This window comes from Scomber japonicus, chromosome 3, assembly GCF_027409825.1.
Source record: "Scomber japonicus isolate fScoJap1 chromosome 3, fScoJap1.pri, whole genome shotgun sequence".
NCBI lineage: Eukaryota > Metazoa > Chordata > Actinopteri > Scombriformes > Scombridae > Scomber > Scomber japonicus.
The window spans coordinates 25,303,922-25,376,010 of NC_070580.1; the positions used below are offsets into that span (position 1 = coordinate 25,303,922).

At 40.1% G+C, this 72,089-nt stretch overlaps 2 protein-coding genes across 2 annotated transcripts in view; one reads left to right on the forward strand and one right to left on the reverse strand.

The window, feature by feature from the left end:
• Positions 1 to 1,850: 1,850 nt before the first annotated feature.
• On the reverse strand, positions 1,851 to 35,048 carry snta1 (syntrophin, alpha 1). Its single transcript, XM_053315875.1, has 8 exons — positions 34,682 to 35,048; positions 27,554 to 27,739; positions 6,985 to 7,180; positions 6,488 to 6,677; positions 6,027 to 6,157; positions 5,374 to 5,570; positions 3,965 to 4,152; positions 1,851 to 3,418 (listed from the first exon to the last, which is right to left on the reverse strand). The coding sequence occupies exons 1-8, from the start codon at positions 34,968 to 34,970 to the stop codon at positions 3,326 to 3,328; spliced, it is 1,470 nt and encodes a 489-aa protein (XP_053171850.1). The 5' UTR covers positions 34,971 to 35,048; the 3' UTR covers positions 1,851 to 3,325.
• A 24,514-nt stretch (positions 35,049 to 59,562) lies between these two features.
• cbfa2t2 (CBFA2/RUNX1 partner transcriptional co-repressor 2) overlaps positions 59,563 to 72,089 on the forward strand; it is a 20,351-nt gene continuing 7,824 nt past the window's right edge. Inside the window, exons 1-3 of the mRNA XM_053315752.1 lie at positions 59,563 to 59,864; positions 71,631 to 71,789; positions 72,076 to 72,089. The exon at positions 72,076 to 72,089 is cut by the window's right edge and continues 228 nt beyond it. Coding sequence (XP_053171727.1) covers positions 71,657 to 71,789; positions 72,076 to 72,089 — 147 coding nt within the window. The 5' untranslated portion in view covers positions 59,563 to 59,864; positions 71,631 to 71,656. The remainder of the gene's footprint in view (positions 59,865 to 71,630; positions 71,790 to 72,075) is intronic.

Here is a 72,089-nt window from a genome sequence, read left to right on the forward strand (position 1 = left end):
AGACAGTATAAATATAATGGACGTAGCCACTGAAAACTCACCCACTGGTTTGTGGACTCACGTTTTGCAGACTCCAGTTTGACAGTTTTGACCGCCACCATCTTGGATTTTTGGAGGCAATGTGACCATATTTAGACGATAGTGGAGCTGACCCCAATGCTAGCTGCTAGCTTGGCTGGGGTAACTGTGATTATGCTAATGCTAATTTTCACTAACGGATTTAAGACCATTGAAACAAGATGTAGGCTACTTTCCGGAAAAGCTTAACATCCGACTTCTTAGAGGTTCTTTTAGTACAACCAAACACTAAACAAGATTTTTTAGGAAACCAAAATATAATTAAACTTTTATGAATTGAACGCACATTGAAATAGCAACGCCATGGAGACACCCAATTTACACTGTGCAAATATTGTTCACGCCATGTTTAACGTGGTACCCATCTGTCGCAACGTAGCAACGCCCTAAAGCAGAGGTAGGTAAATAGTGGCCTGTGGGCCAAATTCGGCCCTGCAGCAAAAATATTTGACCCTCTGATGAAAATTCTGACTTTCATACTTGTTTCATCTAATCCTGCTCTCACACCAGCAGAGGCATTAAAACTGTCATGTTATCTGCACTGGTAATGGTGCTTAAATTAAGTTGAATAAATCTTCCAGTAATTAAAGTTTAATATGTGAATTCAACAAGTTTCTGCAATAGATGAGAAATGCTGTGTTGATGCCATTTTCCATATAGATACAATCTTTAACAGTGCTGTAAATCTGTTCTATTCTTAAATGAGTTAGAAGAAATAAACACATAAACCTGCATTATCACTACATTGATTAACAGCCCCCTAATGAAAAATTCTTTAAAAAACAGCACATTATTGAACCTAACCTAAATCATACCCTGCTTTAACATCAAATTTAAAGTAATTTGGGCCATAATGTACAAAGTGAAAGATTAATTGAAACTAGTGATCTAGGACATAAACTCATTATAAAAGGTTCATTGTGGTAATAAATCAAGTGAGAATGGGTCATTTATTTTCTTCTATACTTCTATACAATCAGACTTCTTTTTGGGGGCCAGTGGAGTTGCCCCTTGATGGCCATTAGAGAGAAAGCAGATTTAAGGCATTTCCACCAACTTGAATGAGATAGAAAACCTTTACAATGAGCTGATGCCCTACTCATATTAATTAATGATGCTTTAAAGTCCCACTCCACTCAAAAATATGTTTTCTCTGATTCTTCAGTTTGATGTTAAAGTGTCACTTTGCAGAATGATGCATGTGCAGAGTTTGACACTAGAAGGCAGTTTTTATATCATCAGCTGAAGGGGAACGTTTCTCTGTGCTCACTAAGGTGTGCACCTATGAGCCTGATTTGTGATATCACAATCTGTTTGTAGCCAGTCCTAGTCCAATATTCAGCTTAGACAAGTGTAGTGATGAAACATGAAGCCTCCAGTGCACACACAGTGACCACAGATCTCAAGTGATATAGTAGGCATCTTTTACCCAGCAGTTTAACTTTTGAAATGAACAGTATTTATATATTTAAGAATTTTGGATATTTCAATGAGGGAAAAGAGCAGATGGCATGTTAATAATTTTAATTTTCAGGTTATTTAATTTTTTTGTAGGAAGACCATTTTGCCTAACATTGGCTTTAAAATATAAAATTCTAGTTCTAGGTTTTGTGTCATGTATGATTTACAGCTAAATATGTAAACATATATATATATATATATACTTTTAAAAATAAAAGTCTATGTTTCAGTCTAGTCTAACCTCAGTGATTAAAAGACTAAAATAATCTGTGGCATTTACAGTATGTTGAATAAATCACAAAACAAAACTGTAAAAGTTAACAAAGTTTATTACATATTTATATACAAACAACCCTGCAAGGCACACCTTTGTTTAAATAAGAATATACAATACATTTTATTCTTGAAAGCAAACAAGTTTTAGTTTTGAAATATATATTAATACAAGTCTGTTTTAGTGTCGGACAGAGAGAGAGAAGGCCCCAAGGCTTGGATGTTCAGTTGACACAAAATGATAAAGGAGAAATGATCTGAACACTTTTATGTAAACAACCCAACATCTATCACCACTTACATAATTAAATGTTGGACATATTTCTGATGAAGCACATTTTCCCTATCTGGTGATTAAATTCAGACATAAACCTTTTGTACTACAAAATACATTTATTTCAGAGCCAAACTCAGTACACTTGAAAGCTTATCCATACAGGAGAAGTAGCTTAGCTGTCGGCTATCAATATGTGATTATGTGACAGCCTTTGTCAGTACAACTCCTAGAGCTCTTATTCTGTAAATCACAAAGGCCTAAACCAAATGAATCTGCAGAGTCATACTGGATATTGAGTCCGTCTCTGCACTCAAGGTGGTGTTAGAATTAAACACATATATCTAATTCAGTCATTAAGCTAAAACATAATTAAAAAATCCTTTTATATTGTACTCTATTAGTCCATTTTTTTATATATTAGGTCACTGATTTTTGAGCAAACAAAGAGAACAGACAGGAAAATAAAAGAAGAGTTGTTCAGATAAAATGAAACATTTGACATATATTGATTTTGTATTTGGAAGTTGAGATGTAGCTTTTTGTAAAGCTTCATGGTAAAGGCAACTTAAGCATCCACATAAACAGCATTTCATTATGGTTGTATGTTTTACATTGTTCAATACAGACCATAGAGCCATATAGTGATCAGTCATGTCATCCTGTCACTCCACTGAAGCTGCCTTAAGAAAAACTAAGTTTGTCCAACATCAATCAGGACATTTGTGAAATAACTTTTGTTATGACTGCTCACAGCACATAAAGCAAAGATTGAAAGATGAAAGGATGCTCATGACAAAGGCCTGCTGTGACTCATGAAACAAAACTAAACCAAACAATGGGGGGAAAAAAATTAAAATGGCTGGGACTTTCAATCTTAGAAACATTAAGATGCAGGCTGTCATCATTATACAGTTTGCCATCATAAAGTTTCATGACTTACAGTGACAGATTTGACAGATCTCACGTTTCAAATGGCCACTGATTTGCACCATCTCCCTTTACCTTACAACTACAAGTTCAACAAAAGGTCCATCAATGTTGCAGTTTCTCGTCACTCCTCTAGAGACCAGGAAGACCAGGAGGAGCCTGACCAGGGATGATCATTTCAGAGACCTAGGAGGTCTGAAAAGAAGCAGCTAGTCAGCATCTATTCCTGGGCTCCATCCTCCAAAGTCTTTCAGACTGTGTGTTTTATTTAATATTCCTATTGTTGATGTTCCAAATAGTTGGCCGTTATCATGCCAGCAGGCCTAGTCGCTTGACCTTAGCAGACAGAAAAGAGTGGATGATGAAGACTATGGTTTTGGGGCAACAGTGGAGGTCCAGTTGCTGTAGGAAGAGAGAGAAAGAGAGAGAGCCGGAGGGGAGAAATCAGCTTTTTAATATCTCACAGAAATGGTTGTAAATCTTTTGTCAGAAACTGCTTCATTTCATGATCAACATATTTTGATGTTATTAACTTTTTAAAATTATTTTTAAATATATTCAGTATATAGTTCAGTACATAAAATGAGCATGACATTTGAATACTGTTATTTGCAGAAAAACAGATATTTGTGATTCATATATTTTTTGTAAACAACTTCCTGTTACTGAGATAATTTAATACTACTTAATTCATTTCCACTCAAATGTCAATGCTGCAGATTTCCTTCAAAAATAAACACTCACAAACAACAGAAAAACATAAATAACTTATTTTGTTATGTTTTTAATATCTGTAGAAAAAAATTGAGTGTGATGGCAGATTCCAGTCTGCTTGTTCTTCAGAGAATAGAATATTTGCATACACTCACTGTTATGTTTGATGGTAATAACACAACATATATACTGAAACTTTAAAAAAAAAGGTTGAATGGAAGGCAGTGAACTTACAATCTCGGCCTCAGGGCCTCCAAAGTCAAGGAACATCATGCGAACTCCATCATCTGAGGACATTCTTAGGCGCTCAAAGGGCTGCTGGAGAAGAATACTTTTCCTGACACCCATCTCTTCAGTGAATAGCGTGAAACCCTCATCAATGTGCACTCCCAGGGTACACTCCTTTCCATTCCAACTACAGGCTGCCAAAGTAGAAAAAAAGAAGTTACACAGAGGAGGAACAAAAGGAAAGAGAGTAATGTTCAGAATCAAAAGAGCCCAGCTGGACTTGTTCTTGAATAAATCCAGACTGATATTACATATTTCTTGGGCTCAGTATTGATACAACGTCTAGTATGCTGTGAATGTGACAGTTCAATGCACCGAAATGATAGAGTGTATTAATGAAATACAGCTTATGTACAGAAAAGAAAATTAAATGTGTCTAAGATAAATAAAATAATCTTTCTAATTCTGGTTCCATTGAAGTTATAGAATAATTTAAATGTAATATTTTGCACTGCCTCATGCTACCAGCAGATGGCAGTGTAACAGTGTTCCTTACTGTACTGTACTTAAACTGGTGTCATAATGCAGAATTCCTGAGTTTCCAGAACATAGGCTTAAGTTTTAAGACTGTTTTAGGTTTTTTTTCCGGTTGCTGAAAATAATTTATCTCCTCTTCCTAGCTCTACAAAAATATCTATCACAAAAAAGTTTCCTTTCTAAAAGCCAATCCAGAGCAGCCTTTCTAAAAACTAAGCCAGAGGAAATCTTCAGCGATTGAGGACATTTTGCTGAAGAGAGCATTCCTTAAATCACTGTGTAAGGAACAATAAGACCCAACTCCTAATCCTGCTGTGTGAGACAAGCCCCTATTATGTATTGAAATGTTTGTGTCTGATGAATAGAAACCACATCTTGTGTCCAATCAGTGACTGAAAGGATGAAACAGATTTGAGGTTTATTCACAGATATGACTGAAGAGTTTGTTTTATTGAAATGTTTTCTGTGAATATAGATATATAGATCTTCTTTGCTGCAATACAATATGTAAACAAAGCTTTATCACATAGACCTGTTAATCAATTTGAGAGAGGCAGCATATTTCAATCATGTGTTTTGGGGTGTAGTAATGGGACAACCAATTTTTTCCACATTTAGATAATTGATTTGGCCTCAAAAGGGCCAATTTTTGGTGATGCAAAAATGTTTTATAGCAGGTTACAGTATTATTAGCAGATACATTTCTAAAGTGGTGACCCTAGTGGGAAAACAATGACTACTAAAGTCAGTGATGGTGTAAGAATGCGCAGTAATTTCTGGCAGATTCTTTGTGCCCTCTGATAGTTCAGAGTGAAATTTCAATCTGTATGGTAAGCCTTTATAAACAAATGTCAATCAAATATTGGCTGTATCTGTACCCGTTGTGACCTCCTTGATGAGTTCAGCAGCATTGTGGCAGCCCTCTACCAGCAGATGAGTCCAGGTGGACAGGTCCTTGGCAGAATCCACCCTGAACACATGGGTCTCCACGCCTTGTTTGGTGCCTGAACGCAGGCCAAATGAAAGCTCAGAGTCCAGGAGGGGAGAAGTTTTTCCTGGGCCAGAGTGGACCAGTCTAAAGGGGAGAGGAGAAAGTATGAGAAAAATGTGGATGAAAAGAATAGAGTTTATAGAAAACAAATGGTCCCAAATGATCAAATAAAGGGCTATTTGTATGTTACAAAGACAGTGTTACATAGGGGGAGGGAAATGGAGAGTGAGATTATGAGTGCACAGAGGAGAGAGAGAAGGGAGGAAAAATACATGACTCATAGGTTGGACCCACTAATGTTTTCCAAATGAATGTGACGTTATGCTGCAATATGTCCAAAAGTCCAGTTATGGAAAGAGTGAGCATGTCCTCTTTTAGGTCTCCTAACACTGGGCAGGGTGAGGAACAGAGTTTCTCAATTTATGAAATGCAATATGAATGTGTTACATTACATGAATGTGTTTGCATAAAAAGAGAGAAAAAAAGAGAGGAGAAGAGAGTCTAAATGTGTATATATGCAGCAAGTGTGTGCATGTGAACCTGGTAGTGATGAGCGGGTGACTCTTGGTGGGACTGCTGATGCTGTCTTTGCTTTCAGGCAAGGAGGGATACAGCAGCAGGTCTCTATCAGTCAGCATAGCTAATACTGGTCTCTCTGGGCCCTGGGTCACCTGCACACATGCACATTTGTAGAAGAATTAAAGAAATCTGAGAAAATGAGGGTAATTTATATGATTACCATACATGGCACACAGTGGATATAAGCTGGCAGTTAACCCAAATATACATATGAAAAAAAATAGAATACAACTTTATTGTCCACCAGCATGGCAAATTATCTTTAGCTCATCGACTAACTTACAGAATCAATAACAGAGCACTATCAAAACAAACTTGTGCACCATAAAAAACTAAAAACTGTTTTAAAAAATGGACAAAACATAAAATAGTATAGAGCAGGTCTGGCAGTCTGGATCATATAGGTCTGTATTCTTGCATACCTGCTCTGTAATCCAGCCCACATGTTTGACCTCCATGCCAGGCTGCATGCTCTTCAGCTCCTCCTTCATTCGTGGTAAAAGGTTGGCCACTCCAGCCTGGATGGCATTGTACCAGGACTGGGCCATGGCTGGGTCTTTCGCCCGAAGGAACACAGAGTTCTTTCTGTTGGACGAAATCACCTCAAAATACCTGGCAAAGGAGATGTAGAGAGAGAGAGAGAGAGAGAAGCAAGCAGAGAGCGAAAAAGAACAGAGGTGGATAAAAGGGGCAGTTAGAGAAATATAGGACAAATGGCAATGAGAGAGAGGCCCAAGGTGAAAAGGTTTTCAGATATTAACTAAGAGAATATGTGAGTATGACAGGGTGACATATCTGTTTTACAATATTCTCTCTAAGCCATTTGGTTCAGGTTCAGATCTTTCAGACTAGCCCCCCATAAATGTATTAACTGAAAATCAAATATTACTAGAGGCAGTAAAATTCTAACATGCAGTACCTGTTTTCTGTGTCCGGGGGGCACTGTTTGCGTGACACCTGGCACATCTTCAGTGGGATGCTGCGGGGCTCCTTCACCTCAGGAGGGGAGAGCTCAGTCCCCCTCTGAGGTGTTGAAGGGGGAGAGTCCCACGGGAGAGCAGCCCCAGGGGACCCCGAGCTTTTAAAGAAGGCTGACATCTCCTTGATGTACTTCACTGAAGCAGAGCGAGAGTGTGAGAGAGAGAATTAGATAAAGAAGAAAGGCAGCAAAAGTACCAGAGTACAGAGGAGAGTGAGAAAGGGAATTTGGGATATGAAAATGGAGCCTCCAGGTTTGGAGATGAGTTGAAAAACTGTAGCTGCACTTAAGTGCTTCTTCAAAAAGGTGAAGAAATCCATCTGTAAAGAATTTTGTCACTTCTCAGCTATTATACAGAGCCTTTCATGCTCTTTTTCATGACTTTTTTTCATGACACATATAACTACATATATTAGGTGTTGTATAAAAAGTAAATGACCATGATGGTATAATTGACTAAAAGGGCTGTACATGTTTAATCATTCAGTGAACAAAATAGTTGAGTTTTTTCTTTTAACATTGTGGATTTGTTACAATATTCTACTTTTTAAAAGGACTAGGTGATAGGGTAATAGTGGCTGTCCACTGATACTGTGTGGCATGGCTGACTTAACATAGCTGAAGGTAGTGAGAAATGTGATATGTTCATTCCAGTGATCACCATTACTGTCCCTGGCAACTATCAGTATTAACTGTTCCGTATTCTGTATCACTGACAGTACAACCGTGGCATCTATATATCAATAATTACAGAGAACTGGAGGGTTAGGTACCCATAATTACACTGTGGCAATTTAAAAAACTTGTGTTTATATGCCACTACATCTATCAATTCACTCATTATTTGTAATTTTACCCATGTGATATTTCTGCTGCCTTCCTGCAAGTATACTTATTGTAAGCTTTATTGGTTTCATGAGGACCTCATATTATTTTTTAAACATTATTCCTGCATGTCTTGCTTCATTCCCTTGTTACTTGAAAGCTTTTGACCTACTTCATAATTTGTTGCAATAATCTATCCGATAATTTAAGATCTTAATCACAAAATCAAGATGTGATATTTTGTTTAGGGCTGCAAGGATTAGTTGATTAATCACAACAAAACACTGATAATCAATCACTTGTTTTCAGTAAATCTTTAATAAAAAAAAATGTGGTCCTCACTTCTCACTTATGAATATATACTGTGATTATAAACTGAATCTCTTAGTTTTGGACTGTTGGGTCAATTGGGCAAAACCGGAAGAGATTTGATGATGTCACTTTTGGAAATTGTGACATTCATTTTCTGTCGTTTTATAAAGCAGAGGATGAGAAAATAACTGACAGATAAATCAATAATATAATAATCATTAGATGCAGCCCTAAATGTTGTTCCACTGTGACAATATAGCTATACTTTCACCCAGTTATTTTCTCACAACTTCAATATTGTAACCTGTAGTTATTTGTTAAATACACCCAAATTAATTACAAACTGTATCAATCTAGAGTAACTTACCAAATGAACTGTGATAGCACTTTCCCACAGCCCCATTCTGCACATATCTCTTTTCATATGCACACTTTTACCACACACACACACACACACACACACACACACACGCTCAGCTCAGCTCAGCTCAGCTCAGCTCTAGTTCAGTAGGCTGTGGTATAGGTTTGGCAGGAGTAGCCACTGCTGGAGTAAAAATAGCCCAGAGGACATGGCAAGGCATGAGGCTGAAGGCTGAAGGCAGAGCTTTGGTTTCACTGGGGAAGTATGAAGTGCTCTCCTTGCACAGTACAAGAGGCATGTAGCCAGAGGGTAAGCAGAGGAGTCACAGCACAGGACAACAGGAGTGAGAGAGGGGGCTTCCACCATTCCTAAAATAGAGCCCATGCCAGCCAGTCAGGCAGTGATTTTTGTTGAAACATAAAGCAGTACATCATGGTTACAGCCGTCTTTTGAAATGGTTTTATTTCACTACCGTCTACCGTACTATCAGTTCTGATTTTAATTCTGCTCTTTAATCAGGAGGTGGCAGAGTGGTTCAGTGGTTCGAGTGACACCAGGGTCCTTCTGAAATGTCTGACAGAGGGAACAGTGTGCACACAAACGTATCTGCTCACTCACTGTAAAGTCCCTCTAAGACAAGACACAATTTGTGATGAGTTGTTGTAAAAGTTTCAACACTGATCCTTCTCAAATGCGGCAGGACAGTTAAAGCCGTAACGCTCACGCAGCTGGCATCTGGCATGTGAGAACAGGGATCCCAGGAAGTTATGAACGATGCACAAGGTGAGAGGTTGTTCACTTGTTGTCTCGTCCTTAGTGTGGAGGGGCAGTAGTTCACATTTCAGCGTAGGACCGAGACATCATTGACATTAGCGAACATTTTTAGACACATCTGATTAAGTTTGCAAAAATGGGTCTAATTTCTATGATCAAAAATCTAATTGACGGAAATGTTTCACTTCCTTGTCTCTCAGAATTGATTTCAACATTATATGCAGAAGCATTATATGAAAGACTACTATACTAAACTATACTAATATGAAAGACTATGGTGAAACAATGTGTGCCTGAAACTCTCTCTCTTTCTCAGGATGGTTCCTTTCAGTTTGGTTTGGAAGTAAATGGTTACAAATGATGGACTGTTACAAATGGAATGACTTTTTCTACTACTTTGGAGTATTTTGGAGTATTGACAATGACTATCAAAAACACTGTCTTTATCCCTTTCTGTCTTTCTGCCTCACTAACTGGTGGAGAGGGACAGCCCCATTTGGCTTTACTTTTTTTTTTTAACACAGGTGAGTGTTTTTCCAGACTTCGAGTTTGGCCTTTTCACCTCTCCCAGTGTGGGTGACAGAATGGAGACTAGCCAGACCTCCTGAGAGACAGCGGCAGACAAGATAACTACAATTAATAACTAGATGTGAAAGCATTTAACTGACCCTTGGGTCAATGAATCTTTTGAAAGCAAGTGGACAAAGACTCCCTTTGGGTTTCATTTACCTCCAGACACTGTCATAAATCTGAGAGTGCATTCCTTAGTTGACTTAACATTAACATGGGTGTATTGCCTGTTTAAGCAAAGTCTGAGATTAATGTGAATTAAGTGGTCCAATTGTTCAGTAAGTCATATAATGTTGCTCCTAATAACCTTTCCTGGAAACTGGTTCAACTTTGATACATGTACAATAAACAATGGATGAAATACTAAAACCCAGAAGTAAAAAATGATTCATTGCAATCTATTAACTATAAAAAATACTGTGTATACAGTATATCATGTGTGTAAGACAATTTTTTCTTTTGATTTTCATTGTGCAATCATCTTAATTACAATTATTAGGAATGAATGATTAAATTACACTGAAGAGCAAATATTATACTATGAGGTTTCTTCTCATTCGACATACATTATTATCCACAGTTTATGTTTGTTTAAATTGCACTGAACCTATAATTTTTGGTACTGACAGAAAAGTGCCTGTTTACCAAAGGCTGGTATTAAATGGTCGCTCAGATTTTGACTTGTGTTCTTTGATCAGATAGTTCCTGATTTAAATGACAATGCTGCTAACTTTATACTGTATTTTGGTCTTGTACAGCTGCGTGTATCCAAATGACATTTGCCATTTGTAAACTGTAAGTAAGGGTTACAGTATCTTTTTGGTTTTACAAAAACTCAGGAATGAGCATGAGAATAGAAAAAAGCAGCTCTATGTACTCCACCATTCCAGCAGGGAATTAAGGACTTGACTGTGAAACGGTTTCTTGTTCTAAGTCCCTGACGTTCTGATTTGTGTAGTTCTGTAAATGACTATGACCATCATGCATTTGAAGGATGTATGAAATCTTGCCTTTCTACCTGACAACTTAAGTTGTATACCAGCCTCATTTACAAGATGCAAAATCTAGCCGTAAAGGAAAAAAAAGCATCTGTAGACAAAAACAGGCATATTGGGGATGTGTAGACTGGGAACACGTATCAAGCACTGAGCAACCAATATATACTAGCTACAGCTTTGAAGTAGCTGTTAACTTGCATACGTAATGTTTCATGGAAATAAGCTTCTGTCCATGTGTTCTCGTGCCAACCGATTGATGTTTGTACCGTGGGGTAGCCAATTGCTTCCTTGTTGCTGGACCAAGGCCATTCAAAATTGATGTGGTCAATCTCAATATGGCAGGCTGTGCCACAAGACTGGGAAGGGAAATGCCTACATGATTTTTTTGAAGTTGGAGCAATCATAAAAGATCTCCTACAAATACACTGAATAGGAGGAACTTGTTTTTCAGTAACCTCTTGAAGATAGAGCCACAGTGCTGCCAGACAGCAGGTAAAAACTGGCACTTGTTTATTGGTATGTAGGCTAATAACGATGTCTTAGTTGTGCTGCAGTCAAAAAAAAAACAACCCTTCTGTTTTTTGCAAGGAGTCAGGACACAGCTGTTTCATACTAAATAGACCAATTATTTATTCATTGAATCAAAATGTTCTATATCAAAATAAGTCATCGTTATCGAGATATGAAATTACCCAAATCGGGATATGAGATTTTGGTAAATCTAATGATGTCATTTATAATAATATATCATTCAGAGCGACCAAACCACCACTTCTACTTTCGTACTTTATAACTTCAAGATGTGTTGTATGACCACATCAGAAATCAAATGTTTTTATTATTGTTCTGAACAGCTTCACTCAAAGGTGGAATGAGAAGCTGTCCATCACAGAGAGGGGAGGTGGAGACGTGATACCATGCATTAAAAAAACTAAGTGGTGCACTGCAAAAAATAAGTAAGTGGATTATTAGACTATTTTGACACTAATTGTTTGGGTCATGAAGCTACACTGAACCGTAACAGCCATACCATGATGGTTTAGGACAAATACATGTACTGTTACACCCCCAACAACTACCTTTTATACATTGAACAATAATAGTTTCTTTAAAACGTTATTCAAAAAATCAAGGAAAGTAGAGGTGCTAATATCTGGTGCATACACAGACTTCTATTCTCAGTGGTAGTCAAACTACATATATGTAGTGTACGTGTTGAGTGAAAATATCGTCATAGCAGGTATGAGCAGATGTTTACTTTTGAAAGAGGCTTTACTATTTTCCAAAAAGTGATGTGGAAATGATCACAGTGGTGGTCCCCAGATTAGAAATGTCAGGCATTGGCTATGGACCCACACAACAAATCGGATGAGATAGCCTTCAAACTGAGTGGTGAATGAAATGGAGAGGAGAGATGCATGAAGAATTGAAGGGGAGGAGGAGAGCAATGAACGGCATGGTAAAGAGAGACAGGATGAAGAAGGGGGTCGAGAGTGAGAAAAAGAGAGAGAATAAGAAAGAGCGAGACAGGCAATACAGACGGAACATACAGCTAAGCTCTGCCAGAAATGTTGCCATGAATACCAGTGGCGGCACATTGAATACAGAGCTAAAATTAGCTGAGATGGCACTGTTATTACTTTAGCTTATCTGGCAGCCAGTGAGACTACTTTTGTACTGTGTGTGTGTGCACGCGCATGGGTGTGTGTGAGGAGTTTCTTTGCTTCTTCTGCAGAATCCGCCACTAAGCTTTTCAAGCTAAAGTCTTTACATTGAACCTCACAAATCCTGACCAGACATTTTCAGCCAATTCAGTTTTGACACAATTCACTTAACTCTGGTTTTGTGAAGCTCTTTCTTTTTCAGTTCCCAGAACAGTCAAAGCACAAGTTTAAATTTTCAAACTATGCTCAGCCAATATTCACTTTTGGACTGATACACTCAGACAGTTTACCATACCTTCAAACCCCTCTCTTCCCACATCCCACTAGTTTGTAGAAGTGTCCCATCAGTTTATTCATGTGTTGTTTGTGTTGTCCTCTCACATATTTCAGATCGGATGTATTTGTTTTATTGTTTGCCTCCTACGGTCAACCACGGTGCAACATCCGCCCAATCACAAAATAGAGGGCTCATTTAAAGAGACAGAAGCTAAAACAGCCTGTTTCAGGCAGATGCTGAACTGAGGGACTTCATAGAGGGTCAGTAGAAGATACATAGCTTTTTGAATTTCAAACTATGTAAAAGATGAGATTAGAAATATAGACTTGGAAATGTACATAATGAATTCCCTTTAATGTTTAAATGACAAAACAGTGCTTTAAAACTGAACCCTTCCTCCCCCCCTGCCACCGGTTACCGTGGGAGCAGCTGGAATGTCATTGGCCAGCCAGCGACCTCAGAAGCATGCTGTTGGCTCTGTAAACCATGTCAGGCAAAGAATGTCCCAATGTTACACCACCAACAAGGAAAGATGTCTTGGGCCAAAACAAAATCATAAATAACTGCAAAATACGAGGAACACTTACCCTTTTCATTCAGTACACTGAGGTCAACTGAGGTGAAAGAAAGAAAAGCCATTACCAAACCCCCTCAATAAGTCTATCATAAATCAGATGATGTAGAAAATAAAGATTTTTATGTTTTGGACTGTTCAAACTTAGTGGAACTACATATCAGAAAGATGTCCCTTTCTGTTTATTTCATACATTTTAGTGAAGAAACATGACTCAGACTCATGCAGAACTGAGCCTGACTGATACATCAGCACAGCCAAAATGGTCTGATTAGCTCATAGCATATCACATTGAGGTGTATGTTGAATGATAAGTAACACAAATTGCAGATTACAAATGCTAATATGCCAGATCATGTAATGTTTAAATATATTGAGAAAAGTTTACCCAGAGAGCACAGACAAGTTTACTGTAAACAGTTTATTACTGCAGAAGGACCTACCCAGTACAAATCAGACTGCCAAATTTAAATTGAATTGATCTGTTTTGGCCTGTTGGAGGCAGAACTAGGGTTGAATGCCTGGAAATGAGATCTCTGGATTTCTTGCAGAAATCTGCCTCCAGCATCCAGTTAACTTTGCTTAGTTTAAAGAGGAATCAGGGGAAATAGCTAACCTGGCTCTCCCTACAGGCACTTGTACAGCTAATCAATTCATGTCGCTTTTGTTAAATTCGTGCAAAAAACATTATGTAATAACAAACAGTTTGCCAGTTTATGGGGGGGAGGGGGGGTTATGTGCTGGTTTATTTCTTGGCTATGACTTTGGAGTCTCTGCTAGTTGCCTTGCAGAAAACTGTTTGTTTAGGTCATATGTTACATAAGTTATTATCATTTTCTGCTCTCAAATAACCATATCATCCTGAAATTGAGTATCAGTTGGGCTCTACTGCAGATAATTTGCATGATACAAGTGATGTTTGTGCCTCCTGGTGTGTACATGTGTAAAAAAATAAATAAAAAAAGTGCACGTTCATGTCACCTCTCAGTGGTCTGTCAGAGCTCATGTACAATTAATAAATGCTGGGTCTGTGTGTCTCCAGTGTTTCACTTGTTAATGTGAGTTTTTTCCTGGCAGCGTCAGTCAGCCAGAGGAGATTTCCCCTGTTCTGAATGATTTAGGTAAGTTCATCGTTCATATAACCCATCTCATTAAAATCATGGATAAATGCCAACCTCAGGAGGGTGTAAGGTATGGGAGAAAAAGAGAAGAGGGCAGAGCACACTGAATCAGACTTCTAAACTAATTCACATACTGCCAAAGCAAAGATTTGATTACTTTGCATAGTGTGTCAGGAGAGTCAATTATCTTAATTCAACAAAGTGAAAGTGAAGGAAACTTGAACAGGATCTGGCAGAGGACAAGAACAGAGTGAAAAGGAGGTTCAGCCGCAGACATTTCCACTGTACCTTCCAACTTATTCTATTTTGCTTCTACAGATCTATTTCCTGTCTGAAATGCAGAGAAACACAATTTTCCATTTACAGGTTCATATATATTTGCTCAGTGTGATTCAAAGCCATCACTTGCTGTTTGACTCATGAAGCTCGTTTGCAGTAAGTTTTCAATCATAACGAGGAAACTGAATGTGATGTAAACAGCTGCTCCTCAATTTGAAATAGCAGCGGGCTTTGAAAATACATGGATGATATTTAAAAGGATAACTGAACACAATGTACTTTGGAATAATGAATAAGATATAGACAGTACAATGGGTTATTATGTGCTGGCCTATGAAATCCTGTAAATGTTGAGAAATTCTGTGCAGAATAATACATTTTAGGTTGGCTAGTACATCAGCAGATTTTCAGGAAGGTTGAATTTATCATTCAAAATTTATTTTTTTGTTGGTTTATCTATATATGTATTAACTTCTTTATTCTGAACAATAGTATGCACACACCCCCTCCTATGCCTATGCTCCCCCAACCACCCATGTACACAAGCACAATGCTGTGAGATGGTTCAGTGGAGTCCAAGCCTGTAATGAAGTGAGAGAGTGGCACAAAGACCAGGCCACTAATTTGTCAGGGGCCCCAGATCAGGCCAGTGGGGTTCACGGGGAGGCCTGTTAAGCAAACTCGACGCTAAAGAGGGAGAAAGGGTCTGAGGGAGAGTTGTGATTTAATAAAGCTATGTTATTTTGTGAGTTAATCCATTCCCTGGCTGAATATAAGCACAATGTCCTCACGGGCCAGCAGCTCTGAAGGAAAAGGAACTGAGCTTTGTGTCCAGAGGGTTAGAGGTTTCACTGCAGGGATACATACACAGACGCATGCATGCACGCACGCACGCACGCACAAACACGCAGACTATGCACAGAAGCAACAGCACAAGCAGACTGATGTGGATAGTAAATGCTCTCTGTTTATGTCTAATAAACTCTAACTTTTGATTTAAAGTATGTGTATAGTAAGAATAAATGTGTTCTGAGTTTGACATACCACAGAAAAGTGTGTTGTTAACCACCCTGCCAAATTTGAATGATTAAAAAAATCGCCAAATATATGAAATTAGGCTTCAAAGTTGTGTAAAAAACTGCATCTTTCTCTGCTCCCAAACGGTGTGGGAGTCCACTGAAACCCCGCCCCCTACCAAGTGTCACCTGTCAATCAAAGTCACCATCTCTACCAGAAACATGGACGTTGAGAGCTTTCTGCTGCTAACTCAGCTGCTAGCTCGACTGCTAACTCAGCTGCTAGCTCGGCGGCTAACTCAGCTAACTGGCTAACTGTAGACTGCAGTAGTAGTAGTAGTGTGCGCTGAATGTATTTATACTGCTACAGCAGCAGGGGCGGGTTTATGCCAATCATCGCCTTGTTTTCAGACCCGCCCACTAAAGCCTGAACACAGAAATCTTGAAACACAGTTTGTGAAGCCTAGCTCCACAATTCAAATCTAAATGGTTGGAATGCTTTTTGCACCTTTTTTAGAAATACATTTTTGACCTATTTAATGTGTTTAGAAGAAAATGTCTGAATTCACTTTACACAGTCTTTAAATAAAAACTCTACTACACTTTATTACTATATGGCACCTCCTAATCTATTGTTTTTCTCTATTCTATTAACTATATGTGTCACGACTTTGGGAGAGAGAGAGAGAGAGAGAGAGAGAGAGAGAGAGAGAGAGAGAGAGAGAGAGAGAGAGAGAGAGAGAGAGAGAGAGAGAGAGAGAGAGAGAGAGAGAGAGAGAGAGAGAGAGAGAGAGAGAGAGAGAGAGAGAGAGAGAGAGAGAGAGAGAGAGAAAAAGTTTGACTTTCCTGAACAATGACTACATTTGTGAGTGAAGAATTGGAGCACCAGATGGAAGAGGTTTATTTCTCAGAAAGTGCCAGGTACATTGTCAATAACAGCACGCACCATCTTGTGTCCTGGGACGACCCATATGTGCTACTTCAATGCACTAAAGTAAATAAAGTATTTTCAAATACAATTCGGTTCACAACTCGGAAGATATAAAGAAATACAACAGTGAAGGGTTGTCAGCCGGGGAAGAAGCTCAATGCAGACGAAAGGGGGCATCACATCAACTTATCTAGGTCAGTGTAAAGAAATAATGTGACTTTATTTCACTAGGTCCAGCAGTGTTATTTTTAGATACACCAAGCAAGCTCAACATCTTACAATCCAAGGTTGACAGCTGAAGTTGAATTTGTATGTGTTTGTCTTCAGGTCTGTGTATGTGTGTGGGTGTCAAATGTGCAGTGGTGAAACAGACTACTGGCCAGCCATTTTTCTGTCTGCCACTGAACACAGGAAAATATACAGGCAACAAAATTATTACATTTATTATATTTCCATTCCTCAGTTTCACAGACAACTTCTGTCATCTTACATGACAGGAAAAACATAACAGCAGAAAGAGACTGGTAATTGTTTCTTCAAATGAGACTACTCTGGATAAATGAAGGTTAACATCTTACAACTCCACAAAGACACTGGTGTCCTTGGCTGACATTACTGTCTTTCAGAAGCTGTAGCAGGCTCAGCTTTAAAGCAACAGTGAAGATATTGGTATCATATGAAACTAGGGCAACCTCAGGCATCCACTGGTACCAATCATGACATCTAGCAGGCCAGGAAGGGGACTATATAATGTTTGAAATTTAGACTACATTTTGGTGAGGGAAAAACTTGCGTGGCCATTTCTGAAGGGGTCCCTTGGCCTCTCAAATCAAGATATCTGAATAAAAATGGGTTCTATGACTACCAATAAGTTTCCCATATCCACTTTATACAAACCTCATGCAGTCTTGAGCAAAAATCATGCAGTTTTTTTACATGCTGTATGAATATGTTATTTCCACCTATTCTAAGAAAGGTGTATTTCAATATTTCTGGATAGTGGGGTCCCTAAACAGTCTTGGAACTGCATAAATTGGGTATGACGGGAAAGCTGAGACTATTGTAGATTCAATGAGCCCGACTGTATTAATATGTGATGATGTTAGTCCCCACAGTAGGGAGTGATGTTAGCACCCATTGTAGTGAGACCATTTTTTGAAATTTGACCACACTGTAAAAAATGACCTACTGTGACCTCTAAGATAATCACAGCATCATTGAGCTTTATAAAGACAAATTAGACCAAAGCTATTAAGAGGCTTTCCTAGGTATGTTGATGATAAGAGACAGAACAGAAATGCTCACCAACCAATTACCGAAAAAATTAAATTCCCACAGAAATCTCCAATTTTGTCATAATGTTCTAAGGCCTTATACACATAGACTTTCAGAATTTGAATAAGCACCTAACCAAACACAATGTTAATTACAAAATCATGACTTGAAAAACCTTGACAAAGCGCTGAGCTGCATCTCAAATTAATACATCATAAGGTTCCCAGCTTTCAGATGATGTATATCACTTCTATTTGACTGTTGACCTGCTATTTCCCCCTAAATATACACTGTCCCCAACAGTCTCTGTAGGAAGAGGGCAGTCGAAGAGGTCAACTAAAATAAACAACTGAATCACCAAACTCTTAAATTTGTTCCCAATTAACACAAACTACATGAACCTTGCACTGAACCACTCTGCAGAACAATTTTACATCTAGATAATGGGTACATCTGAAATTAAGAGAAATTAGGGTCACTTGAAAAGTTTTTTTTTTTTTTTTTTTACTGAAAACTATCAAAGTCGAGGACACAAGAGCACAGGGAGCAGCAGGAAGAAAGATTCAATTGGTACTGGAGTAAGAAACTAGAGGGATGTGGCAGAGGGATTCAGTCAAGTTACAAGGGAAAGGTGTATTTTCAAAGTAATAATTATTCTGTCACACATGCGGAGCCACAGAGTTTTAATTAGGAGATTAAAGTACACTCATGTCATTGGCACAACTGTATATAAGAGTAGGCAGTTATGACATCACGAAGCTTAAAAAAGGGATAACAAAAGACTACACTGTTGAAAAGTTCCTATAAAAAAATCATACATGCAGAACCAGTATCAACACTGGCTGGATCCATTCATTTACATCTACACTGACATACCTCAAAAGCATGAATTTTAAGCAGACAATACAAAAGTCCAGTTGAGAATCTGATCACATCGTCAAGTTTACCAAGTGTGAAGTAATTATGCACATGCCCAGGTATCAGTAATCTACCCCTGTTTGATTTCACATGGTCCACACACTAGAATAATGCCACATGCACGTGCATTTTTCAGCTGGCAATTAAATTTGATAGACAGGTCAAATTAAGAGGCAAGTTAAAAAGACAAGTGATGAAAGAGGCCCTGTCTGATACGGCACTTTCAAAATGGTCCTCCAGTTAGCCTCCTGAAGCTGCTCCTCTGCAGACTCTTGCCAACACCAGACGCTACGTAACTAAAGAACAGTATAGTATTTAGCTTATTTTTTCCCCTCCATTCTTTACCCAAAACGTAAACTTCTCAAATATATCAATACATGTTGGAGCCTGACTCTGAGCGGAAATATGGATGACGCTAACACTGGGGGAACAACCTCAGCAACAACCTTACCAACAAAAGCTAGAGAGCAGACAACAATTTGTGGACATGTGCAAATAAGCTAACGTCAGTTTGATGGGGAAGTTGAGTGCAGACACGGCCTTTAGAGCAGAATGAAGCCCTTGCTTTAGCCTGAAGCCCTTGTGTTTACATATGTTCACCTCAAGTTTTGGAACTTTGACCATAGACTGAAAAAAAAAGTTATATCTCCTTTAAAATACATTCATAAAAGACTGTAAAAATCAGGGAAGCAAAGATTTTGACAACAGCCAGGATTTAAATGCAGTCACAAGTGCATGAAGTGTGCATTAGCTGACAGAGCCACTGGGGCAGCAGGACCAGTAACTGTACCAATCCAGCGTGACAAGCTATCTGGACAGTGTTTAGGAATAGTATGAGAAATGTACTAATACTGCACGTCTGATTCTAAAGAGAAAGGACAGGATTCTCCTACTACAGATGACACATTTTTGACAATAATTCTCAGAAGGAGGCATAAGTTCCTGGAGAAATCAGATACATAAGATGGACACACAAGAAGGCTACTATAAAGAACTGCAGGACCAAGCTGCTGCTGCTGCTGCTGCTGCTACTGCTGCTGCCGCCTCCCACCAGATGAACAGATTAGCTAATAAAAAGAAACACCAACTCTCACATCTCTGACGCCAAAAGACATGCACCTGAGATTTTGGATTTGGAAACAGTGTGAATTAACAAAATCTCACTTGCCTCCCCAGCTACCTGTCTGTCAGGTCCAAGGGGAACAAAGGCCACCCTCTGGATCAGCAGGAAAGGTAGAGGTAGTGTGGGTGTGAGCAAATTTGTGTGCAAAGTGCATGTGCTTGCATACATAAGTACAGTCTGTTTGCAGATTATATAATGTTTGAACAGACAACATAACTGAGGCATACTGCTTCAGTAACAGACCGTGAATTGAACAGAGTGAACTTCAGACACTGAATGAATATTGCGGTCTTAGCGAGCAGTATGTTGTGCTATGTGCTATATGAGGAGCTTTAAACCTCACTCCCCAAATTCGTTATATTCCATAAATCACTCACTTAACCAGACTTGAATCAGTGCAGGGAGATAGGGTGGGAATATCTCTGCTGGCTTTGCTTAAAGAGACTATATGGTATGTATCTTCTTATAAGAGGCTGTATTCTCACATGCCCTTGAAGAACTGTATTTATAGATATGAAACACAATTTTTAGCCCTCAAGCAAAATGTGACTCAAACTGAAAGTCTGCACTCTTCAGTCTTCTCCAGGCCTGCACTGTTCACCCTCGTACCAATAGCTCTAACAATATTATAAGTAGTATTATGAAGATGACCTTCAGTGGTAACCTGCTTAACCAAACTCACATGTGGGTGATGCGTTCTGTATAACAGTGTAACCGTGCTGCAGTTGAAGGTAAGGATTGTATAGTAAAAAATGGCATGTATTACACTATTCATCAATAAATGTCTCACTTTCATCACACAACTTGCATTACAAGTGCAGTCGAAGGATTTGATGCATAAGTTGTGTGTGTGCATGTATGTGTGTGTGTGGAAGGAAGAGGAAGAGTGAGAGAAAAAGAGATTAGGTTTGGGGTTAGCGCTTGTTGGGAATGCTGACAAAGCATCCTTCAGCTAACACTCATCACAGACACAAATTAACCTCTTCAAATCTAATCTCACTACAGACACATTCCTGCTTGTGCATATTGAATTTTCACATTATGAATTAAATTATATTATTTTAAAACAGTATTAATGCACTGGGATCTACAAGAATGACTGTCACAATTATCAAGTGCAACCAATGAGACTTCATATTAAAAAATGTAATGATTAAAAAAGTTGTTCCCAAAAAAGATGTAATGAAACTTAGATTCAAAAGTATAGCCTGCATGAAAGACATGATCTAAACAGTGAGGCAACACACGAGTCAACTCAGCAGAGGCCATATCTAACGGTCATGTGACAATGTGAAGCCAAGGTAGCTAAAAATAACAAACTGAAGGGAAATGTACACCTATTCTTGTTAGGTACTGGCTCACAGGTAAGCGGCTCTATGCATCAATGTTTCAACACATACTCCTTTCCTTAGCATATAAAAAATAAAAACTACACACATGCCCTTCAGTGATTTGGTGTACAGAACAGCTGATTCAAATCAATTAGAAATCAACATGAACCTATGTCCACGTTCGTCCACATTCTAGGAATCAACAAGTAGGAAAAATATGTAGATGCAAATATTCTACGATGGGCTCTGGAAAGCTGCCCTCTACTTTCTATGTGCTTAATATCAACATTCAAATTGAATACATTGTGAGATCTTTGATTTGAGGATCACATATTACCTATGCCACCAGAGATGGTATGTGTTGTTTTTTTTCCTCTGAAGAAGGTAATGTGTGCCATAATGTTGATCTATAAAATTCATTACAGCAGTGGAACTCCAATTACATTCATTTAAGACTGGACTATCTTTTGAACACAACTTAAAACAAATGTTGTATCATCTAGTAACACATTCTGAACATATTTGGCAGGAAGTGAAATTAAATTTTCGAGTAGATGAATGCTTTCTTTCATTGTGGTGATAACTACTGTAAACCACAAAATGTAATCATATCCCCAAATGATTTTACATCTACAGTCACTGAATCCACATTTGAAAAGTTTGTCTTTTATTCAGTACATCAAGCTTAGTAAAGGTCCACATATTTAAGTACATGAGAGAATAACATTAACACTTGTTTTTCATCCCTTCCCTTTTCTGTTTGCTTGCTTCTTTGTTTTTGGGCCTTAATGATAGCATATTTTTCCCAGGGACACTGGACTTTGTACAAAGTCAGTCAACAGTTCATGCTTACACATTGGCCAACAGCCCAATGTGGACAACAAAAATCAGACCATTTGATACGGCTAACAGGACCTGTCCAAAACACATACTCTTCCTGCTAGAGGAAGTTTTATACAAGGGAAAGACTGCAACCGAAGAGCTTCCTTAACTAAGCCCACTTAATCCATGTGTGTGCACTGAGCCTGAGCACAACTAACTTAATGAAAAGGACAGGACAGAAAGAACCAGCAGTGTCCAGAAATGTCTTGGCAGAGGGTACTAGCCCTCCTCTCTCACTCTGTCCCCCACTCTCTCTTTCATGCACACAGAGTGCACTGAAAACTACGTCCCACTGGATATCCAAGTAAATTCTACTGAAATTCAGGCTGACATTAAGCTTATACCCTTACCAAGTGCAAAAATGGACGTAACCACCATGGAACAAGACCCTCTCTTTCTGGCCAGGCTTTAGCCATAATGTAATATAAAGTCCTCCTCCACTCAAAAGTGCATTTACTTTCACTGTGCAGACTGCAGAGTGATGAATAGTATGTGCAGAGTGTGACACTAGAAGGCTGTTTTCACATTTGTGTGTGGAAAGTGGAACATTTCACTGCTTACCAAAAATCAGTTTAAGCCGTGTACCTATGAGCATTTGTGACATCAATTTCTTTGGGAGCCAGTCGAGGTCCAGTACTCAACTTAGACAAGTGTGATGTGGAAATTTGAAGCCTCCAGTGCACAAACAGTGACACCATGTCCTAACACACTGTCCTCACTGAATGTAATGCGAGCGAGTGTCAGCAACAAAATCAGTTTGACTGCTTTGTTTTCTGTTGGAGTTTCCCAACCGGCTGCGAGAGACAGTAAAGAAATAAAATCAAATGTGAGTTTCCTGTTTAAAAAGTACAAACAGAGGACAGCAAGTACTCTCCCATCTTTTACTGGAGTTGTTACATCTCCAGTCTGATATTGAGTGCACAGCTGATATGCATATTTAACATTCAGAGTGGATAGAGAGAGCGCCCAATGTCACGCAACGCAATGTGAGAGTCAGACAGTTGCATGCTGGTAGGACACAGTGTGGAATAAACTTTTTAGTGAAGTAGGAGACATTTTGTGTCATGACAACTTTGGAAATGAAAAAAAAAAGAAGCATATTCATAGATTCTAGATAATGAACTAGAAGGAGTAGATGTCAGGTAACCAGGCAATTAAACTTTTTTTAAATGAAAAAACCACATCAGACAGAGATTATTATGCAAAGCAGAGTATTTTTATGTCTTTAAAACAAGTCTGGGGGCATCTTTAATTTTTTAGCCATTTTAAGTGCCAAGTGAGAAAAGCACCAAAAATAGGACAATGAGATGAACATGCAATTTAAATTATTTTATTATTTCAGACATTCATTTGTTTACATTGTAGAGTCAGTAATCTACCAGAGTAATTGCTTGTGCCTTCATTAATGTACAGTACCAGTTAAACGTTTGGCCACACCTTCACTTTCCCTTGAATGAGGAAGTGCGTCCAGTAGCCCTCATGTATGCACAGATGTTGACATCTGTCTGCCTTTCATGAACAAACACATTCAGACATACCATCTCTCAACCCTTACATTCACACTTACCTCAGTGGCCTGAAGTGTTCTGTGCAGCCTATTTATCCCCCCTGCCTGCACCTTGTGTGTGTGTGTGGTGTGTGTGTGTGTGTGTGTCTGTTTTTGTACGTATGTAGTACGTGTTTGTACTTTGTGTGTTTGTGCTTTTCTGTCAGACCTTGGTTACCCAGGGAGCAGCTTTACCATTCAACTATGCCTACCCCCCACCCATTCTTTCACACACACACGGTTTCCTAGTCCCCCTGGTTTCTACATACAGAAGTGGAACGCAGCCGGTTTTGGCTGGCAAGCTGGTGGCAATGATAGATGCGTTTTCAGTGAGAGTAGAATCCAAATTAAAATAAGGTAGAAACAGTGGGGCAGTTCCGGGACCAGTGCTACAGTTGCAAGCAATGCTCATCCAGTCCCTGTTGAGACGCTTCATATATGGCTCCTGTCACTTTCACATCTAGCCTCATTTCTTTTACATTTCACATATTCATTTTTGCTCCAAAAAAACATGTCTAATTGTTTCAGGGTGTCCTCACACTTGACAGTTTGCAAAATTGATATATAAATCTCAGAGTTCACTGTGACAGAAACCCCATGACTCTTTTACAAGAGCTCATTCAGGTGTAGTAATATGGTGTGAGTAGACCTGGGAACATGTCGAGCTGACCTGTGCACCTCCTTTCTTCATCCTTTTCTTTTCTCTCCTTACACACACACACACACACACACACACACACACAGACACATTTGAGGACGCAGCTCTCTCTATTAAAGCATAGACACACACAGGTAAGAACACAGCACATGTGCTCACACACACACACACACACACACACACACACACACACACACACACACACACACACACACACACACACACACACACACACACACACACACACACACACACACACACACACACACACACACACACACAGGTTGTAAATGTCGCTGGGAGGAAATGAAGGCAGCTGGGGTTTTATGGTTTCATCTGGTCTGTTATATTTATCTGACCCTCTCAGGTGTTTACTATTCCTCCCTCTCACACACACGCATTGATTATTCCTTCACATTTTGACGTGAGGTACGACAGGAACACACAGTGAGAGGAACAGAGGGCATCCTATTGGGAACATATGGTATGGCCTGTAGGTTTTTTTTCTTATCAAACAAACAACACGCAAATTCTTATTTACTGTGAGAGGTTAGGGAACATTGCAGGAGGAGGGAGGCTTTACACACAGTCACACTCACACCTGGAAGCTGCCCAGCACTGCCCCTTTCTTCTGCTACTGGCTGCTAAGCAACTGTGTGGAACATTAAAATGTGATCTATTGGAATATATAGTGGCCACTATAATAAAGTGTGACAGATACACATCTGGAAACCCTTATCACAATAATCTAATGAGCTATTTTCTTATTTTCTCATGTTTTGATCTTCTTTCATGACTATTTTGAAGACAATGTTTTTACCAGTGCACGTCACCTAGCATGTGCTGCTACAACAATCAAACTTTGCATTAAACTAAGTGAGCAGAAGTCTGTTAAGCACTTAAAAATATTTCTTTGCTTGATTTCTAAACGAGCCAAAAAAAAAAATTCTGCCACAGGCGCTGAATGCCAATGATTAAATGTTAAATGTTGTGAAAGTACTTATCTGACAGATACGAGTATTACTGTTCATATATTTTAATGTGATCGAGCCAGTTTTTCCTTGACCTCAGTGAAGGCCATCTGTGTTATAATTTTCATAGAGCAATGAAAACTGCCTTGAGCACAGCAGTGGTTGCTGGTTGTTTCTGTGCACATGTACAAAGACTGTTACCCTGACCTTTAACACTGTAGTAGTGCCAAGAATGAGTTTGCTTCTGAGTGTTTCTGAATGTTTTGATAAAATGCCAAAATAAAACCAAAATAAACATTGCATCTGAACTTCATGTCATATGTATTCACAATTATTTGTATGGATGTCTAATGAAGCACAAATAGTCTTGAAATAAAATCGGAATCTTGAAACTGCAGCTGCAAAGCTCGTAACACTCAAGAGTGGACCAGAAACTTTCATTCTGTATTTCCTCTATTCCCTAAAAATACTTTAAAGCTTCTCACAACAGATATGCATCCTGCAGTCCTGCAATCTCCAGTTCAGACAGACGTGCACACAAACACAAGCAATGGAACTGCAGGACATCAAAAAAATACACACATAAACTCTCATCACACACACACACACACACACACACACACACACACGCACGAGCTCACTCAACCCTCCCTCTCCCCTCAGTGAGCCTCCAAGCCTCTTTCGTCTCTTCACTCCTCCGTCGGTCCTCAGGAGGGAGGGAGGGTGTTGAGAGGGGGGCGGGGGGCTGAGGGGGGCATGAAATGATTTCTGACATGACGGATCACAGAGCAGCGCCGGTTGAGCCGCCTGATATCAACACTTTTCTGCCTGACTGTGGACAAGTAAAGCAGGGGGATTTGCAATGATTTCCCCTGGCTGTAGCTCTAGCTGTATCTGCTCCGCTGACTGAAGTTACTGACGCTAGCCCACTGTGTGAGTTAACCCACAGAAATGCTGTCACATAGAAAACTGCTAACTCTGGTTTTAGTGTTGCTAAAAAAAAACTAAACGAAAAAAAAAATGTCATGTTTTATGTCATTAGTTCTGAATACAATAAAAAAAACATAACTGGTAGTATTTTTGGAGACATTTTTTGGACCTACTAGGTTTTCAGCTACAAGTATACGTTGAGAGCACCTATGGTCTGAAGTGTCTGTTTGACTCACATCGCTGCACATCAACTGTGAGCCTCTGTTGAGACACTGTGAGTAAGTGTTCCCTCAAAACACAGTCTTTGACACGCAGAGAACATAAAGATCAATAGAAGGATAACAACAAAGTATCATGTTTTAGAAAAAAATCTGGTCTTTTTTAATAGGAACATCTTGTGTAAAAACCTCACTCAATCTTTGTCTTTACACATGATGCAATCAGTTGGCAAGAGGAACAATTGTTTTTAATCCTTTTTTTGCTGTCCTAACGACTTAAGAGCTCTTCTCAGATTCACAAACGCATGAGGGAAGCGACTAAACTAAATGAGAGAGAGAGAAAGTGACAGAGATGTACAGTTAACAAGCTGTGGCAGCTCAAGTGAACAATTAAGAGAAAGAGGAAGGAATACCTGCTGACTCCACTGCGAACCTTTCGATGCACAGCAGGTTTTATCCTACAAGTTCTACACAGTTCTCAGTTTTGACACGAGGTACGAGTACTTTCCATGAGTGTCAAAACTGTTCGATGCATAGGAAGACTGCTCATTAGCATGCTGAGATATTCAGAGGTGTGAGCCACAACAATACTCCTGAATTTTGATGCTTTGGTTTTCTCCTGCTGTTTCACTGAAAGCTCATTTGGATTTTTTTTTTTCCAAGGAAGTCTGATCAAAGTATGATTTAACAGATCATCTCGCTCAGCTCATCATGTTTGGACTGCGAGGAGAAACCAACCAGAAAGTGCTGTAGAAATGTATGGAAACATATCAAGGTATCAAAAGTTTTCATCGTTTCCCTTTATGTATCTATTTGGAGCTGTGGAGTGCAGACAGGATGGGTGGAAGAACTCTAACTTTTTAAAAATGTTTTGCTCTGTCTTACTGCCAGGGTTACACAGTTAAATAAATAGGTGATTTTGGGTTTGTGCTTTTCTGAAAGAAAAATATCTTACCTTCAAGGATGACTTCCTTTCCGGTCTTCTTCAAAGCTTGCACTGCCTCGTCATGTGTGGCCTCCCGTAAGTCATAACCATTGACAGACAATATGGCGTCACCGACATAAAGCGCCTCGGTCTGGTCAGCAGCCAGGCCCTTAAAAATCTTGGAGATGAGGATTGGCATCTTGTTCTCCTTTCCACCTGTATGAGAAGATGGAAAATAAGGTTGCTGTTTCAACTAAATATTTTATTTTCAGGAGCCTGCTGTTTCACATAGTTCCACGTAGTTGTGCACATTAACATTTGCACAGAACTATAAAACTCAACTTTTTACAAAGTGGCTTCTATTAAGTGTCTGTGCTGAGATGTAAGAACAAGGACAAATTCTGTGTTAAATACAACGCTGAGAGTAAGTGTTTTTATATTCACCATGACTCCACACCAGTTGTTACACTTTTCATGTCACAGTGAAGGAGATAATGCCAGAAACAAACAGTAAATTAACAGCTTTGTTCAATATAAGCATATTATCCTTACCTATAACAGTGTTTAGAATTAAGAGCATTCATATACTGATTAATAAACCAATGGATTAGTCAATCAACAGAAAATTATTAATGATTAATTGCCAAATAAATGTCATTTATTAAGTAAAAAATGCCAAACATTATGTGGTTTGTGCCTCTGAGGATTGCCTGCTTTCCTCTGTTTTATATCAGCGTAAATTGAAAATATTTGGGTTCAGTGAAACAGTGGCATTTGGTGACATTTTCACTATTTTGTAACATGTAATATGTAATTTGAATGAAGTAATGAATAATCAAAATAATCATTAGGTGTAGCCCTAAATCTAATGGTAAGATATCAGTCTGTTCTAATAACTATGTAGTTATTATTATGCCATATGTAGACAGGAGACAATATCCTTGTTACGCCTACAGTATTATGACTCAACCATTACAAGTCTTACATTTGAGCAGTTTAAAGAGCACATAAGGACAGACCTCCTGGACTAACTTGTGCTCTTTCCTATCTCTTCCACTTCCTCCCTTTCTCCCTCTCATTAATTGAAGGTCAGCTAGTAAGCAGATGGATCTGCCTTTTCCTGTTGGCTCCCACTCTTCATCAGATATGTCGTCATTAATGTCAGGTGACAGTTGGACTCTGGCCTCGGGCTAGTGAGAAATTATCTAAAGGACGATGACATACTAATTAATTTTAAATACATTTTCCACAGGTTGCTTCCTCTGGGTGATTCCTTGGGAATTACGTCATGTATTTTCCAGCGGAGGCCACAGCAGCCTGAGCCAACACACTACATGCATGTCAATCACTATACCGCTCAATGTTTTAAAATGTGGATGGATTTACTAGCTACTTGACCGCTCTGTGGCATTGGATAGTTGTTTTTCTGCATGACTGAGTATTAGAAGTGAGGCGGTGCCCTGTACTTACTGAGTCTCTGATTCATGATGTGTTGAAAGAAATTGGAAGTGGAGACGAGCAGAAGAGCAACCTTCAGACATGTCGGTGGTGTTATCATCAATGTATGTAACAACATTTTAATCATCTAGAATATTAATCAGAATCATGACCTTTTAACTTTCTTCACTATTGTTGTTGCTGTCTCTGTTTGATGTAAATCTCTTTAAATTATCATATAAAAAACAATCAGGTTGCTAAAAAGCCTCTAAACCCCTGAAAGCTGATTTTTTATCTTGTGAATACAAGTTATCCTCTTGATATGGGTCTTGTACAAGTTCATATCTTGCACACACAACATTAAATATTATAATGTTTGGCACTTTGGAGACTCCGTAGTTCATCTTGTGTTACCTTGCCAGAAACATTTAAAAATCCGATGCCTCAATTGATTCTTCATAACAAAGGAAGATTGGTGTACTGAGTATGATAGGTGACTCTTAGATGGTAGAGGGAGCATTTATAATGTCCTTGAGTGGATACAACTTTACTACTTTGGACTCTCTGTGGAATAGTTTGGTATTGTGCTACTAAATTGAAAGTTTTTGTCCAACATGAATAAATGTTGCATTTTACATGGATGAGTGTCCTTGAAGGCTTTCGTTAACAGCAGTGTGGAAAACTAGGTTTGCCGATTAGGCCACACACTGTGTCCATGAAGCACCCATTATGTAGGTTAGAATGACAGTTATATGTAATGATTGCAATATAAAGCCAACTCTACAAGCTTTTTGGATCTATTCATCTACCAGTAACAACAGTAAACTTCAACACAGTCTACTACATAACAATATTAACAATAAACTTCATATTGCACTTTTCCTGACAAAGTTACAAGTGATTTACATGAAAAGAAGGAAAAAAACAAATACAGATAAACACAGGGATTCAAACAACACCAGGGGATGATGTTAAATAAAATGGCAAGAGTGGGATGATAAAACTCAGCAACATTTGAAATATTCATCAACACTTTTCTACAAAAAGAATGCTTTAAGATATGAATTTAAGAGGAGATTTAAAAGACGCTAAAGATGTAGCTTGTCTGATCTCAATAGAGGCTGAGTGTTTCACAGTCTGGAGGCTCTAACAGCGAACTGCTAGTCATCTTTGATCACCAGCCGAGACCAACGAATAACCAACAGAGCCCCATCCACCGATCTAAGGCAGCGAGACCATTTCATGCTTTACAAAAAGTGATCTGCGAAATTCTAAAAACAATATGGAAAAAGAGCAGCTGCCAATTATTATAAAAAAACCTTTTAATAGATTAAATTTACAGTCACTGTTGATACATGTATACATATATCACACATCTAACACAATTAAAATGGAAAAATGTTCTGCATGTCAACTGAAATGTTCTCAAGCCCTGTGAAGGGATGTATCCTGCTCACTCCCTCACTCCCTCGTTCCAGCCCTACCCCCCAATTCCAAATTTCCCAGCTGATTTGAGGATTAAAACTGAATACCTTCCAGTCACAAGTTGCTTCTCTAACCTTCAGGTTACCTTTGCCCGCAATTTGCACCACCACCAACGAATTACATTGCTATATAATCTCCTTTCACTACAGGAAGACTCTATAGTATCACCATCAATACACTAACTGCACACTGATTCTCTGTATCGCCTCCATGAAAGGTTTAAAGCCAGACACGCTTTAACGCCGGACATCCAGTAATGCCTTATTACTGCCTCTGGTGGGATGGGTAGCTCCAAAGTATTTAAGAACTTAATATTTAAAAAAAAAAGAAAGTTACCAACTGTACTCTAAACTTAGTGTGCTAAATTGAAGAGTAAACATTAGATGAAAGAAAAGGCCAATAACTTTAACCTGCAGTGCTTACCACACTACTGCCTGGCTACTGATCCAACCATGAAAGTTAATTAAATTGAAAAATCCAAGAGTACTGTTGCAGGACAGATACAGCATCTCACATACTTCAACAATGACTGCTGGGCCAGGATACTGTCAGTGACCTTTCAGCTTCATTAAAGCTGACATGCTAATGTCTCGTGTACCCAACCAATACTAATAGAGTGCTCCCCACAACATTTCCCACACTACCAAGTGCAGAGCTATCTCCTTTTACCTGATGAATTGTGGTATATTTATGCCAAGCAACTATTTAAAGTAAATGGTTGGACAAGTGGGCAAAAGACAGCCTGATTTCTTTGGATGAAAGTGGCATTGGTGTCACTGTGTGATTGGAGGGGGGGGGGCACTGGAGTTGAACTTGGCATTGGCACTAAAATGATGTCAATAGATTTATATTGTTTATATTTAAATCTGTGAAGCGTACTTCATTTTTTATTAAATGACTTGTTTGGTGTAAGCAATGCCTGCTGTACAAGTTTTTCACCCTCTGCTTTGACAAACTACTTTGGGGACACATAGAGAGGTAGGGGCCAACAACAGTGACAAGCACACAGTAACCTTTCCCCCCTTTATTATCTCCTTGCTATTCCATTGCTCTCTTCACATGCATTCAGGTGTAGCTCTAATGTCTTATATTCACATGAATGCTAAATAAACATTCCTCAACATACAGTAGAAAACAACCGGCAGTATGTCTGCCACTCCTACACAACCCTAAATCCTTGTATATTACCTTTTCCATCCCACCTTTCTTCCTCCAACTTTTCATGTCTGTCACACTTATGTACCCTCCAGCAGGCGGCCTGTTATACAGTTGACAGGAGGGTGGGTGCTGGCGGGGGTGGGGTGGAGCCACTGGAGTTACCAGTGACAGGTAAATGAATGGTACTGGTATATACAACACTGACAAGCACCTAATTAAGTGAATTTGTGCTGACAATATGTTTGTTGTGAAAATCCAAAGAGTTCAGCATGATCAGCATTTAACTTCTTCAAACTTTAGCTGAACTGTATGCAGTGTGTTAATTAATTAATAATGAGAGAAACAACAGAAAACGATACAGATTTAACTTAAAATAACAAATGTTCAGAGCCACAACAGAAAAAAAAAAAACAACATTCGTATTTATAGATTTGTTATGTAACGCTGCACCTGAGCCTTGTGCAAAACCCTGAAAAAAATATTGCCAATAAGCTCAAGGCACCAAAATATAGTTTCATAATATTTGCCCTAAAAATGCAAACATTGATTTTAACTTATCAAAAGTTCTACTAGACTGGAATAAAAGACATCAAGACAAGCCAGCAAAGCTAATGAATCCCAAAATATTGCAGCACTTTTGACCAATTGTTTAATCTAAAAATCCAAATCAATCAATGTGACCTCCACTTTGGCTAAACCGCACACTCTGAAGAACTGTGGCTAAGACAACATGTGTGAGACCAGGGTCTACAGAAGCAGGCTCTTCCTCATTCTGACCAGCAGGCCTGTCTAAAGACCTGGAGCCACGCGTCCTGGCCTCTCCTCTTAAATTTAGACATGCGAGAGTAAAGGTTGACTGCCTCCACGCTTTTCTGCAAGCTGGGGTGGGCTCCCTAAAATTAACACTAATGGAGTACTCCACTCCCAGCCACATAGCTTTCATCTTTAGCCAATGACAACTGCCTGCTGTGGGTTGCGTTTCTCAGCTGTTCACATTGTGGGGTCAGCCCAGCTAGCCCAAAACAAGTCCCACCCTGTTCTTATTCTGCTTCACCCTCTTTCTTTTTGACACTTATACCATTACTTTTTTTCTCCTTTCTTCCAGGCAATTCATTTGACCTCTTTTCTGTGTTCCATTTGATCTTTGGTTTGCTCTTTGTGCCATTGCCTCTCCCACTGGTGCACCGTCCTTCCTCCCTCCCTTCATCGCTGCCTTTGAGCAATCACCATCACAACATTGTCAAGCCAGCGGGGTGCCAGCAATGATTTTGTTTTAATAACATGCTGTCTGATTTTCAAAGCCACCCATTTCCACAGAGATGGACATTGTGTTTATGTCATTAAGGGCTGGCTTTGTTGTTGTTGTTTGTGCTGGTGGTAGAGGCAGGGGAACTAAAATGAATATATCACCAACAGCAACAATGATGAGCAATCTTTGCAACTAGACAATGGTGCGAGTCCACAGCTGTCCGTCAAATCGACCCCATCCACTGGCCAATGGCCAAGTGGTAACTTGTCAATACATGCAGACTGCAAACCTTTTAGCAAGTTATGGACTGAACTTTCATGCAGGTATGTCCAAAAGCAATGTACACAAAAGTCTATCTTACAACTCAGATGTGTTATTCACTACTCACTGCACTGCCTTGATTTTTGTTGTGATAGTAGGCTACATGTGTCCCCAACCCAAGGTGAGTAACAAATCACAACTTTAACATGATACCCACAGTCTAGTTTAATATAATGGAACCCTAACATGTAACACAGCAAAATTAAAATCACCATGAAACTGCCAGCAAAATTATGTAAGCAACATTAAGACAGCACCAGCAGTGTAAAGTGAATATTACTGTAGATGCCATATAAATGATATGAGCTTGAGTTTGTTTAAGCAAAACAAAGTATTGGTTAATCTGCATTATCACTACACTATATCCACTTCATCTTACATAGCTTCCTAATGCTCAACACTCCCAGTCTCCTCCACATTGAGATCTCCACTGAGATAGTAGCCTGTTGCTGCAGGTCGAGGAAACAGGACAGGGAAAAGTCTTTTAACAGCCGCTGCTCAATGCATGATGCAGGTATGTGAGCCTGGCTTGTAAGACACGGAGAGGTCACAACCTTTTCCCATTGCGAGGTTATAGGAGCAATCCTGTTCTAACCATGATGTAGCTGCAGCAGGGTCTATACATTTGAGCTGCTCATTTTCACTCTATCAAAGCTTAATCAACAAAGTAGATCTTTCAACCACACACAGTTTCTATTGTGTAGAAACAGAAATGGATTTACTCCTGTTTCTGCTCCACTTTCAGCACTTCATTTGTCATCAGCCATACCATTCACTGACTGACACTGTCCTTTTTCTATTGCAGATACAGTATGCACCTAATTTACACTTTGAAAAAAGGTATTACCAACATAAATGTACTTGATATGTATTGTCTGTCTTAGTTTATAACGTGGAAATGTACCAATGAAACCAATAAAGGACATAAGAAAAGCATTGATAGTTAGGTAATGTTAGTTGTTGGTGGCTATTGAATTTAACAGGTGTTTCTAGAGGAAAGAGTAGCTAACTTAATCCGTGATTTTGTCATTTAAATTAACGTTTTGATATTAAGAAAATGGAGGGAACTTTGTCTTGCCCAAAAGAAAGTGCTTACTAGTATAAAAAGACATGTTTTTGTCCTTCTTTTCTGAACTTAACCAAGGTTAGTGTCTTAAGGTTAGCTATGAGTGAGACTGACCACAGTAGCTAGCTCATTGCCATCTCCGGTGACTCTGGGACACTTGAAATGGTTCCCCGTTGAAAGTGAGGCACAGCTTGAGATAACCACAGCTGTCATTTTTTCCATGTGTGTGCAAACAAGAGTCCTAAAAAATGCCTTCAAGTGAAAGTTAGCAGATAAGCATTTACGTCGAGAAATGAAGTTGATTTAGACGCACATTTTTGGGGGGTTTTAACGACACGTTTTCCACTCTGCCCTCAAACTCCTGCCTGTAACTTGTGTTAAGTGTGATTCATGTTAGCTTCTAGTAGCTGCTTTGCTACTTGTCCTAAAGTGTTTTTCTCACCTTTGATACTAATCCCGAGTCCTCCAACATCTTGCTTGGTAACTCGCACGGTGCGTTTCACGTTGGTGATGGTTTCTGGGACCGGGGACGAGCTGAGGTTCGGGGGGTCTCCGTTGATAGCACCGGCGGGATTCGGTGGGGGCTTCGCGGGTTCTTCGGCGCCGTCTCCGGGGTTTATAGTAAGCGTATCCTCAGTGAGTGTGGCCAACACCCGGATCCAGCGGTCCACGGTCACCCGAAGTTCCAGCAGTCCCGTTTTTTGCGCCTTCATCGCGGCAGCCATGTTCATCGCATTCCTGGAATAACTCTAGACGGGCTGGCAGTCCTGTAAAGAGATAGGGGGTGGAGGGCTGAGGTGGGAGGCACACACACACACACACACACACACTGTACACAACTCCTCTCTCTCTCTCTCTCTCTCTCTCTCTCTCTCTCTCTCTCTCTCTCTCTCTCCCTGTCCCCCCTCCAAAGAGGTTTATCCACAAGTAAGAAGTAAAGTTAATTGAGGGTGATACGATTAGAAACGGTGTTGACACACACACTCAAAGTTCAAAGCGCTTCTTGTTGAGTCCTCCCCCATTAATGAACTGTGTGCGGTCGAGTCACACATAATTAAGTTTTGATTCATTTATTTATTTATTTATTTTTCGAGTGCATTGAACCACCCGGGCTCAGATCACAGATCTAATTTGCAATGTGCCCAACAGACACAAAATCACTGCACTGATATATACAGACGTTCTGTCATGAAGAAAATAAAATCAATAGTGCTTCTAAAGGCTAGTGCTCTTCCTTTCCAGCAGATAGAACTCATCCACAAATCTTGTTCAGTTTGAACTCTGCTGACAGAAATCATTCTAATGTATGTGAAGTGATGTTAGCCACAGAGTGATTAAAAAAACTGTTTTTACCATGTTACTCTGAAACTTCTCAGCAAGTAACAAAGAAGATGTGTTCATTTTTATTAGAAAACACCAGATTTGCCCTGAAAGACCATCGAGAAAAGGACAACGAGGCCATGGAAATTCTTGGCTGTGGCAAAACTTCTTGTGGTAAATACTCCTTCCAATCAATACCCAGCAAAATGTTAATAAAAGACAACAAGGTGATAAGCATGGTGTTCTCTGAAGGGTGGTATAATCTAACTTGCCTCCTTTAGGTTTTTAAATGAGCTTTCAGCACAATATATGAGCGCTGACAAAGCTGAATCAATACTGGCCACCAACCAAAACCAAACCTGTGGTGCTGGACTGGGAATTACATAAGTGACGAGACAGACTTCAAGAGGGGAAAAAAGAACTTTCCTGTACTTTTCTTCTCAGATCATCAAAACATCTCATGCACACCTCAGTAGTCTTTGTGACGGGTGTGTTGGTGGAGTAGACACATATTATAAGGAAGAAGGGACACACTGCAAACTATCTTCACTTGCTCAATAAAGATTCTTTTATATAGCTACAACATTTTGGTCTATTTCCTTTTTTTCAGGTATATTATACCTGAATCATATTACACCCTAAAGTCTTTGACTGAAACATTGCATACTAAATTGTATTGTATTGTGTTATTAAAGGATCTTTATTGAGCAAGTGAAGATTTTCAGTGGGTGGAGTATGGCATCACTGTTTAGCTATTTGATTCACAACGGGTACACCCATTGCATGAATGTGCACTGATGGTACTGTATGGTGCTTAGTGTGGATAAAAAATGACATCAAATGACATCAATATTGGTAAAGATTTAATCTTTAAACAGTAAGCTGTCCCTATTCCTTTGTGTCCATATGATTTCCAATATTTTCATTCCATTAGACTACATATTGAATAACTTATTCTTCCAAATGTTTTTCCTTCACTTTCTCCTGTCTTCTATCCATCTTTTCTATCTGTTAGGTCATTACTATGAACAAGCCCTGGTGATTGTAGAGTTATCCTTGCAAATAAAATGGGCTTATCCATTATTAAATTATTCAGTGGTAAGGTAATAAATAGTAATGCTATGTAGCTGTGATCTTAAGTTGTTTCTTTCAATAATCCATATTTGGGTGCACCACTGAAAGTAATATGGAAAATACTGTCAGCAATGATGTCGGCAGTAATACGCTATGACCAAGCAATTTGGTCTTGACCCTGAGTCCAACTCCACATGACTGCACTGTCTTGGTGACTCAGCAGAGGTGCACTTTATTGAGTAGACATTAAGAAAATGCGTCACTGAAACAAGCTGATGAAGCAGTCCACATATCCTATGCTCTATTGCATCTGCGAGTAATCTTCCACCACTCAGCTGCGTGTGTGGTAGCCTGTGTTGCATCTGCTTCACAGCAGGTGAAAAAGCAAAGAAGTTCCTGCACCCAATTTTAGAAAGCACTGGTCTTGTGGGTGGGCTGGGAAGGCACAATTGCTCCTTTAATGAAAACAAGTTTGGAAAATTGACCATACAGATGATCATCAGCTGGTAATAAAACCTCCTTATGATCTAAGGCCAGGTAAACAAACTGCTGTAGCCTAAAAGTTGCTAAGCAGAAAGATTAAACTCTAACCTCAGCTGCAGCAATACATGATAAATAGTTCATGTTCACTTTGAAATGTATCGCATGTGGTATTTTAATTTCCTGTTAGTGATTTTCATGCAGCCATTGAACATAATGCACAAGCAACAAACTTAATATTCTGCTCAACACAGGCTTTTTGAAAGGTAGATTGCCGGTCTTCTGTCTCCCTCTAGTGATCTAATGCCTCCATTACTTCAAGACAGGCAGCCCCTGGTGGCAGGCCAGGGCATGTTTTGAACATGACAGACATCTCACATGGAATATTCAACATTTTTGTTTGTTTGAAAGACATATAGCAGCATTTAGAGTTTTTCTGTAATGCCATTTCATGAAAAAAAAACAAGTCAAGTGAAAATCAAAAAAGCATAAAAGAGCCCAACATTTACGACAAGATATCAGCATCACTTGATTATTTTTGTTCTCAAAAAGACCAAGCAGAATTAATCTAATCTTTGTGACCTTGTTAAAGCACATACTTTCTTCACAGATTGGTAATAATGCCATACAGTGTATAGATTAATCTCTTGAGCATGAGATTAAAATACTGTACAATCATTACCGCTACACCAGCACAATCTGTCCTAGGATTAAATACACCACACTTATTAAGTTCATACCCAACCATATGTTCAGTTAAAGTGTTGTGTATCAGTACTCATTCATGTAGCTTGTAAAGAAAAACAGACTTTTACAGCATTATTTTTACTCAAGAAAATAGGTTTTTGATTTCATTTTTGTTTTGATTAATAACTGTTTTCACTCCCACATAGTGACAGATCTCAGTTAGCCAGGTGGTATGATGAGATAGACATTTTTATCTTAGCCTAGATTTTAAAGAAAACATTTACTGCTCAAGCCACTCTTACTACAGTCTTAATCAACAGGATCAGTGTGTACATAATATGATGTTATGCATGTGTGTAGTGTACAAGCCATTTTTTAACTACTGATTGATTTAAGTAGTTAGTTTAATTTATTTTAAAGGCATACATTAACAAATAAATACATATTCAAAATCAATCTACATTAAAATGTGTTGGTGAACATTCTAGTAACTTCCATAGTTCAATGAAAACTGTGTATTACCTGCCTGGCTGATAAAGAATCAGATGTTTTCAGGAGTTTTTAGAAAACCAAAAAAGGCAACATGGATAGAGACTCCAAATTATATGTCCACTTGATATGTCTTCTTGTTAGCCATTATAACAATGTTAAATCTGTGTCTGTCTGGATGTTGAGCAATTCTTCTTCCCCCTCGTGGCCATTAATTTTATTCCTCTCTTCTATACTAAAAACAGGGTGAGATTGTTGTGGACACATGATAGATTATTTAGGCTATATACAGTTTGTTTTTACATGTCTCCCCATTAACTTTCACCTGTGCTTACACTGTTGTACAGCTCTTTGTTCACACAAAGACACTTGGATGTAGTACTTAGCATGTGTATTGAACAACATATAAAAAGAGTTCGCAGCAATGAATGGGGGGGCTTCAATGACAGTGCTTGACTTAAGCAGTGTGTCTACGTAATGACGTTTAGCATTATGACAAAGTGTTTGACCATCTGAGCTCCTGTCTATACATCTGTCAGTCTACGCCTTTGTGATGTGAGTGGCAGGTGGCCGGCCTATCTTTCACAGTACCAAGCCTTCATACATTTTCAAAGCTTTGGCGATTGGAACAACAGGATTTGTAAGGGTGGCTCACACACAAAAGAATAGATGTCCTCTCATAAAAAACACATTTGTAGTTTGGAGCTGATGTAGTCATTCATAGCACAAAAAAGTTGCTCATCCTATGGAAGTATAAGGATAGAGCTATCCATACGTATGTGGCCAGTGACACATTTTCTATTGTCGTGGCTCTACTACAGCAGATTTGACTTAAGATGAAACAATGACTTTTAACTTGAAATGCTTTTTCGTGGGTTTTCACATCTGTGTCATGTAGGAACTGTAGGACTTTCAGCCCGTAATAAACATTTACACCCAGTCTCCTTTCACTGTTGAATAAGCTTGAATTACACTAATGCTAAAATCTACTCTTTAATAACCTCACAGTCATGATTTTTGATGTCAGATCTAATTGTGCTGTCCGGTATAGACCCAAACAACAAATAATCAGTCACTGTCCAACTGTTTAACATTTGCACTATATTCTAACAGGGGTATTGCAAAAGTATACAGGATATCTGCCATTTTGTGCTAACAATAGTGTAGAGTTACATATTTTGTGTTTTGTGAGTAAAAATGAACTAACACAACTACAATTATGATTGAATTAAGTGAAAAATGTATACATCTATAAAATTAAATAAAATGATAATAAAAAAATGGCAGAAAAATAACATTTTTCATTATATTATTATTATTTTCATTTTATTTTATTTTATTTTATGGATATATAAAGGGAGAATGGAATGATTATAAGTTCATGCAATTAGTGTTCAAAAGCTTGAAATATTCATATAGTTGCATTGTTGTTATCTTTGAATATTTAATATTAATGTAGTCAATTAAAAAAAGTGAATTGAAACATCAAAAAATGGGTATACAAACATTAACATACTCACTCTCTCTCTCGCTCTCTCTCCCTCTCTCTGTCACACACAACCACACAATCACACAATTAAATGCACTACAACCCCCCCCCCCCCCCCCCCACGTCCCATCCCCAGACCCCTGGTTCAATCAGCCACATATATGCATGTCTCAACTCCCCAAAGACAGTGGACAGTTGGGGTGGCCTGCTGATTAATTTCAACCTCCCCCTGCTCCTCCTGCTCCTCCCATCCTCCAGCCATCTCTGCATCCCTCCATCCATCCCTCCCCTACTCTGCTAAGGGCAACAGCTCCAGAGGTCTACCATATGGGCCAGTGTCTGAGCGGCTGACTGCCTTCCTCCCTGCAGCTTGCATGTGTGTGTGCATGCGTGTGTGTGCATGCGTGTGTGTGTGCGTGTGTGTGTGTGTGTGTGTCAAGCCAGTGCTGACTGTTAGTCTGCCCCACCTGTTCCTCTGTAACAACAGACCAGACCTCTCTTCTACAGCCTGTCGAGGACAGATAGATGAATTGATCAAGAAGAAAAAAGGAAAATAGATTAGTGATTATTGAGATGAGGACAGTAAGATTTTGATAAGACTTAAGTCTAAAGTAACAGTGGACAGTAATCTGTCTGAGCAGCTGTATTGTTAAGTACCTGCCAAGCCATTAGAGAAATCTCTGGATATGTGGTCAAAATGAGCAGAGATGAGGGAAAAGAAATAGGGCAAAAAATAAATAAAAAGAAACACAGATGGATGGGGTACAACAGACAAAGAGATGAGCAGACAATAAGAGATTTATAAATATGGACTAATTTATTCTCAAAATATGAATGACAGACTGTGAAGTGAACAGACTGTGGGAGACAGGATAATAATGAATCAGAACTTGGGGTGATAATGAGAGGTCAAACAGAAGAATAAGTCTCAGGCTTGTACACCTGTGGCCCACCTTCTGCCATCTAAACCGCCCAGCGACCTTTTTCTTTTTAACCCCACATTCAGTTACTCTCATTATAACCTACTGAATAATGTAAAGGTATATATGCATGAGGGATCCAAGCGGAGTAGAGGAGACAGGATCTACATAATAGGGCTATCTCTCTCTCCATCTGGTCGTATGGTTATAATCTTCCCCTCCTTCTTAATGTAGTTGTATCTGTTTGTCTGATAGACCCAATGCCTCCCCCACCCCCACCCTCCATCTAATAACTGTTATTTTCTGCAGTGAATGCTGTGCTTATGTGTTTCTGTGAACATGTGTGTTTCTTATTCTCTATCTGTGCATTTCAGTGTCCATTTGTATGAGCTGACGCAAGCACTTTGGAGCCTCAGGAGAATTAACCAGGCGTCTGCCACCTGACCCCGTTGACTCCGACCATCCTGGGCTCAGCTGATACGCGTGCCGTGTGGCCCTGACATGAGGAAGACAAAAAAACAGGAGGAGTGGGAGGAGGCCCGAGGACAGAAGGACCAGCAGGCAATGAATGATTATGATGACTAGGGCCATCTTGCTGGCCTTAGCCCCCCAGTAGAAACCCTGGCCTTGGCTCTGGCCCTGGCTCCCACATGGACTAGTGATCTGGCTTTGGTCGGCTTGGGTCGGCGTGGGTCAGCGTGGGTGAAGTGTCACCACCAGGCAGAGTCTGGTCTGTCAGCTGTTGGGGATGACAGGAGAGGAGGAGAGTAGCGAAGAGGAATGGGGAGATGTATAGTAAGTGAGGATTGAGGAGAATAATGAAAAGACAATTGGTGAGCAAAGTGAAGTCTTTAAAAGCCAACCAAGAGAGACAATAATGGAAGATAATAATGGAAGGAGCGGACTGAAACAATGGATAAAAGGGAACAGGTTTTGTGGAGGTGTTATATTTGCCAGGCCTTATGCAACCTACCAAGCTCACACAGATGGCACGGCTGCTGAGAAAGTAGGGTGAACAGTCCCAGCTAATGACTTGCCCCCTCTTGACTCAGTACAGTGAAGTGGAAGAGCAAATAATTGGAGAAAGCGTTCCCTCATAGGGATTAAGAATGTGTCAGGTCAACCACTGTACAGTGGAGAGGGTAAATGATCAGGGTAAATGTGCTAAATGTGTGGGCTCATATATCTTTCCTCAGTGCTGCAGGCACTGTCACATCACTTCAACGCAGTGATTACTTAAAGGGTAGGCAGTTGAATTTGTGGCTGATGAGTAGAAGTGTGCGGTCAGGATGGAGGAAAGACCTGCGTCTTTCTTGCCTCAGAAAATGCAAAGATATGGTATAAAAGAGAAATATATAAAGGTGTATTATATTGTATTTTGCTCACACTGAGCATTCACAAATCTCTCACATTCCCAAACAACAGCTTCTCTTACTGCACAGTTACAAAGTGGTAGAACAACATGCATTCATTTTACGTTCTCTAATCAATTTTAATTGATTTTAGTCCAGAGTTTTGCTTTGTTGAATAGAGGTCTGACTGAGCCTCAACATTGAGATGGTTCATTTTGATTTAATGGTTCAATCTCCATGAGGAAGTAGCTGTTTTACCTACTTCCAAGGATTTTTAATATAAACAAGACATCTTCTATTATCTTTGAAGACACTTTAAATTAAAATTTGATTTGCATTGTGAGAATTGTTCCTAAGTTAATGTTAATGGGTTAATAGGGGAGGGTTACCTCTTGTAAAAAGCTACGGCTCAGTAGGTTATACATTCAAACAGTCATTCAGTCAGCCAGTAGGTCAGGTCAGCTGATTTGCTGTGTAACAGTCCTGCTGGTGTGATTAAAGGGGCTGTGACAAAGACGCTGAAAGGCGATGAAGGGGGGCAGTGGCCAGCTGTCACACAGAGGGACCATAATGACCACGGCAAATCCTACCACCGTCTGAGCCCGTTTCTTCTTTGACTTCAGCCTCCTGCTAACTGACTAGTCATCTCTTTGTTAAGCTGTCACATAGCTGGTTGACAAGATGAGTTAGATAGGACGTTGTTGTCACAATCGAAGGTTTAGCCTGGATTGATTTATTGTATGGGTATATCACTGAATACATACTAGATTTAGATTACACTTATTGCTGGAGTAACACGCTGAAATAATAAAAGAATGACAGAGAAATCATTTGAAATAAGAATGTATCTACAATGAAGACCTGTGGTAGTTCATGCATTCATATAAGTAATTGAAAGTCACATATTCTTTCCAGTGTAGTACTTAACTCCCACAGCCTTCTCCTGTATTATTAGATTAAGATCTAATGAGTATGTTTTCCATCCAATAAACATTGTATTAATTTAAGCGTTTTGCACCCAACACTCTGCAGGGTGCATTTTGACTTTAGTGTTTATGTAATGCCAGTACAGCGCCAAAATAGAGTGCATGTTATTGTTGCAAAATTAACTAAAATATGAACTTAAAAAGGTTTCTTGACTGAAATGTAATACAATAGACTTGATACAATATATCACAGTAACATTGTCCTCTTCACTTTGTTGTGTCTGGTGTTCTTCCCTTGACTACATGCACCTGCTGTCGACTATGTGGGTGGTGGAAATGTGGAACTATACAGTCTGCCCTTTTACATTAAGACATTACATTAAGTCCTAGAAATAGTTTATTATTAGTACTAATTCTTGTCAGTGACACCAGCTGGCCTTGAATTTATTTCATTTTCTCCCAAGTAAATTGTATCTAACATTTCTTTTTCTATGTTCTTTACTTATACTTTCTCCTGGCATGATACCAATGCATCCACTGTGAATTTTAACCTCACAATATTGCTTGATTAACAAATCAAAAATGTATCACTGACAATTTGCTTAGTGACTTTTAAAAAAATGTCATTAGCCCATAGCTTTTTAATGTATTGCAAGATAATAAAGCAGGGATAAGCCACTAACCCTAACCCTAACCCTAGCCCATTCATTTTGGTAGCTACATGTTATTTTAATAACAACCATAAGAAACAGACTGCAAGTGATAAAATCACAGGAAAATACAGGAAAATATTTGAATTTGAAAAGAAAAAGACTTTTAATACTCAAACGTGATCTTCTTTTACTGTATATTAATTTATTGATAATCTAATAAAATGTAAGTATCCGTTAATACTAGTTTAGGTTGAATAAAAGAGTATTTTTAAAACCAGGACATGATCAAGCATTGTTGGAAAAATCATCAGATCGTTTCTTTTGTTGTCATTGTTTATGAACAGCACAGTCAGCAATGTGTGACTCGCTCCTGACACTGACACAGCAAGTGGTGACTCTTTGCTTCTGAATCCCTAAAACTGTAGCACCCCCTGATCCTCTGCTCCACGTCAGAACAATTAGTGGCCCTTGGCCCCTCGCTTTACACATAATGGGAGGAAAACCTGAGCACCCCCCGAAACACATAGGCGGTAGCTGATGGGTGTCTATGCTCTTCCATAGCAGGAGCAATAGGTAATGACTCCTGCCTGCCACGGTGGACCTTAATTTGTTATTGTAGCAGAGCAGCTGTGCAGCATGCTGCAGAGAGCAGGTGGCAGCCTGGCAGGAGTGGAGGATGGGGGCTGGAGGGGAGGGAAGTAGGGGGTGGACAGGAGCGTGTGGCATATGTGGGTGGCTGTAGGGGGGGAGGATGGAAAGATGATGGTGGTTGTGTGTGTGTGTGTGTGTGTGTGTGTGTGTTGGGGGAGGTATGGCTCACAGCTCTCTCAGCCAGCATCCAAATATTATGCTTGTAAAGAAGAATGACGTAGAGAGGATCTGGATGGAGTCCAGATTCAGTTTGACATTCTAGGTTTTGGTGTCTGGAGAGTTCTGGCTTGGTGTCATAGGCTCAACAGTTGATACAATAAATATTCAACATTTATTTCTTAACTTCATGCATCTTTATTTTGTTCACCAGTTTAAATTACAACACAAATAAATCAATTATGGTGGCCATTTATCAAGTTCAATCAATCATTTTTGTTCAACCAGGCTCCCACTATCCTTTATTATCTAAGTGACAGTTTGTAGAGGCATTTCAGGCTGTAGACAGGCTATGAAAAATAAAATCAATACACCAACAAGTCGAGGTCATAAACGACTTTGCTCAAGGCAATGGAAGTGTCTGCTGTGGGGATTATGTGAGTTGAGCTCTGGTGTCCTATTGTTGCCACTCCAAGTTAATCATTGCTGAAACACGGTTTCTCTGCAGTACAGGAGCGTTACTGGCTTTCTGCTTAAATGCTCACAATTAGTACCGCCCACTCAAATAATCTCTGTTGCGCTCGATTTTCGATACCTGATTCCTCGTGGTGAAAGGGATCGATCGTATCCTGCAGGTTGTTTTTCAGCCCATTTTCTGATCGAAAAGTCTTCTTTTCTTAAGTGTTTTCATTCAGTAGACACCCTGTCGAACAGAAATCAAAGGACTTGAACTTACAAGACTGATCGAAACATCATCATTCTGCAAAGGAGGAGGAGAATTAACAAAAACGAGGAGCATGGTCGGAATGCCGAGTGCTTTAAACTGTAAGTAGATTTTAATTTAACATAACGAGTGAAAAGAAACGTCACACCCGAGTTACCTGACATACTGTATCCACAGGTATGTATAGATTTGCACCTGCACACTATGACGCACCGGGCTGACCCGTAACAAATGGCCCACATGTCCTCAGGGTCTCATTTTTATGTTTTACATAATGAGGGAGCAGGCTCTCCGCTGAAGGGGCTGCCTTTGCCAGGTCATGAAAATCTAGGAAAATTAGGCTATCTACATAATTTGATGTGGACAGAAAAGAAAACCATTATTTTTAGATTCCTCCCCCACAGAGAGGGGATACATCTTCAGAAAAGACGTTTGAATGTGTTACTTCAGATCATATCAAATCATTTTAATGACCAAACAAAAACCCAGTCATCCCTTTGTCTACTGAGATCTTACGCTCATTAAGGTCTATTAAAGAGTGAGAATAAACTATGCATAACACATACTCTATTGGATGCATTATCCCTTATACAGCACCCACAAGACAGCTATTATGCTCCCATTTGATTGAATAGCAGCTTTTCGGTCTAGTGTCTTTTCAGTGGAGGATTTGGAGCCCTTAATCCACCAGGCAAAATTTTTTTTTCTCTTTCCACCATCTGGAGTTTACAGCTTTTCAAGACAAAAACACCAGGCGGTGTGAAACCAGGCTGGAGCTGCTGCTTGATGCCAGGAGGAGGTTTTTCCCTCTGTGCCTGTGGTTTATGCCTGCTTTACATCAGGGGTCAATAGTACAGTCCTGCGCTGCCAACAGGGTCAGCAGGGCCTGAGGGCATGACTGTAGGCCCCCATGTGTCATTGTGACTCCCTAGAGGAACTGAATTGGTCCCTTTTTCACCACAGGGTAACAAATAATCGCATGACAAAGACATGACTGTAATGGGGATGTTGTGGTGGTGGTGCTGATGATAATGATGATGATGATGATGATGATGATGATACAGTGGCCACCAGGGAGCAGCAGAGTGTGTACCGTAATATGAAACTATAAACATGATGGATTCAGAGTTTAAGAGTTAACTCCAACATACGCAAAATAAATAAAATATGTGTGTTCCTCTGTTTTACCGCAATTGTTGTTTAGCTGTAGTGATGTGATATTCTGCAGAAAGCTAAATCGCCTTCCTGGAAGCTGGGGATGCACCGTGTACACTGGGAGAAAATGTGTTAAAGAGCATGTAAGCTCAACATCGCTCACACTAGTCAATCATTTCCATACTCTCTTGATTCAATTAGCTCTACTTGAAAACATGTGGATAATTTGGAAGCCCTGATAATTTTCCCTTTTGCCTTTTCTTTTCTTTTCTTTGGGGTGGGTTACAGAGTCAGATTCCAATCCTCTGACATTAAAAAGGGGAAATAAACGACAAAGGGGCCCTGCAGGTTTGCATTAGAGACCTAATTGGTTTTGGCTTGACTGGGCTGTTAGTGTTGCCAGACGTGGGCCCTTTGTGTTTTGCCATGTGGGAGAATTTGCCTGTGCTGGAGGTAGAAAGAGGTGCCTGCAGATCTTTTTCTCTGAGTCACCCCTCCAACGTTCTCTGTGGGCTGTTTGTATTCACATATTTGCATCTGAGAATGAGACTGTGTGTGTGTTGCAGATACGTATGTTGTGTGCATCGGTACGTCACGTTTGCATGCTTTTTGTCCATTCTCTGTGTTCTGCAAGTGCTTGTTTCTGTGTGTTTGTATGTGTCATGCATCGGTTTGGCTGTGTTTTTGTAAAATGCGTGTGCATGGGTGTGTGTTTGTGTGTATCAGGCTGTGAGCCCAGTATCTCTCTCTCTCTCTCTCCCTCTGGTCTCTGCGTGGGTCTTTTCCACCAGCACTACCACCTGTTAGTATTTTACTCAGGCCCCAGGGCTACAATGACTGCAGAAACTTCCAGATTTGCTCATCAGGCTCATCAGATCGGCTCCCTTACCTCAAATCTGGCTCCCATTTCCTATCGCAGGACCAATCTGAGCTGGATTCCCCGGTGCAGTTAGCTGAGTCAAGATGCTGTGCAGTGGAATTGATTCGAGCTGAGCAGAGTTTGATTAATGACTCATGAGTGGCGACATTTTATTCGGTGTGCTGCTCTGCTGGATCACACTTAAGTGTTTGCAAAGTGTGGTTTCAGTGGGGAAAGAGATGTTTAAAGACTGGATTTATGGGGTCACATTGTTGCCCAGTGCTCCAAATGTGAGAACCACAACAGAAACTCTGACATCTTCTGTTTAAGTAATAAAATGTGACCAAATGACAGTTTAACCAGGTTTTAATTGCATTTGTCACATATCTACTGTTAATGCTGTTGTCAAAGACTTCAATGAACCCTAATTGTAATGAAGCGTTTCCTACCCAATGAAAATACTTCATCTCTGAAGCCTATTATCAAGTTCCATCGTGTTGAATCCCAAACCACTGCAAACAGTATCATCAGTCTTTTCACGCAGATAGGATTTGTCATGTTCTGTGTTTCGTGAGACCTCTGAGCTCTCAGTCCCGAGGTCTGTTTCCAATTCAGTACACTGTGTTCCCCTGTCTATTACTTCAGACAGTGTGGCAACCTGAAGCAAAGCTTTAAAAAAAACAAAAAGACACGAGTGACCGAACAGTTAAAGGGGGAAAAAACAGTGACAGAGGAGAGTAGAAAGGGATTAACTGTCAGAGAGAATGTGAGGCTAATTGAAGCCAGTTTTGCACAGCTGTTTCTTATTGCTGTGCGGCACTGCATGGAGCGGCTGCGAGGATAGGATCCAGATGTGATCTTGCGCCGAGGATCACCTGCCAATAACAATCCTCAAAAATACCAGCCGTACAGGAGACGAGGGCTATTAGAGCGTCCATGCTTGCCTACCCCTGACAAAACATCACTTCTCTGCCTCTGAAAGATAACACAGCCCTGTGCTTTTCTCTCTTGATTGCAGGTCTCAGCTCGGCTCCCAAGCGTTGTTAACACTGTCATTTTGTTATATTGCCAGCCACTGCCATGACCTCTGTATTCAGGTGTCACAAGGTAGCGTAAACATTGCTTTGACACATTTGGCTATATCGAAAGGCGGCTCACAGCGTTTGAGAATGGTTTAGCATATTTGTCATATGGCTTTTGAAACATTCAACCAAAGGGATTAAAGCTTCTTTTGTGTGTTCATCTGTTAAAAGTGTTTTATTTAAATCATCATGGAAACAAAAACGTGTAACTTTTATCAGGATGGTGGGATGCAGAGCCCATGATTGTGTGCAGGCATTTATTCACTCTTCTACTTTAAGTGGAGAGACACTGGCTGGGAACAAGGAGGCCCAGTCACTTCAGAGTGAATTAGAGTGGTCAAGTGAAAGGAACTTATCGCCATATTATGCTTTTTTAATGCCCCTGTCCCCTTGTTCACAGTCCTCATGCCTTTCACCCCCCCTTCCATCATTTCCCACTTGGCTCAGACAAAGAGGGGTTAGCATTGGTTCCCCCTTTTCTCCACGCCTTCCAGGGTTACTTCAACGCTTCTTTCTCACCTCCTGTTTCTGTCTCACATACAGCCTCCCTCCATCCATCCCTCTTTGTTCCCTCCTCTTCCTTCCCTCCATCCCGTTTCTGTCTCTCAGTCCCTGTTCCTTTTCTGTCTCCATTTGTCTACGCATATCCTTCTTTCTATCCCCACCCGTCTGTCTTGGCCACCATGCAGTCCAACTGCAGCTGGCCTGTCATCGCCCAGAGGAAAGCTGACATCCAGCTGCGTTTCAGTTTTTATTGAAGACTGTATTCTCTGTGTGTTAAGTCTCACTTCATGGTTTGATAAGTATATCAAACCATGAAGTGAGACTTCTCACGCAGAGAGTAGAATATAATATCACACTTTTTAGCTGTATTCATTTCAAAATTTTCCCTACGCTTTTTCATTTTTTACACGTTTTTGCTGAAGATTTTATACGATGTCACTCACTGATTGGTGTGTCACTGTCTTTCTGCGTTTTGAGGAGACACTCAACACAATGTTTTATAGCATTACTACCATCAATTATCAGCAGAAACACATGTTATGCTTGTTGGTATGCTCCAACAGCAAGCACATCCAGAAAAATCTCAATACTGACACAATGATGAAGATGATGTGTGGCCTTGGCCTAGTGTGACTTTTTCAAATGCACACACACACATGCACACACACACACACACACACACACACACACACACACCCACACACACACACACACACACACAATGAATGTGACAAAGGATCTTAGTCTAATATCACTCCCAAGCTCTTCTCCCCACGTGTTATTTGTGACATTTATGATTTTTGTCAAGTTCACCTCATCTGTCCCTTCTCTGATTTCACTCCTGCTGTGCCTTCTGCTGTCAAAGAACAGGACCTGCTCTCTTTCTACACGCACACATAAACATGCATTGCACTCTGTCTGCTCTTGCTCCCAGGGTGGAATGTGTCCTGGGTGCTGTTGTTTATGTGTCTTGTCCTCAGCTGGTGTCTCTGCTTGTTGTTTTTGCTTGTTTATCCTAGCAGAGTACTGTAGCAAGATGTCTTACTTGTGGTGGGTTCACAAAGCAACAATGCAGCAGGTGCTGCCACAGTGCCCTGTGGAGAGAATTTTATGATTTGATCTGTAAAACTGGAAATACTCCCCCTTCATACCCACACACACATACACACACACACACACACACACACACACACACACACACAGACACACACACACACACACACACACACACACACACACACAAAACGAGGATTGTATTGCAACATTGACAAGTCCAAACATCCCTGAGGCTTAATGCCAACACATGCCTGTGTATATGTGTGTGTGAGCAAAGCCAGCCGTTATCTTCTCTCAGCTTTAATTGAGCCCTTCAGAAATCCCCAAAACTATTACATGCACACACAAACACCCACAAGGAGTAAAGCCTGGAGGCTGTATCTCTGCCTGGCCAGGTGTTCCCGGCTCCACTGCCAGATGAACCACCTGCAGATCACAGGTGTGGCCATCGCCAGGGAAGAGAACAACACAGCTGCTCCTTCAGCCTCAGGGAGAGGAAAAAAAGAAATGGAAGGTTAACAATCAACTGCTGGTAGCAGGCAGCTTCACACATCAGGCAGAAACACACAAGTATAAAGTAACATTAAACTGTAGGTGGTGTTGTCATCGACTGCCTTTCAGTGAGAACGGTTTTAAAGTACATTGAATTGAAGCAGCTCAGTTTTGGTTTTGACAAGAGTGGGCGTTGTTCTGACTGTTGACATTGCATCCAAGTACTTTTATTACTTTATTGCATTGAAAATAGAATGCAATATTCATGGTAATATGTTCCATTACTTTTTTTCTGGCTCCTTTTTTCAAGGCTAATTTTATTGCATCCACTAATAAAATTCAGATACAATCTTTTCTACTAGAAACGGTATTTGTTTTTATGATAACTTTTTAATTTCATCATAAAAGGGAAGGGAATTAATTAGTTCTGCCAGTGTAAATTTTTTTCATCCTTCTTTTTATCCTTATCTCTAATATATTACTAAGATAACTAAGATACATTAAAGCAGCACCACACCAACTTTATACATGCAGTTCAGTTTACATCTCATGCTACCCAGCCTGTGAAAACATCTGTCTTCTGCAGCTCTGGAGGGAGCTCTCCAAAGTTTGAAAATATATCCCAGATTACATCATCAGGGTTATTTTGGCTTGGTCTTGAGACCTAAAATACTTATCAGACAATCTACAGTACAACATAGAAGTGTGGGGGAATGGGGCATTAAGGAGGATTGAAGTATCTACTGAAAGATACAGTGCATTACGGGTAATGTAGGATCCAGAGTTCTACCAAGTCTCTCCAGCTTAGATTTTGTCATTGATGTCACTTATTTGGCTTTTAAGTCACTTTAACACTCAATTATTAATTAAACCCCGAGCACAAATGTATTTCTTTTATTATCTATGTACCTCACAACACTAGGGGAAATGTATATATGACAGTACAGTTAGAACATAAAAGTTTCACTTTGTCTTTGTGATGTGACAGCTGGTACAAAGACTGTAAATGATGTAACTGATACATTTCAGGATTTTGTTTGAAAAAAGCCCCAAAATCGTCTCCTAGCCAGCTGTAAACGATAGACAGTATAGCCACAAAAAGAATGCCTCTTGTACTGAGAGGAACGTCCAGTGCATGAAGAAGTGCGTAGAGTTGCTTACTGTATGTGTAAAGTCTGTGTGTGGGCCTGTCCACGTGTTAGAGAGCCCATGCTCTTTTAACACACAACTTCTCCCAAACATGGAGTTGTTTATGAGAGCTATTCATGTTTATGTGCTGACAATTGGGTAAGGCTAGCAACATGGAGCAAATTTGGGTCTGTGGTATCATTTTCCAATTAGCCAAATTGCTGCATTTAAGGATTTAACTGTAAGTGCCATAGATGGATATCCCTGACAGCATATCTGGTACATAAGTTAAACAAGAGAGCGACTGGAGAGACTTTCGAAAAGTGCGTGGTTGTTGAATATCGTTTAAGGGGAGTTATTGGTGAGAAGGGTTTGGCGTCTGGCTACACACTTGGCCTCCCTGTGTGGAAACTTTCGGAAGATGCAGCCAAGTGAGCGTGTGACCCACCGCTCATAAATTTTAAGCACACATGCAGCCACTCTCTCAGTCTGTCTCTCTCATAGAGGCATACAAACACTTTTCTCACTCACTTTCCCCTTTAACTCATAAACACACACTTGTGCATGCATTTCTCTCTCTCCATCACAGTTGCACTTCTTATATTTACTCATCGTGTATTTGTCTCCGTCTTGTATTTGCACACATACACACACGTTGCACCCGAAGAGCAGCCGTGTGTCTCCCCTCTGTGTGCTGAGTGTAATAGGAGATCTGAGGGTTTTCTGTGGGTGAGTAGGCGGGTCAGGCCTTACTTAAACTAATGGCTCCCAGCAGTGTTGAATAGCCAGACACACTGGAGCCGAGGCCTGAGGTTTTGGAATGCCACTGCCGGCTCAATGCCTGCCTTTCATCGGCCGCGAGTGAAGGAGAGAAAGAGAGAGAGTATGAGAGAGAGAAAATAAGAGAAAGGAGGGGGAGGAGAGAGAGAGAGCAAAATGCAGGGCCCATTTGTTATGGGTGATATGAGGATGTCTGAAAAGGAGGGCACAATGGTCCAGGAATGGAAGGATGGAGGGGGCAAGGGTGGGTTGGTGGACTGTGGGGAAAGAGGGGAGGGGAAAGGCGTGTTCAGGCTAGTGGGATATCAGGAGGGGGTAAAGTACCAGGCAGTGGTTGTTTTGTGTCAGAGCACTGTGGGACCCCCCTTGACCAGCCACGTATTTGTTTTGAATGTCTTTGGGATGAGCTGTGAACGAGCCACAAGGGAACTGATGTAGTTTTGAGACCATCTAAAAATTATTAGTTTTTCCTTCTTTTTTGTTCCTTCTTCCAAATAAAACAGCATTTTTGAACAAAACAAAGATATATCTTTTCATAAAAGGTCTCCATAGTAGATGCACTTGACAATTCCAGCACTTCATAAGTAAAAACAGTCCTCAGTGCATCTTCCAGCAATATGCAGCTGAATCAGGTGTTTTTCAGTTCAATGACAGCAAATGTTTGTCTATTTGGACTATTAAAGACTGTAAATCAGTCTTTTCTCTCAACCAACACTTCATCTTTGTAATATGATATCATCTGATAACACATTTCACATACTTCTGCCTGTCAGTGATGTTAAAGTTATGCTGTGGAGTTTTTGACCACTAGTGTTGCTATGGAGCAATGATTTGACACGTTTGTTTTGTTTGTATTTCAGCATTTGCATGAGAATGCAAACGCACTTGGTGCTCCAGAGACAATGATGCGCCAAAAAGTGTTGCAATGCACCAGAAAAAGACAGGGAAGAAGACAATGATGGCTAGCAGTACGGTTGCAAAATATTCTAAAGACTGACTTTATATTTTATTCAAGATTCACAGTAGTCACAGAACATCAGCAGCACATTCGAACTCAACTCCAACCTCCATCACTATCCTCAGAACCAGCTGTCCTAACATTAGTTAATGATAAACTGAATGAATTCAATTGACAAAAGTAGTTTTGAAATAAGCTCTATGACAAGTATATGAAACAGAATGGAAACAGCATTATTTTGTATTGATTCATTTAATTGAAGACAAAAATGTACTCCATATAGACAAGTGATTTGTGTCATTCAAATGGCTGCTTTAATTGTACCAGAGAAAAAACAGACTGTCAGTGGCAATGAAGTCAATTGAGACTAACACCGTTGTAGAAATGGAGGCATATCTCATCTGTGAGACAGACGTAAAAATCGTTTGCCGCACTTACAAAAATAGTTAACAATGTAGATTGCCTCTAAGACCCTCTCTGTTGTCTCCAGAACTTTCTGTTTTTATTTTAAGGTAGATGATTAGTGTGTAAGAAGTCATTTGACTGTAATAAATGTTATTTGCTACCCAAGTCAAGTGATAAATCCTGGGCTTCTGCTCTGATACAGTCAATTAACTTCCAAATTGTGAAGTCTGACCACAGATGCAGGTAAAACATCCTGAGTGATAACAGAAAGAAGCACAGAATTAGACTCTTTGCCCTCGAAGCTAAGAAGAGTAGGTTGTGTCATGGGGCGTGATTGTGAAATTGTTTATCCATTCAGCCACACTGCTCACCAGAACCATTTTGTGGTTTTCCAACTACCATTTAACTAAAAGTGGAGAAAGAATTGGATGTTTTTTCTATTTCTTTGGCATTTAAAGCTGTTGAAGTAGAAGCAAATGTGAGTTTATGCATGTATGTGTAAGGGATGCTGATTTTCTGGGAATCTCATCCCTCCAGTGCCACTGTTCAAAACCAGAACCAACACATACAGTATTACCCGTCATTTATATGACCCCGCAGACGCAGAGAGAAAATAGCCTCTCCCCCTCACTTTACCCTTAATTACTACCGAGAAGCATCTTGTTTAATCTCTAACTGTGTTTTGTTTTGTTTTTTTTTGTTTTTTTTACAGTAATCGGTCCTCCAGACAGACATGGACCTGGAAAATGACGTGTCCCTATTAGATAAATATGCTGTGGAAGATGTAATGGAAAATATGGCCATGCAAGATCAGACAGGGAAATCTATGGCTGCATCAGATTAGCCAGAATCAGGCATCTGAACAGTGATGAGATGAAGGGAATAGGGGGGTAGGAGAGAGGGGGTGGGACCATGCTGGTAAAGTGGTTAGAGAGACAGAGGGGCAGCAATAATGAGGTTTGATGGGAAAAATAGCAACAACATGAATAATTAACTATAAAATATATTTTTATCAGATAGCCAGAAAGACAGAGAGAGAGAGAGAGAAATACCATGTGACCATTTTATAAAGGGCTCTGACATACTAAACCAACATTCTTGGACCATTTTTGGGAGTAGTAATTAATATGTGAATTCTTATAGCAAACCAATGATTTAACTCATTTGGTGTGGTTTCTCCTTATGTTTCAGTTACTCTTTTCATCTTCCACAAGCAATAGATCACACGCTGACAATGCCAAGGGCGACACAAAGCCAAATGTTACTGTGCAAGTTGCGACCTCTAATCATACACATTCTTTATATGTGTTTCAATCCTATAGCATTACTCCTTAAACCATTTTTGCAGAGATGTTGTAGCTTGTGGTATGTGTTTTCTTTCACTGACTAGTTTCTTCCTCACTTGTGGGAGCAGAGCATTCATATATGGTGGCCATTATCTGACTGTCACTTGTCACTTGGTGTTTAAGGTGATACAAATTAAGATTGCCTTTATCTTTGCTAGTTTTCTCAGGTCAACTTGTTGTGTCAGGGCCCTATAAAGATCTTCTGGCCAGTGAAATCAAGGCTGACGGGACTCAGGCCAGAGAATGAGCTGTTCTGGCTCACTTTCCACACTGTATGATGATAGACAAGCTTGGTAAGTGCGCATTCCCTTCGTAGACACATGCACGTAAAATCTCACAAATACTGATCAACACAGTGTGAAGTGGAAACACTCTGATTATAGGAAGCTGCGGCTAGTAAAAGAATACAAAGAGACACTATAGTTGTGTTTTTTAATAGCTTATGAAAATCTCTGTCATCATTTCAAACTCATTTGACAGCTACTTTCCCACTTAAATCCCATTACTCAGATTACCCTTTCAAATTCTCCCTCAGTGAGTGGTGGGAGGAAAATGCTCTCACCATGTGTGTGTTGTATTGCCTGATGTAAATGAATGTGATTCCAGTTGTACACTGTGATTGAGGCAGGGATTTCCCAACACCCATCAGTGCACATGACGCATTTTCTCAGGAGACGTTATTTTTTTGACTACCACCACACAATAGAAGTCTGTTGCTAAACTTATCAAGCAGAAAATCAGGATCATATAAATAAAAACCCAATTTGCTATGGAAGCTGTGATAACACATAAATCCTGTATCTGGAAAAACCGGAGATTCACTAGTCACTCCATTACAGTAGAAGAGAGGGGACCAATTGCAGAGGGCCAACTCTGTCTTCAATAAATTACATTTATATACAACTAAATTGTTTTCCCAGTTACATTGTGTTGGCAAACGTAATCAATGCCTGTATTATTTTCACAGGCAAAGTTAGTTCTTGGTTTCATGTAAATATTAATGAACCTGTTCTTGAACATTTTGCTAAAGTAATTACATTATTATTACCTTTTTTCTGATTTGATCTTAACCCAGTGCTGCCAGTGCCAAACATGACCATAAAAAGTTAAATATGACTGTGGTAGTACTTTGACAAGAAAAAACTAACTAAGATGTCTCGGAACATTTCACTCAGCGTCAACATTTGTGCAACTACATTACATTTCTAGTAAAACATTTGCTGTCAACATAATAAAGTATAAACTTAATTTCTAGGAGACAATATGTGGAGAGCTCAAAACATAACATAATGCTGCAAAAAGTTGTTTGTGGCACCACTTTTACTGTGGTTCTGAAATCAGTTGTTGTACCGTCATTCATCATGTTACTTGAAACAATGCTGTTTGATGCTCTTCACAGCTGGAAGATATAGGACAAAATTTTCTAGAGTTGTACAATTCTACTTCAAAGGCTCTCTTTGCATTTATTAAGCTTTTAAACTAGCTGGTTTGTATTCTGTCCTCTACCTGCACCCTGTTGCAACATGCCTGCTCCTGCAGAGCCCCTTGATTGTGTTTTAATCTATTACTATTGTAGGTGTGAAAACCCAGCTATCCAGAGTTAATAAGCCTTTTAGTTAAATGGAGGGTAGCCATCAGTCATCTTTTAGAGATGCAGTCTCTCAGTCTCACCACATGCACCACTTCTGTATGCATCATTCATGTAGCTACAGGCTGGCTGCATCGGCATCTATTGTCATGATAATGACTCCTTAGAAAAAAGTTTTCACTAGAAGCACATGCATCGACTGAGTTTGTTGTTAATTACATATTTGTTTTCTCATGTCAATTTAAAATATAAGACATTGTCTAATGAAAAATACGATTCAAAACTAAATCTTAGATAATTGAAGGATACACTATATACTTTCAAACATCCTGTGGTTTAAATGCACACATGCACATGATGGCGAGTCTTTCTGGTTTACCCAATCATCAAAACTTCAAATCCCCTATTCCCGCTCCTCCTCCTCCTCCTTCTTCTCTCCCCATTTTTTTTTGTCCATTCTACAAAATGCTGTTTACTTTTTCTAAAAGTGGAAGAGGGAGCGTGTGAACAGAAACAGATGCTGCATACTCTCTTGTTCTGTCGCTCTCTCACTCTCTCTCACTCTTCATCTCACACACATGCACACAATGGCAAACAGCTGCGTGAGGCTTGTGCAGCTACAGTAAAAGGAAGCCATACAGCATGCACACATGCAGCATGTTGACTTTCCATTACAAAAGTAATAGGTTTAAGGCAGTACAGATCACTTCATCCCTCTGCTTGTTTGGGTATATTTTGAAAGAAGCAGCGCACAAACTTAAGGCTAGTATACTTCACACATACTTCAGTGCGTCAAGAGTGGCCGTTAGCAGATTACTGATGATCACATACAGGGAAAGAAATGTGGCTACATGCCTGCAACCTGCAAATCCAATATTTGATTTTGTGTAGACTCTTTCTGCTTTATAATCTTCATGGGTATAGCTGCTCTAAAAAGCACAAATATAATTCCCATTTGATACATTGGATGACAGTCTTGTGATCTTGGTCGGTTTGAGTGTACTTTATTATGTTTGGTGGTTGTGATAATATTCAAGTTACTGTGACTAATTGTTATTTAGAACTGAAATTATTAATCAAGTATAAACATGGATCAGTTATTCAACAGAAAATACATTTGTGACAATTTTTGGTAATCAAATATTTTCTTGCAGATCCTTAAATGTGGGTGTTTAGACATTCTAAACTGAATACATGTGAGTTTGTTAACCGTTAATGAACATTTCTGCCCATAATTTTTGCAATTTAAGCAATAAACTTATTCAGACTAAAACATGCTGTACATTAAATCATACTGTCAATAATTTTCAGTTGCAGTTCAGGTCATTGATCATACAGCTGATTGGTTTTGTTTTAAAAATTATATATGATTTAGCATGTAGGGGCTGTCCTTTTCAACTTATGATGGAAGATGACAAAGGACATTAATGAATATGCTTATTTATCTGTCCCTCGCCACTCATCACACCTGAGTTTTGTTCTACTTATACAACAAGCCATCATCTATCAGTTGTCAGTCAGTTATAGGTCACCACCAACTATAGTACAATAGCTTTGTGGATTACAGTATGCAGCTTCAGATGTGAGGCCTTCCTCATTTCTGCATCTTTGGTCTACCCCCTCCCTCTCTCCCTCTCTTGCCGCCACCTGGCCCTGCGTCTGAGCCTGCTGGCTGACCAGATGCACTCTGAATAGAGCAGGCCTAAACGGAGAAAGGAGGGGAGATAGAGGTTATTATGAATGATTATTCAGTCAAATCTAGTTTTTGACAACCAATGGCGATATAATGATGCGTCAAAAGTCCTTTTGTTATTGTGTTTAGAAAGAATTAGATATCACAGTAGTGTGAATTTCACCTGCGTTCTATAAGGTCAGGAAAAATATCGTACCCGTTTTGATCAGATTACACTTGAAGTTATTCAGTGCTCTCCTAGAGTGAGTATGAGCGCAAAGAGAAGGGGCTGCACCTTTTTCTAATGAACTGTTTGTGTTTATCTTACAGCATTTGCTGTTTGTTTAGCCAAATGCCTGTGGATTCTCACATGTTGATCATGCTCTCTCAATTGTCATTTGTCTAATTAAAAACAGATTAATGTCTTATTCACCCCAGGCTTAGAATGAACTTAGCACCGTCCTCAATACTTTCTAGAAGTAAACGGGTGGAATAATAGGCAGGAGTGAATAAAGCACGCCGGCTGCCCAATCTCAGCCAAGCTCCATTATCTTAACCTGCATTGTCCCTACAGCAACACTTGTGTGCGAGGCTGGGCGTAAAACAGACAGTGATTTAAGTTTAACTCAGTGAAGATGGAGCGCAGGGGATAAGAGAGCAGAAGAGGAGAGAAGAATAAGTCATTCATGCTCCTCAAGTGTCCCCCAATGGGTTGGCTGGCGAGGCAGGACTGAGCCAGCCGCATTAAGGAGCTGAGACAAAAGAGGGCATCAATGAAAGAGCCTGAAGTGGGGGGGTGGGGGGTAGTTGATATAAAAACATTTTAAAGGGAGATCCCCACTTCTCTTGAAGGCATAGAGGGGAGGGTGGAAGGGAGTCGGACTGCAAAGGATCCACACCCTGTGATGCACTCACATGCAGATGCACACACACACACACACACACACGCACACTTTTGTCTCCCTTGGCACGGCCTCTTGTTTAGCCTTTAGGTGCCAAAGCAATTAGTTATGTTAATTGCAGGGTCCATTGCCGGTGAATGCAGTTTGAATAGAGCCAGTCAGTAGTGGATGATTGGCCAGGATCCATGGGGGAATGGGGGGGGGGGGGGGTTGCATGTAGGGAGTGGGGGTTGGGGGGACTGTGACGTTGCCGGAGCCATGAAAACAGAGGAGAGGACAGTGTGTGGGAAAATAGGGGAGGAGCTAGAGCCGAAAGAGAAAGACTGAGAGGGTAGGAAGCTCAGAGCTTGAGAGAGCGAGCACACGAGAGGACACAAATTCAGTCAGAGAAAGGCACAGAGAGAGAGATTCAGAGATAATTGCAACAACGGACACAGATTGAGTGAACCAGAGAGCGAGAGTGGTAGAGGGGAGGTATCACACGAAAGAGAGATAAACGGAAAAGACGCAACGAAACTCAGGAGAGAGAGAGAGTGTGTGTACTGCAGCATTGCGCTGGTCTACTCGGTTATCTGTCTCCATCTGGCTGCCATCTGTGTCTCTGGCTCTGGCCTTTGCCACACTGGAGCTCACATATGTGGGAATGCAAACACATGCCTGACATATGAAGGCGTGGAGTCACAGAAAGAGACAAAAAGGAACGGATAAGAGAGCAAAACCCTGCAACTGCAGCTGACTTTCTCAAAGGACTGAAGAGTGGACTCTACTAGAGTGGAGGTAGGAGAGAAAAGTGGATTTCACTCTGGAATTGTTTGTCTTTCATGGTGTGTTTTCAGCACAAAGTGTGCATTCATCTCTACTACGGTTAGTGTGTATGTCCACTTTTGGAAACTGCATTTATATATCCATTGTGTGTGTGTTCCATCTTAATTCCCAGAGCTGCTCTGTACTGTACAGATGGTGCCTGATCCTTTCCTCTTTATCTCTTCATCCTTCCCTACTGAGGTAGGAGGGAAAAACGGATGATTTTTTCTGCCTGCTTCTATTACCTGCACACAGTAAATGTTTGCTGCCATATGGACACAATTCTGATTGCTTTAAAAAACCGTTGAAGCTTAGATGTTGTTGATAGTTTTCATGAATGTGTTTGAGATGGTTTTTTGTTTTGTTTTGAGGAACAATCTCTCTGAGCAAATAGCCCAAATGCTCTCTATGTTTGGCATTTTGTGAGAAAATGAGTAGCAGTTGTAGATTTTCTATACAAGGTACTTCTGCAGTATGTTTAATTTTCAATTTTTTCCTGCTTCCATTTTTGGCAAGTGCCTGGAATGGTCATAATATGTGGGAAAATACATGTTTTTTTTTCATAGTGAAGATATATGCATGCATCAAACACAACTACCTCATCCGGGTAAATAAACCAGCAATGGGATTGACTTCATGTATGAGAGGGATTTATCTTTCTCAGCTGTCATTTACTCAGATAGTAATCAGTTTTCCACATGACAAGCAGAGCAGAAGCAACTAGGTAAATAAGACGTGTGCATCTGTTGTACAATATCCCAGACATATGGGGAGAGGAGGGAAACTGCTGTGTGTGTCTTTCATGCTGTTCCAACATATTACACAACACTGACATCAGTGGGACTATGGATCCCAACGGAGTATAAATGTCACATTGTTGTACTAAGGAAATTATGTTTAAGTAAGCATCCCCAATTACAATGATGGATCTACTTTTTGTTGTCTATTTACAATATTTACAATACCTTGCAGGTGAAAGTGTGCTCATGTTTTTGTGCATGTAGTGAATGTGGAGGGAGGTGGTAGTGGTGGGGGAGGTGTGTGAAGGAGAAGCAGACAGAGAAAAGGCAGAGAGACCTGGCTAGTGTCACGCTAGGCCAGGCCAGTCCATCAGGGAGATAGGAGCGACTAACTGTCTGCTGCACAGTCTCAAAGCAGAAACCCCTGTCTGGTCTGCTGGACACTGTCACACTCCTGACAGCAGACACTGTTCTGTATGTATGTGTGTGTGTGTTTGTTTGTATATGTATTTGTACAGAGGTCAATGACATGATGTTTCATTTTTTTTAAACAGAAATATTATTTTGGCTTCATGCATTGCTGATGTGTAGTTACTGTTATTGTCTTTGAAGTTTTTGATCACATGAAAAGTCTATGGTTGTATCTAAAGAAGTGAGAGTGTGTGCATGTAAGAAATTAGAAAGTGTGCATTTTGTCAACTCAAGTACAATGTTGCTTGTCTTATAGCTTTTTGCAGCTTTTGTCTTCTTGACCAGGCTGTGAGTCTCTCTACTAAAAGTGTAGTAATAAATAGAGAAACAGACCACCATGGAGCTTCCTCACTATCCAAAGAATTCATCCACAGAATACCCCCCTTTTCTCCACACACACAAACACAGACACATACACACCGAATGGAGCAGCTGCTTTAAGAACTGGATGCAGGAAGTGCTCTATTAGTTCCAGTGGTGAGGACTGTGATATCTGGCCCCAGGGGTTCAGTGAGTGGTTGCGTGTCTGAATGTGTGCACTCACTCATGTGTTTGTGTGTGTGTGTGGACATGAACGTGTTAGGCCATTTACTCAACAGAAACCGCTCAGTCACTTCAAGTAGCTCTCCGAAAGATTGTTTCATCACGGGAAACGTCTCCTGACTGTGCAAATGGCTGTGTGTGTGTGTGTGTGTGTGTGCGTGCGTGTGTGTGTGTGTGTGTGTGTGCAGAGGCGTATCTGTGTCAATGAGCATCTAACCACCTGCGCTCATTCCCTGCCTCGTATAGCAGCCCCTTTGACATTGTATGAGAGTCCCCCTCCTTGTGCTAAGTGCATGAGTCAGAGGTCTCCTCCAGGGGTCTAGTGACCCCATGCTGGCCTGAGAGACCTGCTCACTGACCCAGGACAAGACCTTTATTTACTGAGCTGATGTAGTCTGAGAGGGAAGAGTATCAGCAACATGTTTAAAGGCTGTAAAATGACCTCAATCTAATTCCTGAACTGACTTCAGGTTTTCAATTGAAATTGATTGGCTGCCTAAACATACAAATAATAAATAACATCAACATGAAATTGACATATACAAAGATTGTGTGGTAAAGTGGGTTTACATTTCAACAGATTCAGTTGATAGCTCTATTGGGCATTTTTGGGGCCGGTACAAGTGCAGAACATTCCCACAGAAACACAGCAGCTAATAGCAACAAGCAAAAAGTTTCCTATTACCCATCCAAAATACACAAATGAACATGGCCGTTTCACTCAAGACGTGTGTGTGTGTGCTACATAAAGATTGTAATTTCAATATCCAAAATAGGCTTTTAGCTCTGGTTAGTGTCAGCAGCTCTTCAGGAAAAAAAGCATCTGTCTCTTTTGCTTGCTAGATGCTCAACTTTCTTCATCCGCCTTTTCTCCCTCGACTCTCAGCCATTTTGGCTTTACTGACCTCGTTGGCTCAAAATGTCTCCATGCAGTTTTATATTTGGGGTTGATGAAATCAACAAGACATTGCAGTCTGTATGCAGACCATATCATTAAAACAATTATCTAGAAGCAGCAAAGCTATGTTGATTTCTCAGTGTGTTCAGCGGTACTAGCTAATATTTCATTCACTGAGTCATTTGAATGTCAATAGTACAAACATTAAGTAATAGAGCCTCCAAGCCACGATTTCCAATACTTAACCACTGAGGAACGAATAGAAGAAAGGGACAGTGATTTTTTGTGAGCCCCCGCTAAAAACTTAATCCGATGGATGCATTTAAATTTGTGTAACTTTTCTGGAAAGACTGTTTTGCTTTCCAATGCAAAACCCAAAAGGCAAGAGTAGATACTCAAGAGAACTTGCAATAGCAAAACTTTGCATGTGCCTGTGTTGTTAGGTGTGTGGGTGGACAAGAAATGGGTGGTGCAGCCTCTCTCCATGAACTGTCTGTCATAGTCATTACTTTTAGTCTTCTGTTCCTTTTCCTTCAGTCCCCTTCTCAGAAAGCGTGGACAGAAACGGGTACATCCTCAACAACAAAAGATAAAACTTTACATAGACACGCACGTTGATACTTTATTGGTAGTAGAACATTTCATGTCACAACTTACTCCCACCTCACCATCAAATAGCCTTGCATATTTCTTCAAGACATCTACAAAACAATACAATGTATTCTTAAACATCTGTGTACTCAAACCCATACAGCATGCATACACAATGATAACACTCAAACACTCATCAAAACACGCCTCTGCCCACACATTCACAAACACACACTCACCACAGCTATCTCTGTCTCATTCGCCTCATTGTTTTTGAGCACAGCTGGCCTCTTTGTTTTACTTATCTGTCTCTCTCAGCGACTGTTGAGCTCTGGTCTTTTTATACAGCTGGGCTAAGTCTGCCCACAGATCTGTTTATGGACTCTATGGACCATACAGCTCAGCTTTGATTCACTGCATCCCAAAAACATGAGGGCGACAGATTAGTCATCCGTGTAGTGCATGCTTGAGGAAGGGATATACAGATGTCTTTGTTTTACTACAAAACAGTAAGTAGAAATGTGTGTCGTTTTTCTTGAGCTTTGCTTATGGGCTCAATGCATTTCAGTGTGCCTCACAAGGTTGTTTTTGAAAGCCTATGAAATTGGTACTTGGTAGTGGAGGACCAGGGAGGCAAGGGAGACCCCTGCAACTTCTGTACGTCCATCAATATTCAGGTCTACTGTCTTGAGACTCTGAACTCTTTTCTGCGTTGTCACTTTAAGTTACTCCAGATAAATGTCAATTAATGCCTAAAATGTATATTAAAATGTCATGGGAGTCTATGAAGGTCCTGAGTCATTATTCCAGACTGAGTAAAAAAAAAAAAGCTTGCCTGGCCCGTGGTGATAGCAACATCGTTGGACACGAGCCAAGACCATTTGGCTGTTAAGGCCTCTGACACCTGGTCTGAAACAGGCAAATATTAATGTTCACTTTGTTTTCTCATGTCTACAGCTCGCATTTTGTTTTACAAACTATAACTCACAAGTTCAGTGTGTGTGCATGTGTGTGTGTGTGTGTGTGTGTGTGTCCTAAGTAAGGAGTTGAGGTTTCAGTATTTTGCCAACTTCAGTTTAAGTTGATTGTCTGGGTTTATGATGTATAGGAGCCACCCAGTCTAAATTCTCCAGGCACACACTATGATATACATCTTCACTATGTATCAGGGGAGCTCTATAAGTCTGTTCTAAGTTCATTTTTTTCCATCCTGAGATGAAATGTGGAGGGAGAACAAAGAAAACAGGGCCAGTACAACTTTGTTTTAATGCTGCTATGCTTCCATAAATGCTCTAGCTGATAGTTTTTCTCATAGCGGTCTTGGATTTAAAGAATCACCAGCCTGATGATGATTGATAAGCAGGCTAACCAATTTGTTACGGAGAGGTGAGAAGGGCTGTAACCAGATAGGCAGATAATCTACTGGCCTTGGAGAAGGGGAGCGAGTGTGAGAGAGTCTCCGTATGTGTATGTGTCTGCTTTCGTGGTTTGAGGTCATGATTGACAGACTTGAATTGTCCCTGTTATGTCACAGCTGGTATTTGTGTGAGTCTGCGTACATATGCCTGGGGCAGGCCATTTCACAGGTGTGTGTTACTTGAGAGATAGCTGTCCTTGAATGACAAACCCAACACCTGGTAAATTAGGCCAAAACCCACACACAGGCATGATGACACACATCCACTTCTATCTCTAACCTCTGTGGTACAGCTGTGTGTGACACAGGCGTGTGTCTGTGTGTGTTTAACTTTATGTCACTTTGAATAACACATTCATTTGACCCAGTGACAACTGAACCCACAACAGAAATCAATTTACTACTACAGTTCCCAGTCATGGGTACAGACTATCTAGTAATCATAATTGTAATAGAGTTGCAAGTAGGAGGAGATGCCAGTGTCTGAAATATTGTTTTAGCAATGTAAATTCCTATTTCAAAGTTTCTTTTTACATCAACTACCCAGGATTAAATTGGAACACTTCTTTGGAAGTAAAACACTGCACCATAGATGCTGACTATATATTGACCCAAAATCCAAAGATGGACTGATTTGAACTGCTGAAAGTTTTGTAAGGTTTCTTCCAACGTGCACTCTCTCGCTCCAGTGCTTAACAAAATATTCCTTGGAGGTCTATTCACCTTACATTTTTTATTTGACAGGCTTGTACATGTGATGTTTTAATCAAACAAACAGACATCTACTAGTTGCTGTCTGTGCTGATGATTCAACTGGGAAAATTTCAAGTGCCCAACTGCCAGTAACCTAAATTGTCTATGCAGAAAATGAACAAAACTTTCAGGCTTGGATGCTGTAATAATAACATCATAAGTCTATTGGTGTCTCTTTAACTTCCAATACTTGTTGAATGGATGAATCCATACTCAGTGTAGCTACAGGGAAATGTTCTAAGAGGAATTATCTCTGACTGTATGGCTTTGGGGTGTTTGTAAGGTCACTAACTTCTAATCCCATCCAGTATATTCTCCAAGCACTTTCCCCTGTGGTCTGACCTCATGTACACGTGGATGCTGTCTGTTTTGCTGTCCAGCCTCTGCCAAACCTTCACTCCCTCCTCTGCTTCCAGCATCACATCACTCTGCCTCTTTTACAGCTCATTCTTACATTTTATGGGCGACGTCTGTCTGCCTTGCCGTCCCTTACTTTCATTTTTTCTCTCCCTCTGCCACTAAGTACATTTCCATCCCAGGGTCCCTTTTTTTCACGATGTGGCATGCTGGATTAGAGCAGTGTTTTAGCAATTATCTCACTGAGTGATGAGGTTATGTGAGGGCTTCTTTCACCATCATTCCATCTCAGGGAAATGTGACAAATTGATTTCACTGCCTCTTCTTATGTGTGCATAGAAGTCGAATGCATGTTTTCTGACATTTTTTTACCCTTCATCACCTCAATTTTTCTTTTGCCCCATTTCTCTTTCACCGAAATTGTCTCCCACCTTCCTCTCCCTGTCTACGTACACATCTTTCTCTCGCTTTACTCCTTACTGTCAACCTTGCCACCTCCCCATCCCTGCCCTCCATAGCAGAGTGAGGAGCAGTGTGTTGACATTGGGTTTTGTCCAAATATGTAGTCTACGGGACTGGAAGGTGGTAATGAGAGCCAAGAAAAACAGCCTGGCGCAGAGTCTGACAACCATGCTTGTCTTCTTGATGAAACCAAATGAAAACAGTATTTTCTATCCTTGTTATTCCCTCCCTCCCATCCTCCATCCTTCTCTCCCTGCTTGCATCCCCCCTTCTCCACCTCTGGCGCCTCTAATTTGCAGACTAATTTCTTATTCCTGTCTGTACCTGTTCAACACTGTTCAGCACTATCTGCAAAGGTCTTACAGAGATAATACACATAAAAGGGAGGGAATGTGATCAAGTCAATTAAGCTGTAAGAAGAGATAGAAATAATTGTCTTGAATATGTTAAAAGTCCCTTTCCAAACTTGGTGGAAAAGTGAGGGAAAACTAGACCTTAAATATCTTGTTTCTCTTTAATACAGAATAGTGATAGTGATTTTTAAATGGCTTTTATGAAAATATGGTTTGTAACATATAGTTGTTATATTGTAAACTGTATCGTAAAAAGGATTTGGTAACCACATAAGTGGTAAAATAAAAATAAGTAAAAAGCCTGTATCAAGGCTCATCAACAGTTTGAGGAGGTGTTAGCCCCAAGAGAGCAATAATATAAATTAAGCTAATTGAAATCAGCAGAGAGGGAACGCGTGTCTCCTGATTTTCTGAAATTTGACACCGTACACACATTGAAAAGCCTCTAAAATACTTAGGTCCTTGAACCTGTTGTCTATCTATGAGCTTATAACAACAACCTGACACAGAAAGAGACCATGCACTGTTGATTATCTGTGTTTATAAGTGGATGTGGTTGTGTGAGTGTTGGTGCAGGGACTCTTGTCTTTGCAGCGCGTGTGTTTGTGTGTGGAGGTCAGGAGGGAGCGCAGGATAGAGGAACAGATGTGTGCTGTATTGTGGTGGTGTGCGTGAACGGACGGGGACCAGGTGCAGCCTTTGTCTCCTTGGCATTTAAGTCCACTCGCTTGCATTCAGCCGCCTCGTGCCTCCCCTCCCCTCCCCTCCACTTCCTCCTCTCCTTGGAGGGAAGGCAGAGTTGTGTGTGGAGGATGGGGTTGCCTTGGCTTAGTGGAGGAGGCTCTAGCAGTCCCTTCTGCCGGAGCCTCCCTCCCCCTTCCTCCCTCACAGGTGACTGTTGGAGGTCCCAGCTGGCCAGCTTTTGGCCGATTAGATCCATATGGTACAGGAGGAGGAGGAGGAGGAGGAGGAGAGAAACGTGTCCATCAGTTGCATGGATGATAAGGAGGCTGTGAGCTTGTCCCTGTTTTGCCCTGAACTTTGAGACAATTCCACTCTTTTTACACTTTTTCAATTCACTGTTATGTTTTTAAATCCAAGTATGTCACCTCCTCTTGATTTTTGTTTTGATAGGGAAAATCAAGGCACTATAAATCTGTCAATATTGTTTTAAATGGCTAAAGACACTTATTCAGTTATTCTTATTTGCATAAAGTAAAATAAAATAAAATGATAAAAGTACAATTTTCATGTTTTTAACTGTATTCTGTAAACTATAGTCATTTTTTTTCTCACACCCTTCTGGCCATTTATAGGACCATAAGTTGGACCATGAGTTGGACACCAAAGAATCAGAATTGAATCACAAGATTCCCAAAGATTCAAACACCTAGATCTATATGTGTTTCATGTCCCTCCTCTTCACACTGATGTGTGTGAAAATGCATTTGTATGAAACATGATTCCCATTTTTCTGCATGCTAAGAGTGGTGCTAGCTTTGAGCACAGAGATAATTTCAGCAGAATGACTTGACAGAATGATTTTTTCCACCCAGTCACAGGCTTTAATGTGACGGGGTATAATCAGTGTGATGGGTGGTATTGTTTCTCATGTGAAAACATTTAAATGTCCATCAATCTTTTGGTTTTAATCTTATTTTCTATTGGACCTCATCAGTTTATTGTGAAAGTGATAACTAAAATGGAAATGGACTGGCCTTAAATTTGACAACCATTTTTGTTAAAAGGATCAAACATACAATACACTATGTTTTGTCATGTCCTTTGGTATCTGATCAATGATGTAGTTACAGTTGTAGCAGTATCAGCAGCAGTGCTGTTTTCCATAAATGTGAGGTCATGTTCATGATTATTTTTTTATGGAGCCGGGCACGAAACAAAGGTTTGCTTATTTGTATGTGAACATAACTTTGCGTACTATCTGTACCCAGCTGTTGACTTTTTTAATACATTAGATACACAAAATACATTGCGTATTCATGTCAGCGGTTGAGCTGTTGTGAAACATTTCCCCCTCTTCTCCTAGTTGCCTATGTATGGTAAGATAGGCCTGGACTATTTTTTTTAATCAAATGCAATCTTCTTGTCTATTTTTTGGTAAGAAAACACAAGTATATTTACATTTGTGTCTGTGGGCGTTATTGTGTGTGTGTTATACATAGTTGTAGCATTGCACATGCTGTGAATTGTCTTTCTGCTCAATGATAAATGAGTGTGGCCTGTGTTACATCTTTGCTCACCTCATCTACAATGACAGGACAGAGATAGCACAGCACAGCACGAGTACACATATCACCCCGCACACATACACACATGCCTCATGACTCACAGCTGCCAACCTTTCACAGAGAGTTTAAACTTCAGAGTTAAACCATGAGCTTAATAAATCCTAACTGAGCACATTTATTTATACATCGCATCAAGTATAATTTATTTGTACTTTACTTTATTTGACTCAAAGTAGGTTATCCATCCTCACTTTACGTAAGGAGCTAAAGTAATGTTCTCACCAATTTATTTGCCTTGTCGTTTCCGATTTCAGTATTTAATGGATTGCTTTCAGTCACAGTAGTGGCTCTGGGAATAGCCCTGTTTCTCTTTTTTTTCTTTCTCTGTCTCCCTCTAAGCCTCATTCTGAATCATCACCTGCAGAGGCTGAGGCAATTAAAGCCGATTGAATGTTTTAATGCAGACGAGCGTCACCTGAAGCTGAACAAACAAGGAACACCTGGCTAGCAACAACAGCCATCACCACAGATGCACGTTACCTTTCCATCTCTGCAATAACAACTGTTGTAGAAAGCAAATAAGCAAGCCCAAGTCACATACAAGGTTGTAAACCTTTATAAGTTTATCATCGTTTTGGGAACAGATAAATGAAGACAATAGGAAGAAAAGCAGCACAGAACGGTATGAGGATAATTTATAATTATTTTTTAATAGAGGGAATTTGAATTTTTGGTGTTAATAACAATCTGCTAGCCAGTTTTATAGCCAGTATCCTTTGTTGTGCTGATGCTAGTGTTATCCCCTTTGCTTCAAAGTATTGTCTATGCATCATGGCATTTGTGTGTAATCCTGTTGATGTGTAGCGAGGAGCTTTCTGTACCTCCCCTTTGTTCCATTAGAGCAAAGATGACAGGTGGCATTTAGAACAGACAAACACCCTACATCCTCCTCTAAGCCAATATTCACCTGAGTTAACATTTGACCACTTCATACACTGTGTGTGTTTCCTTTTGGCTGCTCTGACAGTCATCCAGCTATGTTCATACAGAAACGGGATACACAATCAGACATATGTTTGTATTTGTTGTGCATGTTTATGTTCTATGGCCTCATGTAGACCTGTCAGTCAAACACAACCGGCCTGATGACAGTCAATTTGGACGTGAAACTACTGTTTACTGCCAGTGGAGATCTGTTGATGATGTGTCAGCATGTCAACAAATCAAGAACAAGTACTTGTGAATAGATTACCATGCAACATAGCACAAGCTGAATGTCCAAATTCTAGCTCTTGTGTATAAAGTTGTTTACATGGTAACAGTGTTGACACTAAGGCCATATGCCCCGTTGATTCTGTTATTGAGATGTCAGTCTAATTTCCTGGCCATACGGAAGGAGTGTGCGGAGCTTTGGAACCGGTGTGTGTGCGTGCTGCAGGCTGCTTCCTGCCGTGCACTGGCAGACCGTGTGTGTGGTGGGTATGACAGTCCAAATGTCTGCATAGATCCCTCCTTCCTGCCCCCTGTGTTGGTGAACAGGTGGAGCGATGGCAGGCAGGCCACAGGGCTGAGAAAGAATGAGAGGGGAGAGAGAGGCAGAGGGAGAGAGAGTGAGGAGGACTGCAAAACAGAAGGAAGAACAGTCAACGCTATAATGAGTTGCAGACATGACAGATGAGTTTCATAGGGAAGATTGAAAAAGTGTGCAGATAGTCAGATTCAGCGGAAGACAAACAAGGCTGAGAGATTTGTGAGAGTTCAGCTAAGTTTATATATGTGTGCATGCGATTTTAATTGTTTTCTAAATTTCTTAATGCATTTATTTGTGCATCATACAACCCAGAATGCTTTTTCTTCATACAATAGGGGTAATCCATCCTTTTCAGTTCTACTGCATTACCTACTAACGTCTTAAACCTTCTATCTTAAGCCTTTATAAACTGGGACCCTGTGGCTCAAGGCTGAGCAGAGTTCATAGCTGTGAAAAAGATATAAAGGGTGCTATTGAAGCCAAAGCCCTAAAACCATGAAACCACATTTAAAAAGCTGCTCTTTGCTGACCCATGACCCGTGAGACCATGCTTGTCTATTAATCGTCCATTCTCAAAGCAGTTAGAAAAGTCTGATCCACTCTAAATGGAGACAGGCCCAGCCTTCATGGATCTCCAGGAGACAAAAGCGGCTTCTGATCCCACATCTCCCCACCGCCACACCCCCATTGCACTTTCTCCATACCTCTTATCTGGTGGTCTCATTCAGCGGCAATAGCATATTGAAAAGTTGCGTTTAACATTCAAAAGCTTTGGCGATCTTGTTAGTAAAGCGTGAAATAGCCCTGGCCCTTTCTCTCTCTCTTCTCTTTCGTTACCCCCCTATTTGCTGGGGAGCTCAATGAGGGGGCATTCTTCTCTCACACAATAGCCTTCTTCAGCATTTCTTCTGTTATTGATATGAATGGTTGGGAGAGAGGGGCTAAACTTTAGACATCTGGCTCTTTGATGGGGTGGGGGTTGATGCCCAGGCAGTATGTGTTGCATGAAGTAAAGTGGGTTGGGGGGGTGGGCATTTTTGTTCGTTTGAATCTATAAACCCAAAGCTTCTGCATTGGTTTACACCATTGAATTCATCAGGGGAAGTTAGAGATGCCTTTTTTTAAATTAAAATTTTGAAAACAATTGTTGTCTTTAACAAATTGTGTGAAATAATGAAAAAGAAAATGAGCAAATCAGTATTAAAACATTTGCTCAGATTTATGGGTTAAACACAGATTTTAAGTAAACATATTCAGGAAGATTTGTGTAGTTGAAACCTGGTTTAGATTTTGATTAGCTGCTGCGCTTATAGGACGACAACAACAAAAGCATTCTGGTTTTTGACCCTCACCTGACCTCTCTCCCCTCTGCAGACAGTAGAGAGAAGAAGAGCCCTGCCATGCCCGGTTCTCCTGTGGATGCTAAGACTCATTCCAGATCAGCCCCCAGCAGCAGCGCCAGCTCCACTATGCCACCCCTGCCTTCTGTCAACCCCAGCGGCCCTCGTCCGGCCTCCTTTTCCACCACAGCATGTAAGGGTCATTCTTAAATTCTTTCTCCTTTCCTCCTATAAGCTTCTGGCATTACCTCTTTTGTTGTTTCTCTACCTTTCATAGGCTACAGTCTGTTTGGAAATGAGACTTTTAATATAATACATCATTCACTGAATTCAGGAATTGTATTGAGTTGGAAACACATTAGCATATGTTGGTGTTAATCACATAAGTGACTAAGTCATAAGTCTGTTAAAAACATCTGTCCCTTCTAAGTAGGGATCATCTTAATTTCTCTGCTTTTTGTCTCATCTTTGCTCCCCAGTGACCAATGGGAAT

What these genes read in the sequence shown, in the direction of transcription:
- snta1 (XM_053315875.1), bottom strand. Translation starts at nt 34,970, where the DNA reads ATGAACATGGCTGCCGCGATGAAGGCGCAAAAAACGGGACTGCTGGAA. An exon ending in ACTCGGGATTAGTATCAAAG is followed by an intron (nt 27,740 to 34,681) that starts GTGAGAAAAACA and finishes CTTCTCATACAG; the next exon opens with GTGGAAAGGAGAACAAGATG. An exon ending in TGGGCTGGATTACAGAGCAG is followed by an intron (nt 6,158 to 6,487) that starts GTATGCAAGAAT and finishes GCATGTGTGCAG; the next exon opens with GTGACCCAGGGCCCAGAGAG.